Source organism: Octopus sinensis, linkage group LG5, assembly GCF_006345805.1.
Source record: "Octopus sinensis linkage group LG5, ASM634580v1, whole genome shotgun sequence".
NCBI classification, from domain to species: Eukaryota; Metazoa; Mollusca; class Cephalopoda; order Octopoda; family Octopodidae; genus Octopus; species Octopus sinensis.
This window is the reverse complement of record NC_043001.1, coordinates 43,241,104-43,313,192: the sequence shown is the minus strand read 5'-3', so window position 1 is coordinate 43,313,192 and position 72,089 is coordinate 43,241,104. Positions and strand designations below refer to the sequence as shown.

The window sequence follows — 72,089 nt, the reverse complement described above, 5'->3', positions numbered from 1 at the left end:
ATATTAGGAGCTCAACTAAGATGATAACAGCAAAAAGTTGAAAAAAAAATTTCTGGTGAAATCAGGGCTGGAGGATTCCTGAGGGTGCACCCCACCTCTCCATTTTCCACAAAAAAAATGCATTTGCAGGATATAAAGAGGTCATCTAAGATGATAACATAAAAAAAAAAAAAGAAAAAAAAAATACCGAAAAACTTTTCCAAGTGAAATCAGGGTCAGAAAGGGGAATTTCCACAGTTCCATCCCACCCCACACATTATTCAACAAAAATAATGCTGGAGGTGGGGTCAGAAAAGGGAATTTCCAAGGTCGCCCCCACCTCTGTTTTCCATGGGGAAAAATGCATTTCCAACAGCTTACGAGGTCAACTAAAATGATTGCACTAAAAAAAAAAAAAAAAAGTGGGAAAACAATTATTTACTACTGAAATTGAGCTGGATGTGGAACTATAAATTTACCTAAACTTCTCAGCATATAGTTGTTATTTTGAAATGCTTGTCTTCTGATATTTGTGAGTCTATCAAATAAATATTCAACCCTATTAAATGTTGGCCTTCCTAAACATGAAATAATACGATAGTTCCAGCCCTAAATGAATTCAACTTGTACTTTTAAAGACGTTCTTTACGGTAACGTAAAATATTGAACTTCAGATAGAATAAAGTAAAACATAGCTATGAATAAAAAGTATGTAGGTTATAAATTTTGATTGAAGAGATGGAGCCTCGAAATAAAAAGTTGCAGGGGGCCTCTAAAAGTCATGCGACAGCCCTGGTTCCACTGCGAGCCACCTTGGAGAAATCTTCTATGACAACCTTAGGCAGAGCAAAAACTTCTCAACGGATTTTGTAAATAGAAAACCGTAAGAAGCCTGCCATATGTATGTGTGTGTGTTCATGTCCTCTCATCTTCACATTGCATGACAGTTATAAAGAAGCATCAGCATCTTTCATTTCCAATCTTCTATGTCAACAGGCGAGGGCTGGTGATAGGATCTACTCATCCAATCCATGCAAATATGGAAGAGAGGATATTAAAATGACAATGACGCTAATTTCTAAATTAAATGAGCACACATGCAAAACAAAAAACTATAAATCTTTCACTCTGTATCAACAATCTCATCAAAGACATAATTAGAGTTTTCAATGCCTGTGTGTAACAGATGTGCAGGTACAATAAACACTGACTTTCTCAAATGTCCAGAAAGATCCTTGGGTGATAGCTTCCATTACCTAGGCAACTAAGTTAGCAGTGGAGAAGGATGCTCTAAGAGCGTAGTTGCTAGAATGAGAACGAGTTAGGCAAAGTTCAGAGAGCTGCTACTTTTGTTAGTAACAAAGTGCTTCTCCTACAGAGTGAAAAATAGATTGTATGATGCCTGCCATGCTATATGGCAGTCAAACATGGTTGATGACTTCAGAAGACATGTGAAGGTTTGAAAAAAATGAAGCCGGTACGCTTTGCTGGATGTGCAATGTCAGTATGCAAGTATGATAGAGTGTAAGCACTTTATTTCATATTTTTATGCATCAGGCCATAATTATTGTTCAAATGGTATGAGTGCAAAGACTCACAGAGACAAACACACTTGATGGGTTTCTGTAACATCTCCAGCTATCAAATTTCACAGGGCATTGTTCAACCCAAGACCACAGTAGAAGACACTTGCTTAAAGTGCTATGCAGTGGGATGGATGCCAAAAACCACACAACTGATAAGTGATCTTCTTAACACACAGCCTGCCTGCAGTAAAAATGATTTCAAAGTATTGCTGTAATATAATCACATCATTATATTGCAAAACATACTTCTCAAAATGAAAGATCATTTAAAGCAAATTAATGAAATAGATTGTTTTGCTTGATCAAGGGTGGGAGGGCTAAGGAGATGTCTATTTGCAACTTCATAGCCACCTAAAAAAACAATTAATGAAAGCATAGTACATGCTACTAAGATATATTTGCTTGTGAGTAATGGTTAAGTTGGGAGATAACTTACTTGACCTCGATGGAAATATATATCAACATTTTCTGGGTCAATGTTAATGGCTTCACTATACATTTCCATAGCTTCTATAGCCATGCTTTGTTGACTGTAGCAACTAGCTTTCTTGATTAAAGCACTGACTTTCACCTAAAACATAAAGAAAAGAAAATAATAATAGGAAGCAACAGAATTAGTTAATACAGTTCTATATTTAAGAGATGAGGAATTATGTACATTATATACAATTGCCGGACACTTGTCCTCATCTTGTTTGTTAACACGTTTCGGCTGATATACCCTCCAGCCTTCATCAGATGTCTTGGGGAAATTTCGAACCTGGGTTCTCATTCCTACGGTATTTTTTGATGTTGTTATTCTTATTATTCAGGTCACTACCTGGAATCAAACTTGGAATCTTGGGGTTAGTAGCCCGTGCTCTTAACCACTACGCCATATGCCTGTGGGCAATTATGGAGCGAATTTTAGGGCTTATAAATCTAATATTTTCCTATCCTTCCTTAATACCAGTTTCCATATGCTACTCATATCTGCACTTGGTCTGCTTAGGAGGTTGTTGTGTCCTAGCATATGTGCTGCATCTTTTAGTTTTCATATTTTCCAGTGGTGTTCTCTGTCTATTATTTTAACTTCATCCCACAGGGGAAGGTGGTCTCCATTTTTCCATACATGATCAGCTATACCCGATTTATCAATATCTCCCTATGTCACAGATTTGCAATGTTCCTCTACCCTTATTTTGAGGGGGCAGCATGTTTCGCCTTTGTATAACCTACAACAGCTGCATGGGATGGAGTACACACAGTTCTTAGTCATATTCTCTTGTATTGGTGGTTTTACTTGAAGGAGACATTTGCGAAGTGTTGTATTACTTTTGAATACTGTCTTGATGTCATATGGGCTGCATATCTTTTGTATCTTTTTGGAGAGGCCTTTCGCATAGGGTAGACAGACTGTGAACAGTTTATCAGTTTCATCCTCTCTTTTCTTCATAATTGGAGTGGAGAGTAGAGGAACATCACAAAGCTGTGACATGTGGAGATATTGATAAATCGGGTATAGCTGATAATGTATGGAAAAATGGAGACCACCTCCCCCTGTGGGATGAAGTTACCACTGGAAAATACGGAAACTAAAAGAAGCAGCACATATGCCAGGACACAACATCCTCCTAAGCAGACCAAGTGCAGCTATGAACAGCATATGGGAACCGCTATTAAGGAAGGATAGGAGAATATTAGATTTATAAGCCCTAAAATTCACTCCATAATTGCCCACAGGCATATGGCAGAGTGGTTAGGAATTCGGGCTACTAAGCCCAAGATTCCAAGTTTGATTCCAGGCAGTGACCTGAATAATAACAACATCAAAAAATACCTCAGGAATAAGAACCTAGGTTCAAAATTTCCCCAAGACACCTGATGAAGGCTGGAGGGTATATCAGCTGAAACATGTTAGCAACAAACAAGATGAGGATAAATATCGTCGTACAGAATTAGTTATTTATGTCAACTGACATATTTTATCATATATTTAAAATTTTAAATAAAAACCTTCAAAATACTTCTGTCTAAAAAATCTAAAACAGATAAAGAATGTTGTGATTATGAAACACTTACATTTTTATTAACATTTTCACTTAGAATTAAATCCTCAAAGTCAGTTATGGCATCAGTAAAAGCACCCATATAAAAGTGAGCAGTTCCTCGTAGCAATCTTGCTTTGTTTATATAGGGGGAGTCAGGTTGATCCATTTCTTTTGAACATAAATCAATGATATTATCACACTGACATTTAGAAAATTGTTTGCAAGCCTCTATAAAGGGTGAACTGAAAATAAAATAAAATTTGTAAATGTTATAGAATATCATAAAAGAAAGGAAAGCATGGCATTAAATCTTGAATGAACAGTTACAAAACTTAATGGGTATCTGGCCCTGAATTACTCCTTCACAGATTAAAGCTATAGGGTGAAGAGAGCAGAACCTTGTGGATAATTATCAAAATGTTCTCATTCAGCATATCATCAATCCTGACCTCCATATTGAGAATTTCTGTAGATAAAAGCTTCAACAGTACTCACATCCAGCTATCAATGTTTATCTTTTACTAGGTTAGACATGTACAAATTGTTGCGTTACATAGACATCAGTGGTTCTAGAATTTGATGCAAATGTCATCAATTTCAGCTCATAACTGTCACCGTACAACTTACAATATATGATCCACTAGATCATGACCACTGTAATTCCTGTTTAATGCACTGCCCCTGAAACATCATCTTCCTATTTTACAGTGTGAAAAAGTGCCACACCCTAGCGGTTGAGGGAACCTGTGGAAGAGGTAGACCCAGGAAAACCTGGGACGAGGTGGTGAAGCACGGCCTTCGAACATTAGGTCTCACCGAGGCAATGACTAGTGACCGAGACCTTTGGAAGTATGCTGTGCGTGAGAAGACCCGGCAGGACAAGTGAGACCATAACCCGTGGCCTCTACCTGGGATGTAGCCAGTCCGCTTATGCATAATTTTCCTTCTTGGGACACAAAACTCTACTTGCGAAGACCTGTCGAGGCAAGTGAAATCGAAATCGATCAAAATCAATGGAAATTGTAGTTGTGATACCAGTGCCGGTGGCACGAAAGAGAACCATCCGAATGTGGCCATTGCCAGCACCGCCCCGACTGGCCTCCGTGCCATTGGCACGTAAAAAGCACCAACTGATCGTGGCCGTTGCCAGCCTCGTCTGGCACCTGTGCCGGTGGCATGTAAAAAGCACCCAACTGTAGAAACACTGCCAGATCAAACAGGGCCTGCTACAGCCTCCTGGTTTCCCAGACCCCAGTTGAACCGTGCAACCCATGCTAGCATGGAAAGCGGACGTTAAACGATTATGATGATGATGATATATATATATATCCTGTGATTGATCAGACTATTGGATGTTATAAAAATATTGCTGGCCACAATGTGCTTGCATCATTTTAGCTTTTGAATGATGCCACCCTACTAGCTAGACAAGCAGGTCAATATATATATGTATATATCATCATCATCGTTTAACTTCTGTTTGCCATGCTAGCATGGGTTGGCAGTTTAACTGAGGTCTGGAAAGCCAGCAGCAGCACCAGGCTCCAATCTGATCTGGCAATGCTTCTACAGCTGGATGCCATTCCTAACGCCAATCACTCAGAGTGTAGGGGGTGCTTTTTACTTGTCACAGGCACAGGAGCCAGTCAGGCCTGGTGCAAAAAGGTAAAATAAACTCAAAAATACGAATATATGTATGTATTTATTAATATTTAGCAAAAGCAACAGAATGACTCAAGGTTCAAGAGTTTTGTGCACTGGCATTTACGTGCCAATGCACATAACTCTTGGACCTTGAGTCACTCTGTTGCTTCTGCTAAATGTGTGTGTGTGTGTATATATATATACACACACACACACACACATATATATACACATACATACATATATATATGCATGCATACATACATACACATATATGCTGAAAATATGCTTTTTTGCATATTGGACTTATCTATAAGGAAATAAATGAAAGAGGAAAATAAAATTGATAGAAAACAAGTTAATCGCAAGTGAAACATTCAGTGAAATTAAGGAATTAATGATAACACAAGTACTAAAGATAAAGTAGAAGACTTAAGATCAAATAAAATAAAATGTAGATACCTTTCAAGAATTTTTGAAGTGTCAAAATTGAAAATTGGATCATTCCGGAACATATCTCTAAAAACTTTCATGAAAGTCTTTGACGGTAGAGAAGGTTTACGAGACTACAAAAAGCAAACAAGTACACTGTATCAGACAGAATATTTACTTTGCCAAAGATAACCTCATTTCAAAATTTAAGAAAGATTAATTTATTTTTAACTCAGGAAATGAAAATAAAATTTTCCACTTTAACCATAAAATTTAATGTTTCAGAAATTTAACAGGAATTTCTAAGGTATTCATTGGCTGATTCTACTTCCATAAATAACATTTCAGTATATAAATAGCAATTTGTAAGTTACATATAAGGTACACTGACAGATAAATATGCTTGTGTAGAAGCAGAAAACACCTATATCAAATGAGCTCTTCAGATTTCTTTTGCATTTGATCTATAAAAGTGAAGTGGGAACAACTCAAGTGTAACAGAGAAACTCACAAAAAGGGCCGAGATTAACAAGAATTTTACAGTATGGATAGCTGTTTGTCAGTTATTCAAAGTCCCATTTTTGTCAACCTTAAAAGCCAAATAAGATTGGAAACTTTATACACAAATAGCTAGCTTCTTCAAGACATCAAGGATATCTCACAATGAAAGTAACACCACAAAGGGGATAAATGTATCCGATGTACATAGGAAATCAATTCTAAAGTAGACTTATAGCTGAAATATGAGTTGAGTAATATTTGTTTAATAGGAATTTGACAAATACTGTTAGTGAACAGAGAAACCAGCAAGAATATTAAAAGTTGTATGCATTGTGTAAAAGACTTCACTGGTTTAGATAAGAGTGAAGATATACGTTAATGCATACAGTGATATAGCTACAAGTAGCTAGGGTTCATAAATGAATTACCAAAAAGCAATGGTCCTTCTCATTCTGTTCTGAAGAGGGTGGATAAAAACATAATATACCATCTTGATATTATTGTGCCTTATTTTGTCATAGCTAGGAAAGGCAGCTACTAAATGTTTTTTTAAAAATTAAATCAAGGAACACTTATAATTTATTTATAAAAAAATGTTTTACAAAGAATCATACATGTATGAGAGAGAGAGAGAGAGAGAGTGTGTGTGTGTGTGTGGTGTGTGTGTGTGTGTGTGTGTGTGTGTGCATGTGTGCGTGTGCGTGCGTGCATGCACACATATGTACAATTTTAACTGATGGAGTATCAATATGTTCAACAACTAAGTGTTTACTAATCTTAGAAAACTATTAACATATTTATTTTCTGCTTTCCATCATAAAATCCAGTTTTGATATAATTAGTAATAAATATCCAGATTGCATAAAAAAATAAAAACAAGCAAACTTACAGCCATTTCAACTTTAGCTTTCTGCTTTCCCATATCTCGCAGAACTCTTTCAGAAAATTTGACTGTGTTTACATTTGAAAAATTTTCCAACATGCACAACAATGTTAAATCTGAAAATGGAAACAGAAGTAGAAAGCTTTTTAAATAGCTGGAGATTGTAATAAATAATTAACATATAAACAGTATAGATTAAAATGATGCAATGAGATTCACAGGCACCCACTACACTCTTGGAGTGGTTGGTGTTAGAAAGAGCAACCAGCCTGGAGTCTGGTACAGCTCTCCAGCTTACTAGTTCCAGTCAAACTGTCTAACCCATGCCAGCATGGAAAATGGATGCTAAATGATGATAAATTTTGTTGGTTTATGAGAGAGCGAGAGCAAACTAGCATGCAAAATGTGTATAAAATCAAAATGGCTGAGTAGATAAGATATTAGACTAACACTTTACATTAAACCTCTATGTTTTGTGGTGTATTTGGAAAGTATGCTTAATTCTATGTGCTCCAGTTCTATTTGTTATGATTAGCTACTAAAAATACTCTTTTCCACTCTAGGCACAAGGCCCAAAATTTTTTGAGAGGAGGCCAGTTAATTAGATTGACCCCACTACACAACTGGTACTTAATTTATTGACCCCAAAAGGATGAAAGGCAAAGTCAACCGTGGCGGAATTTGAACTCAGAACGGTAAAGACAGATGAAATACTGCCAAGCATTTTGCTTGGCGTGCTAACAATTCTGCCAGCTCGCCGCTAAAAAATATTAATGACAAACTGGTATCCTGTTAAAGGTGATATTTATCTTCCATTTACTTAACTCCATAAAACAGCAGCTAAGTGATGATCATTTAAAATATTTTGGGGATTTTGAAGACATTTTATTTTATAGTAAGTGCAGGCATGTCAGCATGATTGTAAAGTTTGCTTTCCAACTTAACGAGCTCAGGTTCAGTCCCATTCTGTGGCACATTAGGCAAGTGTTCTACTATACCTTTGGACTGACCAAAGCCTTGTGAGTGAGTTTGTGTATGTTTATGTCTCCTTGTCTTGACATCATACAATTGCTGTAAATGAATATCATTCACTTTCAATATTCTACAAAAATATTTCTGACCATGGGGAAATATTACTTCGCATGAAAATAGGTGTTGGCAACAAGGGCGTCTGGCTGTAGAAAATCTGCTTCAATAAGGTCCTTCAGATCCATGCAAGCATGGAAAAGTGAACATATATTAGATTGAACAGGACACCATCCAAAACTGATGAAGCTTACGACAAGCATTTAAATATGTTATGATGAAAATGGTAGAAGCATGGTTGATAGTGACAATGATATGGTTCAGTTATTCTTACCTTCTAAAGCAATTTTCAAGTTGCCTGTCTGGTCAGCAGATTTGGCTCGGCGAGTTAAAGCTTTCATATATTTAGGATTTAACTCCAAAGCTTTGGAACAATCGCTAATCACTTGTTGGTGGTTCTCCTACAGAAATCAAAAGTAAAATTACTCAGGTGAAAAAAAAAATGTCATTATGCGAATGCTTAATACATTGATGCATCCAAGATGAAAAAGAGGTGAATAAACAATGGATGGGACTGAAAGTGATTAAATCAAATCTGATAAGAATTCATTGATAAAGCATCAAAAAAGGTATGAAAAGATGCCATATGCAACCTGCCCTTGTTTAATCTTGCTGGCATAGAAAATTGAATGGCTTGCTGATACTGATTAATAAGAATAATTACTATTAATTACCATTTACTAACTATGGATGGCAGTACACAACTCAGATTCATGAGAATGTTTACAAGACAGCAGAGAGAAGAAACAAGAACAATGTGTTTTACCCTGGACCATAATACATAATACTTGAATATTATCAGGAAGCATCAATATTGCTTGAGAGAGATTGTATGCCTTTTAAATGTGTCAAAAATATTGTTATCACTAGCGAAAAGGTGAAGAGAATATCCTAACAAGCATGTGTTATGAATAGTTTTGTATTGCAATGAAATATTATCAATCATTCTTATACCTGTGTTTGAAAAGCTGGCAGGAGTTGGATCCATATTTAATAGTTCAATATACTGCAGATGATTAAATATCTTAATTTCAACAACTAAGTGAGCACTAAACAACCAATGATTCCAACCACAGATTAATTACTGGACTTGAAAAGAATTTTATTTACTATCATCCCTAGGAGTGGGAATATTTTCAAGAATTGAATGGAGAGGGATTGTGAGAACGGGAAATAAACTAGTTACTCAATGAGGTAACCATTAGAAAAGGCATAAATGTAATGTTTTTAGTGATACTTCGGATCTGTTTAGATTTGTAAATCTCTATATAAAAAAAATCTGCTAATATTAAATGAACAATTGTTTCACTTTGATATCCAGTCATTCTTACAGTTACAGAAAAGTGACTGAATAATTAAATTATATTTTCATTGCTTTACACCCATTTTCTGAATTACTAAAATGTGGATTACTATTATTTGTTTTATTTTATGAATTTGATTATTTGCATACTTGAAGTGCAAATTCAAAGAACTGTTAATCCTGCAGGCAACAAAGAGGTTCTCTCTCCATGCAAAGAGCAGACTGTAAGACATGCATGAAGAGCATAAAACAGAGTAATGAAACAGGGGTGATTAGTGCAGAAGATTTGCAACAATCGAGGAGAAAAGAAGCCATTTACAAGAAAGATTAAATACATTAAGTAATCAACAAAAAAATCAAATAAGTTTTAAAATTTTCTTTTTTACTGAGAAAACAAATGCCTCATGTAAAAGAAATGGGTATAGTCAACTGAAAAACGCCAGTGTATTATGAGAACTTATTTATCAAAGCAAAAATTATATTGGCAATGAATTTAATACCATGAGGAAAATCTAATTATAAACAAAATAATGGTTTCAAATTTTGCCACAAGGGTAGTAATTTTGGGGGATGACCCGTGTTCAACTGGTACTTATTTTATTTACCCCAAAAGGATGAAAGGCACAGTCGACCTCGGTGGAATTTGAACTCAGAACGCAGTGCCGGGCGAAATACTGCTAAGCATTTCATCTAGCACACTAATGATTTTGCCAGCTTGCCAGTGTGCTAACGATTCTGCCAGCATGCTGCCTTAATTATAAACAAAATAATACTAGATAGAAATGTGTAGAGAAAATTACAAAAAATTACCCAAACAATGCTAACATGAAATTAAAGAGTAAGAGCTTTGAAATTATGTCAATGATAATAGCTCCAACACAACTGATAGCAAATCTTCTTAATCCTAAAAGTACACCAGGTTTTTCATCTACTGATAAATGTCTGGCTTGTTGTACAAATACATGCAACATGTACAATCCAGACATAGATATGATAAATGTACAACTAGAGGCCCAGTAGATGTAACAAAATATGCAGTACAGAAGGAACAAACACTAAAACTTCTAAAGTGAAGGTTGGTATCTCTACAATGGCAGACTAGGAGAAAGTACATAATTAAAAACAATGAATCTTAGTTGATACACAGTTCTCATGATCCAATGTTTAAGGTTAGCAGTTAATAGATTATGAGTTTATATTTACTTTTGTTTTACTTTGAAATAGGTATCTAATTTTACAAGTTTGGGTCACCTACCAATGGGGAAAAAGTACTACAGTTGCAGCTGAAGTGATATTATTAGTAGTATTAAGGTGACAAGCTGGCAGAATTGTTAGGACACCAGACAAATCATTTAACAGCATTATTCTGAGTTCTTACTGGATAATCCTTTTCAGTCTATCATTTCAAATCCTTGTATAGTTTAAATGATAATTACTCATTTGGCAACTGTAAATTTCCTCATGTGCAAGCGTCTCAATGCTTGCACCTGTCCAGAATTTATTACATTATCCTTGAATGTGAAAATCCAATAAAATTCTTCTAAACATGAGTCACATTTATTGGTTCCAGGTCTGTATGGTTTTGCTGTAGAAATTAACTCCTATTTAATCGTATAATCCTTGTCGCAGTCCTTGAAAGACCAAATTAATTTGCTAAGACTTGTTTGGAACCTTTTATTTTTGTCCTTAAATGAACTCAAATGATTTGCCAGTCTCCTCTTGAAAATTAATGATGTCCCGCTGATGTAAAGGAATTCCTTAGCCTCAGATGTAACTATACATCTATATATTACATTTATAGTTTTACACATATTTTTCACATAAGAGGATTCCTGTTTAGAACAATTGCAAAGACAGCCTTTTATATTTATGTCAAATTTAGTTTCAATTTGATCATTGATTGTAGAATCAAATTCGTTTTTACCAAGTTCTCTATTACTATTTACTCCTTTAGAAAACATCATCTTTGTTTTATTTCTAGCTGAACTTCTATTTGATTTGACATTATTTACGTTAAATTTGGTTGTTTCCCTTCCCGTGATATTTAATTTCTTAGCGTCCCCTTCTATTTGAGTTTCTTTATTCATTTTGACGTTATGCTTTGAATTTACCACGCTATTCTAACTGTAATCACTTTTATGAAATTTCAGTATTATGAGTCGCTATAATTTGTGCAATATTATGATTAAGACAATGGTCCAATCTAATCTTATGTTGATTAAAAATTTTGTAATATCTGTGGTTTCTTGGAAAGTATTTTTGAATTGCTGTACTAAACAATTTGGAAAAATTGTAATTGGCCTGTTTACCAAATGGAACAATTAACCATTAAGTATTCTTCAAGTTAAGATCATAATTTTGATGGTTATACCCATTTTTCAAAGGAGTAAGTCTTCTTTGATTTTGATCCATATATATATACACACTCAGACCCAGGAAAACCTGGGACGAGGTGGTGAAGCACGACCTTCGAACTTTAGGTCTCACTGAGGAAATGACTAGAGACCGAGTCCTCTGGAAGTGTGCTGTGCGCCAGAAGACCCGGCAGGACAAGTGAGTCCATAACCCGTGGCCTTCTACTTGGGATGGAGCCAGCCTACGTATGCATACCTTCCCTTCTTGGGACACAAAACTCTACTTGTGAAGACCTGTTGAGGCAAGTGAGGATCAGAATGGAAATCGATCAATGGAAATATGCTGATGTGTTACCAGTGCCGGTGGCATGTCGAAACTCTACTTGTGAAGACCCGTTGAGGCAAGTGAGGATCAGAATGGAAATCGATCAATGGAAATTGCAGATGTGTTACCAGTGCCGGTGGCATGTAAGAGAACCTTCCGTTTCGCGACCGTTGCCAGCACCGCCCCGTTTCGTGTCCGTTGCCAGCCTCGCCTGGCCCTTGTGCCGGTGGCACATAAAAAGCACCATCCGTTCGTGGCCGTTTGCCAGCTCTGTCTGGCACCTGTGCGGGTGGCACGTAAAAAGCACCCACTACGCTCACGGAGTGGTTGGCGTTAGGAAGGGCATCCAGCCATAGAAACACTGCCAGATTTGACTGGGCCTGATGAAGCCTTCTGGCTTCACAGACCCCAGTAGAACCGTCCAACCCATGCTAGCATGGAAAACGGACGCTAAACGACGATGATGATGATGATGACACACATAAAAAATACAAAATGGGACAAGAATGCAAAACATCCAGACAGCTAGGTGATACAAAAAGGGACAACAAAACATATATTTATATGCGTGTATGTGATTATATGGACCCAGTACTTTGCTTGGTATTTAGTTTATTGGTCTCACAAGGATGAATTATAAAAGTGGATTTTAGTGTAAAATGATATGGTTCAGTTGGATGTCAATACTATTCATTATACAAGCACCCCCACCCCCTATGTCACAGCTACCTCAGGTTATCGGATTTTGTGCTTATGGAAATTATAAAGCATAATTGCTAATTTCAGGATACAGCATGTAATTTTGTTGTTAAGAATAAATTTTGAGAATTTAAAAAATTACACTTCTCAGTAATTTACCAAAGTCAAAGAGTTAACAATTTAAAAAAAACTGTAATTATGTTACATACATATTGTGTGAGTAGGTGTATGTGCATATACAAGTGTTTGTATATGTGTCACTACAAACAAAGTTTGAGGTAAAATATTTCAAATAAATATTTATGTAGTGATACAAGTAACCTGGTAATAAAAGTGAATATACATATGCTTTATTCTAAAGCATTAGGCAAGTACAGAGTGTAATATGAAATTAGATATGTGATAAGGGAACAGGAAATATTAGGTTGGCAAGAAAGTAATTTTGGTTTGTGTGAAATAAAAGTAATTTTTTTTTCATACAAACAACGAATTTTAATCTATTATATATTCTCCATTTTGTTCAATAACCTTTTGCATAAATAATCAACTTCAATAGCTTACATCTGTTTCTGCTATAAGATGCAGTGCACAAAGAGCAGAGTGCTTGTGTGTTACTTTACATACAAATCAACTTTCCCTACCCACACAGCCAGCACCAACACCAAAACCAAAACAACCACTGCTACTACCAACCTACCAATACCTTAATGACCAACAATGATACAAACAATAGTACAAACAGTATAAGCAACTCTGTAAAGAAAAATAAAAAGCACCCAGTCCACACAGTAAAGTGGTTCGCATTTAGAAAGGCATCCTGCTGTAAAACCCATGCCAAAACTGACCTTGCCCGCGTAAGTGCCACGTAAAAAGCACTCAGCCAACTCTGAAGAGTGGTTGGAGTTAGAAAGGGCATCCAGCAGTAAAAACCATGCCAAAAACAGACACAGAAGCATGATGCAGACTCCTGCTTGGCCTGCTCCTGTCAAAGCATCCAATCCATGCTAGCATGGAAGGAGAACATTAAATAATTATGTATATATATATATATATATATACACACACACACACACACACACACACACACACACACACACACACACACGTGTGTGTATATGTATATGTGTGTAGAAATGTGAGTGTGAATACATATATACCCATTGTACTTAAGCTAGGTACAATAGGATTAAATGTTAATGACTTTTATGGCTTTTGGCTGCCCTGAGGTTGTTTCCTTTTATTTCACATAATACAAAATATCACCTTGGTTCTTATGACCTTAATGTCAAGGCTACAGCATGTCTCCTATTCTTGCACATTCTCAACACCAATACCAGCTATAAACTAATTTTAGACAAATAAATCTAAATAAAATAGTCATTTGATATCTTTACTTATTGCATGCCAGTTCAAGGCACACCTAATAAAACAGAGTGTGTCTTGTCAGTCACGCTGGTAAAGACTAGATCACACAAATATTCACAGTCACATATCTTACAATAAAAGTGTTTAATGTCAGTCACACTCAAAAGGAGACTAAAAAATGAAAACATGAGTGGGAGGAAAGGGTAAGTATAAAAATATAGAGTGAGTGACTGAATTGCATACCAGCTGCCGGAGCAGCAGGTGGTTTGACAAAAAGACTGCAAATATTTGTCATTTCCAAACACATAAACAAAAACTTTGGAGCTTTTGTTTGGCCTACACTTTCCAATTGATTGTAAATTAGGTGTATTAATGTAGTTTTGTATGCTAATTATGGAAATGAAATTCATTTTTAGCATAAATAATAGAAAGCTAATAGTTTTTAAAGATCACAAATAATCAAACTTTGAACCTCTGCAACATTTAAAGCAGCTTTTTCTGGGACAAGTGAATAACAAGATCAGATTCAGCATGAAAAATTACATCAATATACCAAATTTGAAAGTTTTCCCTCAATTTTAAACTTTCAAAAAGTGTGAGACAAACAGAAACGACATAAAATTCAAAAACGAAATATGTTATGTGATGATGGAAGTTCACACAAAGATGTATGCATGCACACACACATACAAATAATGAAACTTCTGATGGTGTCAAATAAGGGACAGAGAAAAAACAATCTTTATTGTAATAGTGTATATTAACTTCTTTTTGTTGTTGTTCTGTGTTCACTCATTTATTTCAATAAATTTGGTAATTTTTTAATAAAAAAAAACAAACAAAACAAAAAGAACATTGTTTAAAAGATCTGTCACTTGATACAAGGAAATGAGCAAGACGACATTCAACCCCAACACCAAAACATGTTGCCAGTCATTGTAGAAAAACACTATTTCAAGCAGAAGTAAAACAATACTTAAATATCTAATTTTATAAGAGAGTATTGTAGTTTGCTTGAAGCATTGTGTATTGTTTGTAAACAATAATAATAAACAGTAATGTGTTTTGAATGGTACAACAATGCACTATAATAACTGGTGTAATTTAATCATCCATAGTCTGATATAATATTTCAGAATATAAAAATTCCTACTTCAGATATCCCTAGAGATTGATTGATCAATCCCTAGGGATATCTGAAGAAGGAATTTTTATATTCTGAAATATTATATCAGATTATGGATGATTAAATCACATGAGTTATTACTGCCCACTGTTGTTATTATAGTGTAGGGGTGGGCAAACTTTTTTGATCGCGGGCCGCACAGTGCGTCTTTGGAATCTTGGCGGGCCTCATTTATAAAAATCAAGTGAAAATATTGTGAATTACCGTACAGTTACGAAGTATCTGCATAGAAGTTGGGATTCATAAAAGCTCTCGGCGGGCCGCATGAAAACCTATGGCGGGCCGCAGTTTGCCCACCCCTGTTATAGTGCATTGTTGTATTGTTGTGCCATTCAAAACACATTATTGCTATTTATTATTATTGTTTACATATAATTTTATATTTTTAATTTCACACACACAAATATATACTTTTTGTTTGATTTTGCAAGCTTCCATTTCCTGTGGTTGTTTCCAAGTAAAGGAGAGGACATCTACACGCACACATCTGTATATATATATATATATATATATATAAATATATAAGGCTGGCAACTAATTTCCTGCCGTTTTTTAAAATTTAAATTTTATAAAAGGTTAAAAAAAAACAAACTAATTAATCAATAATGTATTCACCCTTGTTGTTTACAACTTCTTCCCAACATTCAACAAGATTTTCAATACCTCATTGGTAGAAATCACCCGATTTCGACTCAAAAAACTGATCCAACCAAGATCTCAATTCTGCATCAGTATTGAACGAAACTCCATGCATAACATTTGAAAGAGATCGAAAGAGGTGGAAATCCATTGGTGCCAAATCAGGGAGTATGGTGGGTGTGGCAGCACTTCCCAGCCATCCATGATATATATATATATATATATATTATATATCTCTTTTACTCTTACTTGTTTCAGTCATTTGACTGCAACCATGCTGGAGCACCACCTTTAGTCGAGCAAATCGACCCCAGGACTTATTCTTTGTAAGCCTAGTACGCTAAGTTACGAGGATGTAAACACACCAGCATCGGTGGTCAAGTGATGTTGGGGGGACAAACACAAACACACACATATATACGATGGGCTTCTTTCAGTTTCCGTCTACCAAATCCACTCACAAGGCTTTGGTCAGCCCGAGGCTATAGTAGAAGACACTTGCCCAAGGTGCCACGCAGTGAGACTGATATACATATATATGTATATTATATACACACACACACACATACATATATATATATATATATATTATAATAATAATAACAAGAGGGAATATTATTCCAAACTTACACGGAAATATTCAATTTAAAAATACTAAATAAAATTTCACAAAATATAATATATAGTATGATCCGATGGATGTGTAATGTCAGTGTGCATACTCGACAGAGTGTAAGTATCTTGAGAGAAATGTTGGACCTAAGAGGCATCAGATGTGGTGTGCAAGAGAGAAAACTACACTGGTATGGTCATGTGGCGAGAATGGAGGAGGATGGTTGTGTGAAAAAGTACCACACCCTAGCAGTTGAGGGAACCTGTGGAAGAGGTAAACTCAGGAAGACCTGGGATGAAGTGGTGAAGCACGACCTTCGAACATAAAGCCTCACTAAGGAAATGACTAGCGACCGAAAGTTTTGGAAATATGCTGTGCTTGAGAAGACCCGGCAAGCCAAATGAGACCATAACCTGTGGCCTATGCCAGGAATGTAACCAGCCCACCTATGCGTACCTTTTCCTTCCTTGGACACTAAACTCTGCTTGCGAAGACCTGTTGAGGCAAGTGAAATCAAAATCACATTCAATGACTGGCATCCATACTAGCGGGTGCAAAGAGCTCCATACAAGCATAATCGTGACAGAGCGGCTAACTGGCTTCTGTGCCTGTGGCACATAAAAGGCACCATTCGAGTGTGATCGTTACCAGCCTCGCCTCACTGGCACTTGTGCCTGTGCTAGTAGGGTGCTAAGAGCACCATCCGAGCGTGATCATTGCCAGAGCAGTCAACTGGCTTCCGTGCCGGTGGCACATAAAAGGGCACCATTCGAGTGTGATTGTTACCAACGTCACCTTACTGGCACCTGTGCTGGTGGCATTTGTAAAAAGATTCGAGCAAGGTCGTTGCCAGTACCGCCTGACTGGCCCCCATGCCGGTGGCCCGTAAAAAGCACCCATTACACTCTCGGAGTGGTTGGCGTTAGGAAGAGCATCCAGCTGTAGAACTCTGCCAAATCAAGATTGGAGCCTGGTGCAGCCATCTGGTTCGCCAGCCCTCAGTCAAAATCATCCAGCCCATGCTAGCATGGAAAGCGAACATTAAACGATGATGATGACGATACATACACACATATAAGAATGAATGAATGAACATGATATTTTAATTCCAATTAAAGATTTTCAACCAAAATCTGGGATAATAGACATTTAAAGAGACAAAAATGATTACACTTACCAGTTGACCATAGGCAGCAGCTCTGTTTTGATAAAATGTAGCCAGTTGCAGTTTGTTATCTGAACACAGAGAAATTGCTTTGGTGTATGACTCAATTGCTTCATTGTATTTACCACTTTTGAAAAATACATTACCTTCTTCTTTTGCCTTAAGAGCAGATTCTGTGCTGGACATCTGAAATAGAAAATTCAATTTCAAACTTATCTGACAGTTATTCTGTGAATACTATATATATATATATATATGGTATCAAGTCAACAGGTGCCTGATGTAAAGCCCAAATTAGCCATTATATGTTGAAATCCTTGAAATATAGTCTATGTTAAATTCGTAATTCTGTATTTCTTCACATAAATTTAGTATATAAAAGTATATGCAAAGAGATACAAGAGAAGATATGTTCACTGCCCAGGAGATTAGCACAGTAGCTGTAACAAGGTTTAAGTTCAATAATTTAGTCTTTCAACCATTGCATACCATTAAACCCCTTGTTGCCTTAAAATACTCTTGTCATTATAAACCTGGTGTTTGGAATGTAAATTAAAGTGAAAATTTGATGGAATGTTTTGATTTAGATCACTTTAACCCTTTCGTTACTGTATTTATTTTGAGATGCTCTGTGTTTCTTTTAATTACTTTAAAACAAAGAATTTAGTAAAATAACTTAGTTATCATTAAGCTCGTGTTAGGAACATAAATTGTGACTAAGGTTTGGTGGAAGATTTTAATTCAAAACTTATGAAAACAAGACATTTGTACTCAGAACCAGCCGGGCTGGTAACAAAAGGGTTAAACAAATTTGTATCATCAGGCAGGTTGGTATCAAAAGGGTAATTGATCAACATTGCTTGAATGTTGTTCAGAGTACCTTAGAAGAGGCGGTAAGCTCTGATCTGTCCAGCTGAGACAGCAATGCAATTTCAATTCCCAGTTGAAAGCCAATTTACTTTGTCACTTAAACACTTGGAAAAACCACAAAATATATGAATATTCCCCTCCTAAACACATAGGACCATTGTGTAAATAGAGATTGAATGGTTGTTTTTATTTCCTGGTACAGCTTTGCCCATACATACAATTTTATGAAGACTAAAATTAATAACAAAACTTTTGGAATTAAGATCTGAGAAAAAATTATTAAAAATCCACCCGGATATCAAGACAATGAAACAATAGTGATTAAATAGCCATTATTATCAACTAATGATGATGAATCAAAGCAACATATGATACATTTTTATTATATTTCTTATGAACAGGATTCTTTTTTTTTTTTTTGTAACCTTCATAATTATCATTTAACATCTCACTTCCATTCAGGGATAGGTCATGCAGGCAGATGGTATCCCACCTAAACTTCTCAATCTTATCAAAGCTTATTACTGCTCAACAAGATTCCATGTACGGTGAAGTGTTGGAACCCTTTGAAATACGGTCTGGCATTCGGCAAGGATGTGTTCTTTCACCAACTCTTTTCAATTATGCCATCAACTGGATCACCACAAATGCATTAAGGGAGTTCCCCGGTGTCACTGTTGGTCACAACTTTTCCATCAAGGATCTAGACTACGCAGATGACATTGCGATACTTGGCGAAACATTTGCTGATGTTCAGTTTGCTATCAATGAGCTGCAGCGTGTTGCATCACAGATTGGTATGAAAGTCAATGCTTCGAATACCAAAATCCTCACAGCCGGCTTCGCCCCACCAGACAAAACACCCATTGTCCTCAATGGTGATATTCTTGAAGAGGTTAAGAGTTTCAAATACCTTGGCGCCATCATTACAGCTACAGGTCAAGGTGAGGCTGACATTAAAACACAAATCGACCTCGCCTGCCAAGCCTTCAACCAACTCAATGCACGACTCTGGTCAAGATTTGAGATCCAATGCACCACCAAAGTACGGATCTACCAAGCACTAGTGTGAACGGTTCTCCTTTATGGCAGCAAGTCATGGCCGATGAGGGTGGAAGATATTAAGTGACTAGAATCCTTCGATTACCTCTGTCTACACCGCAGCCTTCGTGTCTAATGGCACCACTTTGTCTCCAACAATTCGGTGTGACACCAGTGCAAAATCACCTCCCTCCGACAAGTCATCCTAACGAGACGTCTGCATTGGCTGGGTCATGCCCTCCGACATCAACCAGGAGAATTCATCTACGAAGCAATTGCCCCAGCTCCCCTTCAGGGTTGGTGAAAGCGATGTGGTGGGCAACGAAAAACCTGGCTGATGACAGTCAAGGCTGATCTGGAACCCAACCTAGGCCCCAATATCTACGGCATTCACCGCTGGAATAAGGAGTGGTTGGAGATCACGTGGTCGTTAACCTCAAATTGCCAGGTTTGGTCGGCGTTTGTGAGAGATGCAGCATTGAGGATGAATGAAGCCAGCTCAACCCACCCCGGGTGAATGCTGTCTCAAGACAAGACAAGAAGGGATAGGGGTGGATAGTTTGACAGGGTCTGACAAATCAGAAGACTACTTTATGCATTAATGTCTACTTTGGCAAAGTTTCAATGATCGGATGTCCTTCTTAATGCGAGTCACTTAAGGGTGTATTAGGCACATTTTTGTGGAACCAGCACTAGTGATGATTAAGTCATACCTTGCAAAGTGTCCGCTACAGCTGTGGAAGAACAGAAGAGATTGTGGGTGATCTCAGTGAGAATGAAGGATAGTAAAAGAGGATGAGCAAGTACAGCAAACAACAAGGGATTAGCACCAGACATAAAAAGGTAGAAATAAAGTTGAAAAAGTGATAGGGTAGGTTGTGTATGGAGGTGGGGTCTAGGGTTATCCAACATTATACGGAAAACATCAGAATGTGAGAGATAGATGGGAAGGAAGCTGTAGTCTAGGCTGGAGAGAAATCCAGATTCAAAGGAAAGAGAGGTGAGGGGGTACATACATGTAGGCTGGAAGGGGAAAAATAAGAAGGGGTGATGAGATGGCAGTGAGAGAAAAAGAAGCAGAGGGACAAGAAATAGCTGCTGTAGGATACCAGAGACAGGCAGAATAGACAGAACAGAGTGTGAATGTCATGAAAGCAGTGTAGATGAGGAGGCAATAGAGACAGTGAATGAGTGCAACAAGGAAAAGAAAGGCAAGAGAATACCCTAGAGGTATAAAGTCAGGTTGTGAGATAAAGACAAGAGGTATAGTTGGGTTGCAATAGAGGTAATTTGGGAGAGAGTGTGCTCTGAGTGATGGTCAGTGAGGTGGGTTTGGTGGATACTAGTTTGCTAGTTACAAGATCAGTGATTGCATGACACTGTATTCTATATACTGCAAGTGTGGTCACACTAATGCCATACCTGGCAAACGAGTGTCCACCACTGAAGTGATCCAATAAGATCGAAATCTCATGATCTGGTGGTCTCACTTGCAATGAATATTGAGTGTAAGGGCACACTGAATAAATCAGTTGGAGATGTCTTCCTGAGGTTAAAATACCAGAGAACACCCATGTTAAAGTGGTCATAAACACTACACACAATTATTAATGTCCATTTTTTCATGCTTGCATGGATCAGATGGATTTTGTGGATGCCCTTTTTGTTAAATAAGGTAATATTTCCCTGTTGTTGGATATGCTTTCACAGAAGACTGAAAACGAAAGACATTGCTATATACTCTTTTACTTGTTTCAGTCATTTGACTGCGGCCATGCTGGAGCACCGCCTTTAGTCGAGCAAATCAACCCCGGGACTTATTCTTTGTAAGCCCAGTACTTATTCTATCGGTCTCTTTTGCCGAACCGCTAAGTGACGGGGACGTAAACACACCAGCATCGGTTGTCAAGCAATGCTAGGGGGACAAACACAGACACACAGACATACACGCACACATACACACACACACACATATATATATATATCCGACAGGCTTCTTTCAGTTTCCGTCTACCAAATCCACTCACAAGGCATTGGTCAGCCCGAGGCTATAGTAGAAGACACTTGCCCAAGGTGCCACGCAGTGGGACTGAACCCGGAACCATGTGGTTGGTAAGCAAGTTACTTACCACACAGCCACTCCTGCGCCTATGTTTACAAAATTAACTTCTTTCAGTTTCTGTCTACCAAATCCAGTCACAAAGCTTTGATTTGCCCAAAGCTATAGTAAAAGACACATGCTCAATGTCCCGTGCAGTGGAGCAGAATATGAAACTGTGTGGTTGGGAATCAAGCTTCTTAACCACTCAGCCATGCCTGATATTTTTCATCAAAATTTCATGGTATGTTCCAAACATCAGTTTATTAATGACAAAAGTTATTTAGTGTGCGTTTTCCACGAGGAGAAGGATCTTCTAAAGAACTTAGTAAAGATAATTAGTGTAATCTTTGAAAAAAATATATTTGCAAAATTTCATCTTATATTTGAAATCCAAACTCTCAAAACGAGCAAGATCAACAGATTTCATTTGATCAGAGCAAAATTCAAAAATGCAAAGAAAGCAAATAGCACTTATTACTTATGCCAATGGCATTTCCATAATTATTACATTCTTATAACTTACATCAATATTCTAAAACATTGGATGACTACAACGCGCCCTTGTCATGCTGGTGTTTTTAATAGATTTGCACAATATTTCAGAGTAATCTAATCTTCGTTTGCAAAAACCAAGATAGCAAAGTATATAGACGACAGAAAATCAAAAAAATTCTTTGCTGCTTGAAGCTTTTGGATTTTCCATTGATTCATCTTTCAGATTTTGATACAATCGACTACAAGCGTTCTATGAAAGTAAACTTGTCCCAAGTAAAACAACATATTGTACGACACGTAAATTGTTCTTATATTTAGCACCGACTAAAAAACATTCGCGATTTTTTGACGACGCTGCAAAATAGATTCAACAAATTTTCAAGAATAGTATTTAAATGACAGAATGCTTACAAACTGAAAACATTAGCCTTCTACTAATATGACTATTTGGGTTAAATTGTGCCTATTAACCAGTGTTGAACAAAAGGCTAGTAATTAAAATCTACTTGAAAAATATAATTGCTACAATATCCCACTGACTAAATTCCATACTATTCTATCGATTAATAATTTATTCAGTTCCCCCACCCTCATTCACACACGATCTGTTGTGACATTTCAAGAAATTAACATAATGGCTTTCACATTCTCTGAAACGGTTATATATATGATTGATAAACCTGTTTCTATTGGGAAAATTTTTTATGAACCACCTGTCAGATTCAATTAAATATACCTAACTTGTCGGTTTATTCAGCACAACCAAGCCAAAGCAATAATGGACATTATCACATGCCTTGACATAGAACTTCACTAAAACATGAAAGCTATCGAAACACAACTCTATCAATTTCGCTCGCCAGTGCCAGAGTAAAATCTTCCGGTGTTTCCAGTCTGTTTTTTCGGTTTCGTTTCTGGCTGTAATAATTTCGTTTCACTTTCGTCGCTCATGCCCTTGAGAGACGCACATGCATTGACACTATCTTAAAAAATTACTGAATTACAGATAGTTTCATCGCATAACTTAAGGTTGCTGCATATTGCATCTTATTTTTTTAATCATTATTTATTTCAAACTATTAGATTTTTGAAACAAAAAGATTGTGTACCTATTTCTTCTGAAGTACTCCCAATCACATTCAATAGTTCTGTTTCGATTCATTCCAAGAAATATTTTGCTTTCAGTTTAGTTGTACGGTATAAAAGTAAACGTATTAATAGATAACTATCGTTTCAAGAGATTTTACTTAGATATTTGTATCAAGAATATGAAATAGCTTAGGGAAGAAATGCTGTTTTGTTTACAAAACTGCTAGAAATAGCAGCCAAATCTTTCAAATCATACCCTGCTGTCGGCCTGGCGCTTAACAACCCAATTTCGTTAAAGACCGTGTTTAAGAATAGTTACTGTGAACTTCGAAATTAATCTTTTATAGTCTTAAGACGCTAGAGATAAAGTAAAATACAATGTGAATAATTAAATCTGCTCCAGAACAGAGGTCACACGAAACTCTTGTCGAGGTCAAGTCACAGATTACTGATTAAAACATTGCTAATTGTGTATATTGGGGGGAAAAGGAGAAAACGAAACAAAAAAAACTCGTTAACCACCAGAAATATGTATGAGTGACACTTGGGGGATATCTTTACTATCGATTGAATATTTCAAGAATGTATACACACACATATATATATATAATTTTATCACTCGCAGACGTGTTACCACTATCGCTAACAAAATAATTCGTAATTTGCATATTTAGAAAACCAAATGAATAACGATTGTGAAAAATGGTTCGTTACAATTTCCTTACAAAGCCATATGTGCTACTTAACAGAGAAAGCTAAACAAAACTCACTACCAAAATTAGATATTGTTTACGTAATGGGAAAAGAAGTACACAAACCTCATTTGATTTCTTGGGAGTATCTTTCTTCGAGGTCTCTGTTTTGGGAGATGTAGCGTAGTTGTTTATTTTCAGGTCGTTGTTGTTCTTGGCACTTTTCACGTGTTTTCCTTTCTTATTGTAATACACTAAACCAGCCAGACCTAGCGTGACCGGGGCTCCAAGTAACAAGGCTATTTGCCATTTGGACAGCCCTTCAAATTGCTTTCGTACAACTTCATGTAACATATCAAGACGAAGATTGACTTTCTTCAGCGCCATGACAGCCAACACACGTGCCTATCTACCACTCTCATTCTGTATGAGAATCTCGTTGTGCATGTCTTGGCATGAGTTACACATGCTCACTACGTTTTCTATTTGCTTGTAGTCTCGCAATTAAATGTAAAAGAACGAAGATAAAACCTACAATTCGGTCAGAGCAGTTATACACAGATACAATTAAAATATATTTAGCTTCAAAATATTTCAATTAGGATTTGCGGTGTCAGGCCCAACGACTTTTGACCGTAAGCACTAGAACAATCAACATAGCTATAATTTACTATTTATGTACTAATTATTGCTGTAATGAGCAGGAACAGTGCATAGTTGACGTTTCGTTAGCTTACTGCCCAGAAATCACTTTCTGTTGTAAATTTGAAGCCTTAAGTTTGATAGGGACTTTGATATTTAATAGGTGGAATTTCGGATCAGGACGCCCACAAAGTTGGATTTTCCCAATTTTTATTTCATCACGGACGTCGTAAATGCTGAGGGGAAGGGTTTTAGGAATAAAATTTTTGAAAATTTATAATTATTTTTCATCTCTTCTCCGGACCGATTTTCGTCAATCTTTTTGCACTACACACTTAAAAATGATGGAAGAAGCCATTTCGAAAGAAAAATATTTTGAAAATATTTTCAGACGGAAAGGTGGGTGATTTAAGAAGGATTTAACTGGTGTTTCTAACATGTCCTACGACCACCAGGTACCTTCCTCGTCTCTTCGTCACTCTGATAACGTGTATTGATGCTTTTCAATATTTTTCTCCCCATAAGCACATTTTGTTTAGCCCAAGGGTGACCCATTGCTAGGATTTAAGAAACAAAAACTGATTTAAATTATTAAACCTTCACCCCCATACCAAGTGAGTCCGTGCGTGCGCGTAACAAAAAAACTTATTTACTAATAGAAAAGTATTTTTTTAAATAAATTCTTTTACATACTTTTTTAAAATCACTTGTTAAATCCAGCAATGACCTTTTCAGGCTCTCCAATATTTTAAAATTATAAACAAGGTGTGTGTGTGTGTGTAGTGGGGATGGAGGTGCTTGAAAAAATCATACATTTTCAAAATTTTTATTATACCATATTTTTCTGTTTAAGATAGTTTTTTTTTTCTTCAAATTCAACCAATCAATGACGTCTATTGAGGAGAAAACATTCTGTGCTGTATGAATATGTCCCTCGTTAAAGATTTATTTACATTTCTGAATAAAAAGATACCCTTCCCTCCACCCCTAACCCTAAAACAGATTGAAATGCAATAGATCGATACTAGGGTCATAATTATGGGTGACAATTTCATATGACACCGCTAGAAAAAACTGTCGTTCAAACCGAAAAGATCTGAATTTTCTCAATAAAGCCAAGAGAAAAGATGCTTTATAAACACATTCTACCAGTATACGAAGTTTAAAAGTGTTTAGTTACATGGAAATTATTAAAAAAACTGCTGTTCAAACCGAAAAGATCCCCAAGTTCGGCAAGCCTGGTGGCAATACGAATTCACTTGCTGCCACTGGTTGGCAGACTGTTGCTTGAGGTACATCAAGTGGTTTCTAGCACCGGAAGCTTGAATTACAAAGGGTTTGTCCTAGAGAACAGTTCCAGTTACTTTCGGGTATCCCCTCGTTCTGCAGACAATTTATCTGATACTCTTCTACTCTGGACAATCCATTGCGCCAAAGCATTATTATTCCTGCTGTATTAAAAATAAATTAATAAATAACCCATTTCATTTATTTATAAATATATCTTATATATTTCTGGTTTTATTAACTTCTTTCAGAAAAATATATTTGCAAGATTATTAACCTTTTAGCAATTAAACTGGCCATATCTGGCCCAAATAGTCCACCTGTCTTATATTCAAACTGACCAGATCCAACCTCTCACACCTATTCTACAATGTCATTGTAAAAATAAACAATCATATCATTAAAATTTCAAAGCTATGAAATAATGTCTGATTAATTCAAAACAATATGAATAAATAGGCATTACATTTGACAGAGTAATCTGAATGCTAAAGGGTTACTCAAACTAAAATGCTTCTGACAAGTCTACCAAAGGAACCCCATCAGATTATATTCAATTCTTTCATCCTCTGTACAATTGCTGTAGCGGACGCTTAGAGAAATTCTCTCTCTCTCTCTGTTATATATAACATAAATATAGGCGTAGCAGATAACAGCTAGCCTTCGTCTGTTTGGACCCTGTTGTGTCCACTACGCTGATTGGTTGGTATTGGTGCAATTTGTCTCTTGCTCTATTATGCGCCAATGTGCAACCCAACCAATTGCAGCCTTCTGATAAGGTCCCATGACACAGTCTTCTAAATTCTCCGTTGGAGCCTCCTAGTTACTATAAAAAGCTAGATCAACAAACTGTATTTCGTCTTTGGTTCTAGACCTTCTAAGATCTAACCACTGACCACAGAGCACACAGCCAGTTCCAGCGACTACACAAGCAACAACATGGAGAAACATCAACACTTCAGCTAGCAGCATTCAGGACCTCCATCACCATCACCTTCATCTTATCGACACCACAAACATCTCTCTATGTATACAGCAACATTCACTCAGGTTTAACTCCTCACTGTTTGTGAATTACTTCACTGTGGTTAACAGCAAGCTCAACCTGCGAGATCTTCCTTATCAAGTAACTGGCACAGCATAGTAGCCACAACTTCTTGTTACAGCACTTCAACTATTGTGTACCTTACTACGAACTGGTATTTATTTTCATTGTGTCTGAACTTCTAGCGTCCTGTTATAGACTCTTTCTATGCTCTGTATTTTATCTCACACACATACACATTATGTATGCATGACAGCCTGTCTATTATTATTGTTCTTATTATATATGTAACTTATGTCGCACACTCTGCTAATACCTAAATAAAACCTTTCTCTTAACATTCTACGGTTGTGTCGTCTTTCTTTTCCTTTTGGCACTCATACTCATTTATCCATTTTTGCTTTTATTGTAAAGCGACCGTGCGGTGTATTAAAGGAGTCATCCATTTGTCACCTCTCCTTTCGCACGGTCATTCTACATTGCTTTTGATACACTTTGCACTATCATTTTATTATGTGTTTTTTCAGTTTAATTTCACATCATTAACATATTGCATGTTTTGTTTTTTCTTTTCCATTCACCCACTCATGTAAAAACTGGCCTTTGGTTCTAATTTTAACCAACTGATGACTGTTGATGCGTTATTTCCCATTGTCTCACTTTAAAAAAAAGTTGGTTTCTGATCAACCAACAGAAATTGCCTTGTGATGTAAAAACTTTTCTCTCAGACATTTATCTTCATTTCCCCTTGTACTCTTTCTCAATTACAGTTGTAAAGAGTCATAATTTTGCATAGCTACTTCACAATATTTGATTTTGTGGTTCTTTAGTTGCATCCTTTGTGTTCTGAAACCATACAGAGCCTAACCAAAACACATTCTGTGAAAAGTTTTCATACAGACACAATCATATTGAATAACTGATTGAAACATTTCATCATAGATAATTTGGGTGAACACTTGAACTCTGACAATATCTGAACATTTGTATTCATATTAACTTTTTCCATACTCTGGACATAAATTGTATTTGATTTCACTAAATTTTCTCATCTCATTCTAATTTTTTTATGTTATGTGTTGAACTTCCATAATTTTATGCTGTTTCTTCGAGTATGCTGTTTGTCATCCATTGTGACAACTTATTTTTTATTGAAAGAATAACTCAACAGTGAAGGTGTATGGCTTAGCGGTTAGGGTATTCAGCTCACGATCATAAGGCCATGTGTTCAATTCCCAGGGATGCATTGTGTCCTCAAGCAAGACACTTTATTTCACGTTGTTCTAGTCCACTCAGCTAGCAAAAATGAGTTGTACCTATATTTCAAAGGGCCAGCCTTGTCACATTCTGTGTCATGTCGAATCTCCATGAGAACTACATTAAGGGTGCACATGTTTGCGGAGTGCTCAGCTACTTGCATGTTAATTTCAAGAGCAGGCTTTTCCATTGGTTGGATCAACTGGAAGCCTTGTTGTTGTGACAACAGAGTGCCAGAATTAAATGTATTCATTTACTTCAGAATCTTTCTGTCTTCTCATTCATGATGTTTCAATAAAACTCTGGCCAATTATATCTCTCCCTTGGTCTTTCATGAGGTGTCAAATTCTTTATATTCTTCAGTTCTAATTGAAAATTTTTATTCATTTAAATGTAGTTCTGAGAATATGTATTTTCAAGCTCATTTAAACTGACCATATCCAGCCTAAAATTTTCTTCCTATTTTATGTTCAAACCGACCAGATCTGGCCTCTCACACCTATCAATATCATTGTAAAAATAAGCAATCATATCATCAAAATCTCAAAGCTAGGAGATAATGCATAATTAATTCAAATCAATGTGAATATATAAGCATTACATTTGATAGAGTAATCTGAAAGCTAAAGGGTTAAATATATTTTTGATAATACATGAGTAACTGAGTGAAACAAAAATGTCAAAAAATACCAGAATATATGAATTAATAAATCTGTAGACATCCTACCACCATTTTTTCATTAGGCTATAAACTAACAACCTGGATGTTAAACACCCCTTCCACATATACTTCCATAAAGATAGTTCCATTTCCCAACTAAAACTCTCTCTGTGTAGTAGCATGGAGACAACTTCAGTATCAGCAATCTCCTTCAGACTTACACTGTAACTAAGGTTGATTTGTTCAAATAAAAAACTCTTTGAGGTGGTATCCCAGTATGGCTGCAGTCCAATGACTAAAAGAAGTAAAAGATATAACAAACAGACATAACTAGCTGACCTGGTACAAAGCAAAAAAAAAAAAAGGAACAGCACTCTTCCAAGTACCATTGATGTATTCCACATTTTGTGTTTAGTTGTTGCATTTGCCCATATCTTTACTTCAACTGAAATTTTATTTGATATATTATCAGCAGTGGTTGGCGTTAGGAAGGGCATCCAGCTGTAGAAACATTGCCAGATTAGACTGGAGCCTGGTGCAGCCTTCTGGCTCCCAGAACCCCGGTCGAACCGTCCAACCCATGCTAGCATGGAGAACGGACGTTAAACGATGATGATGATGATTGAGTTCCATTGTCTTCTTTCCTACAAACCAAGCATAGTTATTTATCTGAAGCTGTAAAACTGTGGGTATATAACATAAAGTGCTACTTACTTAAATTATTTAACTTACCCATCTTTCAAAGAGGAATTGTCAGAACTTTGTGTATTCTACAGCTTTACTTTTCTCATGAGGCTAACATCAAAAAGACTCAGCTTGCTTATTCTAAACTTCAGACTATCCTATTTGCAATAATAATCTTGTGAGAGCACTCAGAAAATCTAAATACCCAAGTCAAAGAAAGATATCACTTTAAAACAGAAAGCCAACAATTTTTAAATTAGAAAAAAAAAAAGAAAAAACAGCAGGCTCAAACTCAGTTTATAAAACTTATTACAAAAGAAGGATGCATTTGCATTTTATTGTTTGATACCAAAAAATTATGATTTACAGTTCAAATAAAATAAATAATCAAAACATTTTATTTTCATTGATTTATTAAAAAAATATAACCTTAGAATGGTGAGAATTTGCTATCCTATTGTGAATTACAGAAAAAAAAAAGAGGTAATTTCCTTTTTGTTTTGAAGATTAATTTCATGATAAACTCGACTTTGTCATAGGCATTGTATGTATGGGCTGCATGATATGGTGAACAAAATAAAACACAAAACCTATAAAGGCTGAAATACAGCAGAAGACCAAAAGTAGTACCAGATGACTCTCCTGATATTCATATATCTGTAAAATAAATGAATAAATAAGTACATATAATATGAATTCAAAAATGGTTAACGTAGTTAGTTTGTCACAAACCTACCAGGCATAAAACTATAAATTGCAAAAGGTTGACAGGAATTAACAAAATTGCATCACACTAACATATGATAATTTAAACTTCTAAAATAATTTCATTCCCATTAGTCTAAAACACCATGGTTGTGGCAATAGTAGAAGTATAGAACTATTACTAGCATCATTGAAACCACCCCCACTCACTCCCTGCCACTGATCTGTCTCCTATTTATGTTCCTTACAGACAGCTTTCAACTTTAAAAATCCTATTCTCTACATGTATCTATGTATTGCTGTTCTCAATGTTTTCATCTTAAAAAACTTCATATACTTGGCATTGATGTAAACTACATTAGAAAGTACTTCAACCCTACAAAAGCTAGGGGATACTACACTTTAATGCATTTACTGGATGTGCAAAGTCAGTGTACATGTACAACAGAGTGCTAGTGTTTTAAGGGAAAAATTGAGCATAAGAATTAGATGCAGCATGCATCTAAACTGACAGTGCTGATTTGGTTATGTAATGCATATGGATGTAGACAGTTGCATACAGAAGTGCTGATTATTTAAAGTGGATGAAACATGTGGATAAGGAGACCCAGGAAGACATGGAACAAAGTATTGAAAGCTGATCTGAAGACACTGAGCCTTATGAAGGAGATGACTAAGAACCAAGATACCAGCACATTGCTGTACTTAAGACCTGTCCACCACAGCAGGATTGATACAGGTGCTGGCACCACATAAAAAGTACCCAGTACATTCTGTGGAGTGGTTGGCATTAAGAAGGGCATCCAGCCATAGAAGCCATGCCAGAACAGACAATGGAACCTGGTGCAGCCTTGTTCTTACCAGCTCTGGCCAAACCCTCCAGCATGTGCCAGCATGGAAAACAAACGTTAAATGATGATGATAACTTGATTACTTAATTAGTGAAGTGAAATTTTATTAGCTTATTGAAAATGAAACAAACTTCTTCAACAATATTTACTGATATGAACAAATTTCAAGTGTAGTTTAACAGTAGTTTAAAGAAAAATAGTTTAAAGGATTTTACCAGACTGTCATCAATAGGTACTGGATACCTTGGTTTTCTTGGAATGACAATAAAAACTATTGTTAGTAAGGTACTCAGTAAAATTAAAATGGTTCCAAGATATCTAGAATATAATAAAGAAAAAAAACATTTTTAACATATACAGTATATATAGTGATTCATATTGAAAATTACATAATTTGAGTAGCAGCTGGCAGAAGGCTTGATGTCACAGCTTATAACTAGGGTGATGTAAATATTTGGGACAAAGATTTATTTTCAATGGTTCAGTATGTCAGAGCTGTAAAATAGGTATTATAGAGAGATAGAATTCACTGATGGTTGCTCTGTGTTAAAATCCTCAGAAACGAATAATATTCTAAAAACTATCTCAAAGGAATGTAGGGACTGTGAGATGCGAGGTGACGAGAATGGTTCTTTAGTACAATGCATGGTTAATACAATAAATATATAATTTGAATGATATATGTATTTGCCAGAGGGAGAAAGGAGACATAACCGCGTAGAATGATTAAGAGAAGATTTATTGATATGCGTGTCTCTCAATGCACTTAGGATAGCTTCAGCATGAAGAAGGGAAAGGGAAGAGCAGTGTTATGACCGGTTAGCACATACTGGTGCGCAACGAGCTGCTCAGAGCAACAAGTAATGTTCAGCACGCTGAACATGAAATGCTTCTTCAACAGCTGCTGTATGAGCTGGAGAGACTGCAGTACAATGCAAGTTCAACTTACAAGAGATGCTTCCTCAACTGCTATTGCACGAGCTGCAGAGACTGCAGCACAACGTGCAGATTGACTTACAAGAGATGCTTCCTCAACTGCTGCTGCACAAGCAGCAGAGACTGCAGCACAATGCACAGATCGACTTACAAGAGATGCTTCCTCAACTGCTATTGTGTGTACTGCAGAAACTGCAGCACAACATGCAGATCGACTTACAAGAGATGCTTCTTCAACTGCTGTTGTGTGTACTGCATAGACTGCAGCACAATGTGCAGATTGACTTACAAGAGATGCTTCCCCAACTGCTGCTGCATGAGCTGCAGAGACTGTAGCACAGTGTGCAGATCGACTTACAAGAGATGCTTCTTCAACTGCTGTTGTGTGTACTGCATAGACTGCAGCACAATGTCCAGATTGACTTACAAGAGATGCTTCCTCAACTGCTGCTGCATGAGCTGCAGAGACTGTAGCACAGTGTGCAGATCGACTTACAAGAGATGCTTCTTCAACTGCTGTGTGTGTACTGCATAGACTGCAGCACAATGTGCAGATTGACTTACAAGAGATGCTTCCCCAACTGCTGCTGCATGAGCTGCAGAGACTGTAGCACAGTGTGCAGATCGACTTACAAGAGATGCTTCTTCAACTGCTGTTGTGTGTACTGCATAGACTGCAGCACAATGTCCAGATTGACTTACAAGAGATGCTTCCTCAACTGCTGCTGCATGAGCTGCAGAGACTGTAGCACAGTGTGCAGATCGACTTACAAGAGATGCTTCTTCAACTGCTGTTGTGTGTACTTCAGAGACTGCAGCACAATGTGCAGATTGACTTACAAGAGATGCTTCCTCAACTGCTGCTGCACAAGCAGCAAAGACTGCAGCACAATGCATAGATCGACTTACAAGAGATGCTTCCTCAACTGCTGTTGTGTGTACTGCAGAAACTGCAGCACAACATGCAGATCGACTTACAAGAGATGCTTCTTCAACTGCTGTTGTGTGTACTGCATAGACTGCAGCACAATGTGCAGATTGACTTACAAGAGATGCTTCCTCAACTGCTGCTGCATGAGCTGCAGAGACTGTAGCACAGTGTGCAGATCGACTTACAAGAGATGCTTCTTCAACTGCTGTTGTGTGTACTGCATAGACTGCAGCACAATGTGCAGATTGACTTACAAGAGATGCTTCTTCAACTGCTGTTGTGTGTACTTCAGAGACTGCAGCACAATGTGCAGATCGACTTACAAGAGATGCTTCTTCAACTGCTGCTGCACAAACTGCTGAGACTGCAGCACAATGCACAGATCGACTTACAAGAGATGCTTCTTCAACTGCTGTTGTGTGTACTGCAGAGAGTGCAGCACAATGTGCAGATCGACTTAGAAGAAATGCTTCTTCAACTGCTGCTGCATGGAGACTACAGGAGGAAAGACAACAACGACTGCATGACATTCCTACTCAAGGCCATGCACCTTGCATTGGTCAATGACAGCATTCAACTATGATCCTACAATTGACTACAGTAATCACCCTGACATTCAAATAGGCTGCATGTCCTCAATCTGCCAATTTTGCGGAGCTAAAAAGTGGCCTGGAGAAACTCACAGCATGTGCTGTTCCAATGGTATGATTACAGTACCTCTTCTCCACCCACATTGACTGATTCTCCACCCACTTTGACTGATCTTTTGACAGGGGCGTCTCCTTATTCTCATGAATTTCTCAAGCGGATATGTGCCTACAACTGTGCATTCCAAGTGACTTCCTTTGGTGCCAACATCATACAAGATGGGCATTTCATGCCTTCCTTTAAAGTACAGGGGCAGATTTACCATAGAATTGGTTCCCTACAGCCGCATGATGCTGCCTCGCCCCAGTTTCTTCAGCTCTACTTCGTGGGAGACTACACTGACCAGGCATACTTAACAAACAGGCCCTGGCAATGCTGGGTATGCCAGCTAGTATATATATAAAGATGAGAATGTTTGTCTGTCTATTTGTGTGAGTCCCTAAAACATGAGAACTATACAACCATGCGACAGGCTTCTTTCAGTTTCCGTCTACCAAATCCACTCACAAGGCATTGGTCGGCCTGAGGCTATAGCAGAAGACACTTGCCTAAGATGCCAATAGTATACATGTATATGCATAGATGTATATATGGATATATATACATGTATATATAGAGTTTTATATATCTATATATGTATGTATATGTAATATGTACACACATATACATGCATACATATTTATACATATATATACACATACATAAATACATTCATATACATATATGTATGTATATGTATATATATATATACATACATATTATGTATATATATATGTATATATCTGCACATCTATCTATCTATCTATCTATCTATATATATATGACAAGAAGAGACCAATAGAATACGTACCAGGTTTATCAAAATAAGAAAAAGGCACTGGGGTCAATTCATTCGACAAAAATTTCTTCATATTTTTGTTTGCCCACTCAACTGTATCTATCAATCTATCTTTCTGTGTGTATATATAGTACACACATACATATATACATGTATGTATATATATCCGTATATATATCATCATCATCATCGTTTAATGTCCGCTTTCCATGCTAGCATGGGTTGGACGATTCTGACTGAGGGCTGGCGAACCAGATGGCTGCACCAGGCTCCAATCTTGATCTGGCAGAGTTTCTACAGCTGGATGCCCTTCCTAACGCCAACCCCTCCAAGAGTGTAGTGGGTGCTTTTTACGTGCCACTACAATTGTATTTGTCTTGGCTTAGGAAAAATGACTAAATTTGGGGGGGTTAGACCCTATTAAGGGGTTTTACTAACTCCTAAGAAGTTGAAATTTTAGGAGTACCTTGAAATCAAGAGGACAGATCCTGTTGTCTACAGCTCTTTCCTGCAATCAGAGCTGGACACAATGCAGCAATAGATCACAGACTGGCAACTGAAACTGGCTGTGGACAAGTGTACCACCATGCATTTTGGGAGAAAAAAACCTGCGTCCACATACTCCCTCCACAACACTGATATCAAGAAATCCTCTTGCGAGCGTGACCTAGGCATCACTGTCAGCAGTGATTTGCGTTGGACAAAGCATATCTCTAAAATTGTCAAGAAGGCCGAGGGTGTCTTGGCATCACTCAGCAAGACTTTTGTTAGCCGCTCTCCAGCCATCTATTTAAAGCTGTATACAGCTATGGTACGACCACACTTGGGATTTGCATCATCAATTTGGAACCCCTATCTTGCTCAGAACATTGACCTCCTGGAATCTGTTCAGAGACGTGCAACCAAACGCATACCCTCCAGCAGACACCTACCATACTCTGAGCGCCTTGTTTCCCTGGGCATGGATTCACTGAAGCTCCGGCGTCAGTTGTTGCCTGCCATGACACTGCATCCTTTAAGGCCCTCATGCTTTCCGAAATCCGCCGAAACTACATCTGATTATACATACACTTTAGATGAGTTGTAGTGCACCTCAGCACTGTACACAATGTTTTTTTTTTTATTATTATTATTATTATTTGTGTCTAATATCTATGGTTTTTTTATGCTTACAAGATTTGAGTCAGCGATTTTAGAGGGAGGGGTTAATCGATTACATCGATCTCCAGTGTTCAACTGGTACTTATTTTATTGACCCCGAAAGGCAGTCAACCTCGGTGGAATTTGAGCTCAGAACAAAAAGAGCCAGAAGAAATGCCGCTAAGCATTTTTCTCACGTTAGCTTTTCTGCTAGCTCGCCGCCTTCATAAGAGAGAACATTGCATTTGGACACCGAAAAGATCCGATTAAAGTAATCTGTCTAAATTTGTAGTTACAGACATCACGACAATCACTCGCCTTTGGCATCAGGTCTGATACCAAAGGCGAGTGATTGTCGACATCACTTAATTTCAATGTCTGTTGCCAACAAAATACTTTTTCTTAAATTAAAAAAATTCCACGTGACTTTACTCTCTCATATGAGTAAAATCTGCTTGTTTGATAATCTTTAAACTTTACTAGCACAATCTTAAAAAAAAAACATTCCACGCATTTAGCTAAAAGGGGCTTTTCGTAAGTACATTAACAAAAACTTCATATTTTAACTTGTGGATTTTAAGTTTCGTAGATAAACTTTATCGTTAAATATATTCAAATTTTGATTTGAAATTAAAGGAAAAATTAGAATGTAAAAATAAACATGCCTAAATTTGATTAAGTTTTATCAGATTATAATTAAAACTTCAAAAAGACAAACAATTTATATATATATATTTATGCGAATGTGGATATATAAAATATTCAAATTCGTACTTGCCTGATTGTTCCAGTAGAATAAGAGGTAAATACACAAACGGTTAATGATAGGATCCACATAGAAGCCAAAAGGACGATACCAACACCAACACCAAATATCAGCCCCATAGTGGGTTTCCCGTCGCGATGACAACGTTGTTTATTTATTCCAAACTAGCCAATCGCATTCTAGTAGTGTTCATTTCAATTGCTCTTACTGTAATAATGTAACTATTGTGAACACGCCAGAAATCAGGACTGGCAGAATCGTTAGAGCGGTGGTATTTAGAATCTTACGATCTTTAGTTCCAGTTATTAAAGTTCAAAAGGAATTCCAATCCAGCCGAGATCAACTTTGCTTTACATTTTCCCTGGATCAGTATATTTTGTACCTAGAGGTCGATGTACATACCCTGTCCGCAAATTCGAGAATTTGTGCCTTTGTAAGAAATCAATGCAATAAACAAAATAAATAAAAATAGTCAGAAATTGAAAGAAACCCGTCGTATAATATATATTAGAAGTATTAGGAGCGATGTACAGATTTAATACATATCAAAGAAAAAGGCGTTCAGAATGCTGGATGGTTGTATATAAAAACTACAGTAGTGGTTGAAAGCGCTTAAATATGTTATTTGAAGAAATAATATGTGATATGTAAATAAATATATATATCACGTTGAAAGCACCAGTTCTCGTCTGATCATGCAAGTTAAGCAACGTCGAGCCTAGTTAGTAATTAGATGGGTGACCGCTTGGGAAACCTAGGTGCTGTAAGCGTCACACATGTTTTTTATAGGCGCAGGAGTGGCTGTGTGGTAAGTAGCTTGTTTATTTTATTTTTTTCACACAATAATGAAATATAGAATCCCGAAAAAAGGGAAACCTATATTTTTTTCCTCACAACGACGACAACAGTTCAACCACATGGTTCCGGGTTCAGTCCCACTGCGTGGCACCTTGTCTTCTACTATAGCCTAGGGCCGACCAAAGCCTTGTGAGTGTATTTGGTAGATGGAAACTGAAAGAATCCCGTCGTATATATGTTTATATATATATATATATATGTGTGTGTGTTTGCACCCCCCCCCCCCAACATCGCTTGTTTGCATCCCCGTAACTTAGCGGTTCGGCAAAAGAGACTGATTGCTCGACTAAAGGCAGTGCTCCAGCATAGCCGCAGTCAAATGACTGAAACAAGTAAAAGAATAAAAAAGTATATATATATATATATATAATATATATATATATATATATATATATATATATATATATATATATATATATATATATATATATATATACACACACACATATCTATTTGTGTGTGCGGTGCAGGGAGAAAGATGCAGGATTTTTTTTTTTTTTTGGTGTTGCCCAAAAGTTTCGAAAAAATTGCTATATAAGGTTGAATCGCAATTCGTAACAAATGGATACATTTTTATTTATTCTAACTTTCTTGTAGCAGACCATATGTATATGAAGCAGTAATGTTGTGAAACTGCTGGAAATAAAATAACAATGTGTTTGGCCCCTTGTGGGTAGTAAAGAAATAGTTATACTTGCCGTGATATAAGCGCAGTGAGTATTGATTTACCTATGGAAAGTAGTAGCAAACTACACTTGTGTATCATAACTTAATAACAAGGTCACTTTATAATCCAAGTTAATGAAAATAACAAAACCATCATTAAAGTTCAAGCTTGTATTTTCAAAATTTAATCTTTCTTAAACCTTGGTCCTGAGTTTTTGGTGTTGGCACAGCTAGAAAGGTTGTTGCTTGGGAAACTGGGGCAACACCCCCAGCATCCGTCACTGGTGTGTGTGTGTGTGTTTATCTCCCACCACCGCTTGACAACCAGTGTTGGTTTGTTTACGTCCTGGTAACGTAACAGCTTGGCAAAAGGGACCGATAGAATATGTATCAGGCTTTTAAAAACTAAATACAGGAGTTGATTTGTTCCTCTAAACCCTTCTAGGTGGTGCCTCAGCATGGCCGCAGTCCAATGACTGAAGCAAGTAATAGGAAAAAGATAGAAGATAAAATTTCCCTCTATTTGCCAGGAAAATGGGGGGAAAATAATATTAGTACTTGAATAATTATATTTTTCTCTCACTACGTACTTATCCATACTTACTTTTCAATGTATCAGATAAGTTTCATCTACTTCCCTATTATCTATTACATAGTTGGTGTTTCAAAATGATGTTTTAATTTTTTTTATGTCCAACTTTCACTGAATCCAGAGATATGTAAGTGCTTAAGCTATTATGTACAAATAAAAAGAAATATAAATGACTAGCTTAAAAGCCACACTCCATGTAGACTTTTGAACTAACTCTTGTGCAAGGATGTAAACACACCAACATCGATTGTCAAGCAATGGTGGGGGGGGGGGACAAACACATACATAAATACGATGGGCTTCTTTCAGTTTCCATCTACCAAATCCACTCAGAAGGCTTTGGTCAGCCCGAGGCTATAGCAGAATACACTTGCCCAAGGTGCCACACAGTGGGACTGAACCTGGAAACATGTGGTTGGGAAACAAGCTTCTTACTACACAGCTATGCCTGTGCTGAATTTTAGAAATTTTGAATTTAATTTTTTTCTAGAATGCCAAATGCAGCCTTATCCATCCTCTTATACAGATGCACAATATGTAAAAGCATGTGCATATATTGTAGTAGGCAAGAATCATGTAATATAGGTGCCAAAACTACCAGATCATGTGATTTCAGCATAGTGCGCTTCCTCAGTGGTAGGTGCCCAGTCACTGCACAGCAGCCAAATCTCACTGCCAATGATATATAGAATAACAGTGTCTTTTCAGATACTGATGTCACATATAGCCAGCAGGTTTATTAGAAAATAAATATTAGCAACAGAAGCAGTATTAATACCAAAAGCGATCTTTATGTCCTCTGGCACCCATGTCTGATGATTTTTTTTGTATGCTACAATATATCATCATCATCATTTAATGTCCGCTTTCCATGCTAGCATGGGTTGGATGATTTGACTGAGGACTGGCGAACCAGATGGCTGCGCCAGGCTCCAATCTGATCTGGCAGAGTTTCTACAGCTGGATGCCCATCCTAACACCAACCACTGCGAGAGTGTAGTGGGTGCTTTTATGTGCCAGTCTGGCGGTACTGGCAACGGCCACGTTCGAAATGGTGTTTTTTACGTGCTGTGCTTTTAAGCACTGTGAGTCTAAAGGAGAGGACCTCGCAGAACAAATAACACAGTATTTGGCATTCTAAAAATACATCCACATTAAGTTGGATATAAAGATTGCCCTTCAGCACTAATTCTGCTTCCACCACTAATATTTATTTTCTAATAAACCTGCTGGATATTTGTGACACACCTACACAAGGGTGCATCCCCAACCCAACTTTGTTTCATCATAGCTTTCAGAAAACACATCTTCACAGTTCACATCAACATCATTACTAGATAATAATGCTAAACAAGTAATCTTAGAAACTTAATTATGGATTTCTTAACTTAAGAACACAGCCACAAATTTACAAAGGATTGAAAGGCAGTGATATTTACAGTTTTCTTTTGGGAACTGGTAGTGGGAGTGAAGTGAATAATCTTCAACCAGAAATCCACAAATTCATACTGTCAATTCATAGGATATATTTTTTTATGGTTGACTGGTTTTCCTTCCTTGTTGGCTAACTGTGCTTCATGCTCTTCTGAATGCATCCTTTTCATATTGCTTAGCATTATATCACAAATTTAATAATTCAAAACAAAGCCTATTTAAAAATGATAAAGAACATAGAACTTTATTTATTCAAAGTGATCTTTTAATCTTCCATTTTTCTCTATGATTAGCAGAGAAAGGCAATTATAAATACTGAGTAGGTACACAAAAAAGAATTATCACCATTGTGGTGATGACGGTGGGGGTGGCACATTTCAGTCTCACTCTTCAAGAAAACAAAGGTTAACAATCTTAACTGTTTTGATCACCTGTGTAAAAGGAGGGATTGTAATAGAAATGTGTCTTGTACATCAATATAAATATATAATAGATAGTATGTCTCTATGTACATGTAGAAAACAAATATGTATTTTGGTTTTATGTTTGTGAATATATATATATGTATAAATTATATATAAAAGTGGTTGTGGACACAAGTATTGCACATTGTTCATTGATTGCAGTAGTTTTACATGACACACATGACAAGACCAATGTTATCTTGGTTAGAAAAAAAAAGAAAAAGTAATGGAATTATGTAAAGCAACACAATATCAGAAACTGCTATGCTAATAACAACACTAGAAGCATTACTAAGTTTAAAAACAAAAAAAAACAAAAAAACTAGCAGTAACAGTAGTTGTAATTATTAATAAAATTATTAAATAGTATAATCATATAAAATGTGGGCTGAGTAGTTACTGATTTCTTTGGGCTTGACATAAGTAAAACTTTCTATGTACAGTATAGTGAACTGAATAAGCTACAGTAAAATATCCATCTGATATCCTATCATCACAGCCATAGTTACTGCTCTCAACAATAGTTATATTAAATAAACTTGAAAACAACATGGTAAGCTATCTTGCACCAGGCATATTGCTTGTTTTTCATTTCTAATGTGAGAAGCAGTGAGGATAAAGTCATTTATTGTACACAAGCCATTTTCCATCATGGTCTGTTTGTGCCTAAATCATCAAACATAGTGCATGAAACTGAGACTACATCTGAGTCTACAGAACAAATGCTTACCTAATGTTCCTGTAGCATTAAATAGATGACAAACAAATCTTCTGATACCAACTGGGAATTCACAGTCATGAATAACTATTCTTAAAACAAACCTGGTATCTGTATGCTCAGGCATGAGAGCTGAGGTAATGTAGAATAAATAGGTAATATATCAACACACAAACATGTACTTTGATATTTTATTCTTTTACCACTTTACCTCTGCATAATGATGTAAATAAACGATAAAGATTTTTCATTACAAGATGAAGCTTAGGTGGAATGCAGTGTCTTATTCTATACAATGCAGCATGTTCAACAAATATATGCTCATATCTTGGGAATAAACCAATACTTATACTTCTTTAATAAGCCTTAAGAGGCCAAATTCTTTGAAGGTAAAGTTGTACATAATCAATCAAAGTAAACTGTTTATTAATGGTGTTGATAGCTAACCAGGCATGGAAAATAAAAATCAGCGAAGACAACAGCTGATTTCAGAAAGATGATGCACTAAACTAGATATTAGTAACACAAATTGAGTGACTACCAAATTCAGAGGGCACATAAATAATTAATTAAGTACTTGTGTTAGCAACAATGATGATAACTTTGACATAAATGAATAAAAATACTTAAAGCAACAAGAAGAAATCTGTAAGAGTAGTAACAATAGTAGTAAAACAATGTATCCCTGAGCTTCAAGGGGCTTAGAAAGATGGTGTATAGCTCCAATTTCTTTTGTGTAATGTAGATGAAAAGAACCTATTCTTAGAAGGGATGTCAGTTTATATCATGAGTGAAATTTTCAAAAGATCTGATACTCATTCCCAATAACCTCATGAATTGAGGCAAGTTGAATTAAGAGTACTACCTAGAGAAACAATACATTTGTGGCAGGCATAAACTCATTACCTACATGCTGGGAGTCTAATACTTTATCCATTCGGACATTTCACTTCCAATATTTGTATTAGTAGTTGCAGTAAATGAATACTTAACATCTCCACATGTCTCAACAAGTTTATTAACTTGATATCTGGAAAACTGTGATAAGTAGAGGAAAATATAATCAATTACCTGGATAAAATATCAGTTTTAACATAAGCGATTTTCGCAAAAGATCTGGTGCCTGTTGCCAAGAGCAAGGTGAACTGAAATACATATATATATATATATATATGTGTGTGTGTGTGTGTGTGTGTGTATATATCATCGTTTAATGTCCGCTTTCCATGCTAGCATGGGTTGGACGAATGACTGAAGGCTGGCGAACCAGATGGCTGCACCAGGCTTCAATCTTAATCTGGCAGAGCTTCTACAGCTGGATGCCCTTCCTAATGCCAACCACTCTGAGAGTGTAGTGGGGGTAAAAGTACTAACATTTCCACTTTCCTCAATAGCATTTACAACAGGAACTGGCTGTATCTAAATACTGATATCAAATTATGAACTTAAATCACAGGTAGAATTACCTCTACTGCATGGCTCATTTTTAGTAAAGTTCTAATAATATTGATTACAAACAATGGTACAAGGCCACTAATTATGTTAGGGCTCAATCAATTACATTAATTTCTGAACTAATTTTATCAACAATGGAAGGATAGAAGGTAAAGGTGACTCCAGTATGATTTGAGTGTAAAGGGACATTGTTAAATTACCTCAAAGCATTTTGGTTATGCTCTTCTAATTTTACTGCCCATCATCCCCTTATATATAAAATTAAAATGAGTTCTTATATAAGCACAAGGCTTTATTTTATAGTGGGGAGAAAATGCAAAACTGTGTACTGCATGTCTTTATCAAAGACAATTATGATATAAGAAGAGTAATCAGCTTCAACTGGAAACTGAAACCAGGTTTTAGCCTTGGCTTACATGGAGTTTGCTCTATAGCATTTGTCACAACCTCATTAATAATTTCTACTGGCACAAAATCACAAGTTTGTAGAGGAAGAATGTAGTAAATTGAACCAATCCCAGCTCATGCCTGATATTCATTTTGTACACTCTGGAGGGATGAAAGACAAAGAAAATACTTGTGAGTTCTGAATTCAGAATATAGAGGAACAAAGCTAAATACACAATAGGCATCTGGTCTGCAAATTTACTTTTTCTTATCTTCCTTTTAATATTGATTTTTCCCTCAGAGGTCTTCATTTTTTTCTTATATTAGTTGAGAAGCTAGAGCATCAAACCATGGTAGGCTTATAGCTAGTAATAATATTCATAGAACATATGACAGCTTGGCAATAATGCTTAAGGTCTAGTGAGTAAAAACAATAGAAAAGCAGAAGTACAGAACTGTGAATGAGTGTGTGTGTGAATGTATACATGTCTAACAGAGAGATGAGAATCTGTATATGTATGTGTGCATGTTTGTGAAAGAAAAAGTTAAACATCAACAAAACGGTGAGAGTAATAGAATAAGGAATAGACAAGTACGCAAAAGAGTGAGAGAGAGAGAGAGGTGTATGGGAGAGAGAATGTTAGAGACAAACAGACACATTAAGAAACAGAGAAAAGGATGGAAGAAGGGCAGTCGTTTTGGTCATGAAGCAACATAAACAAAACTACTGGTTTCAACAAGACATTTGGACAGATATACAACATCTGTCAGAAATACAAAACGCATAGATGCAGAGCTAAAACAATCCCACAAAACAGCCAGATAGAATATTAGTAAGACTCAGATCAGTAGCATACAGATAAATATTTAAACAGACACTCAATAAACTTGCAGATAGGGAATTTTTTCAAAGAGAAAAGAAAGTGCCCCACTATCATTTTGACAAACTGTCTGACTGGCTCAATTAAAGTTGAAGTTATTCCAAGTCCTAGCCAGAGCCAAAGTTGCATTAGTCATACTGACAGAAACAGGAGATGTAGTCAATGAAGAACTTATGGCTTGGTGAGAAGTGGTCAGTGTTTGACCAGTATCTGCAGCAGGAAGTGAAGCAATAGTTTGTACAGTCTGTTGTTGTTGATTGGCAGCTGCAGCAGCTGCCAGTTGAGTATGCACCAGATTCTGTCCAAGGTGACTGAGTTCAATTGTTGTTGTTGGCTGACCACCAACAACGGACACTGTGCCAATTTGTGCTGGTTGAATTTGAACCATTGCTGTATGGCCTGTAGGGTTAGCTGTATTAGTAACTCTAGCCACTGAGTATTCTCCTGAAGGCTGGTAATCATGAGATAACGTTTGTGTCAGCTCAGTCATAGCTTGGGTGAGGAGATCAGCCTGTTGATATTGGTCAGAGATAGCTTGTGTTGAAACGGGACCATGCACCTCAGCTATAAATTCCTCCTCAGTAACACCATGGGAATTGTCAGACAACATTGCAGCTGTGTGTTCTTCTTTCACTCGTTTGACAGATGATTGTGGAGGTGACATTTCAGGATGCTTTTTCCTGTGATGTTGCATCAACTTTGCCTTGCTGGCATACTGCTTGTGACAGAAATCACACTGATGTGGCATTGTGGTAATACTCCCCACCATTTGGGAGTATGTTGGGTTTGGATGACCTGGAACTTCATGGATTTGGGACTTCTTCCGACTGCTCATTGGTAGTTCAGATCCAGGATGGTTCTTTAATATATGAGCTTTTCGCTTTGAGCTGGATTTGTAGACTTTTTCACAGTACTGACAATAATAATCTCTCTGAGTTTTCAATATAGGAAGCTTCAATTCAGGCACAGTATCTGGTTTTATGTCAGGATGTCTTTTGGCCAAATGGTTAACCAGCATACCCCGCCGTTTGAAACCAAGGAGACATGTGTGACATTTGTATATAAAACGGTGATAATCATTAGGTGATACTTTGGGGATGAATTTTTTATGGTTGACTGGTTTTTCTTCCTTGTTTGCTAATCGTGCTTCACGCTCTTCTGAATGCATCCTTTTCATATGTTCTTTTAATTTGTCCTTTCTCTTGAACTGGCGACCACAGCTTTCACACATAAACTCCCGGTGAGAGGAATGTCGTAACATGTGCAATTTCAGCTTATCCGGCCGTGGAAATAGCTTATCACATTCAGGGCAGGGATATTTTATTGCTGAATGGAATGCACGCATGTGCTTTCGAATAGTAACAAATTCATCAAATACCCGGGTACATATGGGACAGTTATATTTACCATTGGCATCTTCATGTTCAGTCACATGACTCTTTAATGAACCTACTTGGTCAAAGTCTGAATGACAGAGTGGACACTCATAATATTTTTTATCACTATGTGTCTTCATGTGGCAGGACAATGCAGAGTTATTCATGAAGCGCTTAAAACACACTTGACATTGAAGTGGTTTAGAATTCTCATCACCATGACACAAAAGGTGTTTCTGAAGGCGTTCATAGTTACTAAAAGCTTTCCAACATTTCTGACATTTATGTGGTCGTTGAGGATTGTGCAACATCTTGCGTTTAGTTTTGCCATGTACACTAGCATGTTCTATAAGGTCTTGTTGTTTTTGGAAGGATAAAAAACATACTGGACATGCCAAAACATCTGAGTCTAAAGTAATGACACTATCAGACTCTTCCAAAGAAGCAACTTCATTGCTGGCATCACCATTGGTAATCTGTTGTAGTTGGCTGGCATTTGCTAGCACTGGTTTTGCTTCATTGGGATCACAAGCAAGCCTTTTCACTTCATCTAAGCCAACATCTTCAGCAGCATGGGTGAGTGTGTGTAAGTTCAGCAAGTTTGAATTGTCAAATGTCAGGTCACAATGTGTACACACCCATTCATTTCCACCAGATACTTTGCCTTTCTTACGATACAGAGATTTTAATGATCGACGTCTAAGGGCCTCATGATCCAATCTGCGATGATATTTCTTCAGTGTTCTGCAAAAAAAAAAAACATTTGCATATTAATAAGTGTGTATGTGTGTGGGTGTGTATATGTGTGTGAATAATCTATTATCCTTATAAAAAGCAAAGTTTGTTTGTTTGTATGTTGACTACTGAAAACACTAAACAAAATTGATAATATTTCAGGTTTTTCCTTTCATTTAAATTAATTTGATGATTCTGCAGATAACTGTGCACTTATCTTCCGAAAACAGAATGGAGAGGGCTGATTTGGTGATGTATTGGCTCCTATTTTTAGCAATTCATGTACTGTCTATTTCACCATAATGCATTATACAGAGTGAAAAAATACATGAATCCACCTCAAAGTTTATACATTACAGTTATTCCTTTGAAGTTGCTGTCAGACCTCTGCCTTCTCTCTGTCTATATGCCTCTCTCTCTATGTCTCTATCTCTCGTACCTCTACCTCTTTTTCTCTCTAGAGAAAAACACGTGAGAGAGAGAGAGAGAGAGAGAGAGAGAGAAAGGGTGCTCCACAGAAAAACTGCTTTCTCTTTGTCTAAATGTCCCTCTCTATGTCTCTATCTCTCTCACTACCTCTACCTCTTTATCTCTCTAGAGAAAAAATAAATGAGACAGAAGCAGGAAAGAGACAGACGACATACATTGCAGTAAGTTGTGGTTGTGTTGGTAGTAGTGGTGACAATATAGATTAATAGGTATTAGTGAGTGTGGTGGTAGTATTGGTAGCACAATTTAGATATTCTAAATAAATGTTAAAAGTTATGTTATGTAATAATGAAATACCTTTAAACAACTTTTATTGTAAGGAAATTGGGCATTACGATAGATGCCAATATGTGCCTTACGAATACATTTGAGTACTGTACAGACTGGGCCGAAGGCTGGGAGGCCTGCTAGCACAGTATAAAAGTACTTAAGAGGCATAAATATAATTTTTGTAAATTTATCAAGTAGAGGAAACTACCTTTGAAGTAACTAAGTTAAAATACAGAAAAAGAAAAATTTAAACTGGCTTCATATGAACCAAAACATGGTAAAAACAAAACAACAGCAACACAAACAATTTGTTTCTTCTTACCAATCATCAGAGAAACTAATCAAGAGGCTCAAAAAAACATTTCATTTATAGCTTAGTAAAAGGAAATAGATTAGTACTTATGACCTTTTTGCGAGGCCTCCAAGATTAGTGGAGAGAAAGAAAGATCTTGAAATGGAGAACATTTTTATAAACAAACACTAAAGTGTTGAGTTATTGGTATTTTAAGGTGGTGAGCTGGCAGAAACGTTAGCACACGGGTGAAATGCTTAGCGGTATTTCGTCTGCGTTACGTTGTGAGTTCAAATTCCGCCGAGGTCGACTTTGCCTTTCATCCTTTCGGGGTCGATAAATTAAGTACCAGTTACGTACTGGGGTCGATATAATCGACTTAATACCTATGTCTGTCCTTGTTTGTCCCCTCTGTGTTTAGCCCCTTGTGGGTAATAAAGAAATAGGTATTTTAGAAATGAAGGAAATCTCAAGTGCAGGAGATAACTGTGATAACAACTTAGAGGATTTGGCAAAATATCCTAACAGATGGATCCTCTTAGCTGTCTTCACAGTTATTCTCCTATGTTTGAGATTTCCTAAATTTCTTATAATGCAAAGAGCCAGTTGGTGGTTAAGCCTACCACCTTGGGAATTTGGGAATATTGCAATAAATCAAATAGGTAAAAGGGAACTAGCAATCAACTCAGACAAGACTATATATAAATGCCAGCAGTCAATATATTGAGGAGGATCGCAGCTGATACAGCACAGACATGGTTCTTGGGCCAGAATTAACAAAGTTGAGAAAATGCAGATTGCGAGATTAATTGGGTAACAAATATTTATGGAATTTCATTTCAATGTAAATCTTCCAACAGCATATGTGAAGATTTGCAATAAATTCATGAAAGCAAGGAAATGACTAAGTAGAAACTAGTAACTTACTTGTTTAGATAGAATGTAGAAGATTTCTTCTTCCAAGGATAATTACAGATTTCTCCATTGGCAGACTTGAAAAATAAAAAGTTTTATGAGGCATGCATTATTTATAAAAAATTTAAATGTACTAGTTTGCTTATAAAAGCCATTAAAATAATAATATTATTAAATATATTAAAATAATTATATTATTGGCATATTTATAATATCAAAACTAATAAGGATATAATCTTGTTTTAATAAATATTTACAGTGATCCTAGTTGAAATAATGGTAAATTTTTTCTGCTAAATTCACCTATCATATACAACTTGCTGTAGTCTCTATAAAAATAGTTTATAGAGCAATAATAGAGAAATAATTAAGATATTCTTTCTGTCAGGTCATCCCATAAGTTCTGTCCGAATTTTGAATAAAGAAAACAAGTGATCAAATGTTATATTCAATTGAAATTTAATCATCAATGTACTTTCCCTGATTATCTATGATTTCCTTCCATCTATTTATAAGCTTTTTAACCCCATCAATGTAAAACTCTTTTGATTACAAAGCAAAGAACTCTGAAATGTCAGTTTCGACCTCCTCCTGGCTTGGGAAAGTTATGTCCCCCAAATGATTCTGTAAACTATGAAACAAATGGTAGTATGAAGGAGCAAGGTCGGGAGAATAGGGTGGATGAGAAATTTTTTTCCCAACCAAGCTCTTCGATCTTCTGTGATGTGATCTTTGCAGCGTGGGATCGCGCATTGTCCTGATGAAACATCACTCCTTTTCAAATCACTAAAACAGGTCTCTTTTTTCTTCAAAGCTTGGTTCAAATGCTCTAATTGCTGACAGTAGATTTGAGCATCGATTGTTGCATTAGCTGGTAACAATTCAAAGTGAATTACTTCTTTGCAATCCCACTAGATAGAGAGAAGAACCTTTTTCCCATGAAGTTCCCTTCTCGGTTGTAGTTGAGCTTTTTCCCTTTTACCAAGGCACTGTTTACGATGTTTAACATTTCAATAGAAGATCCATTTTTTATCACCAGTCACAAGTCTATCCAAAATGGGTGAAATGAGTTCGCTGGAATATAGAGAAGAGCAGATGTCAACTTGAGATTTGTGGTTGCTTTCAGACAATTCAAGAGGCACCCATTTTCCAAGTTTAGGAACCTTTCCAAGTTGTTGAAGATGACGATGAACAGTTGTATGGTTTAAACTAATTTTTCTGGCCAATTCTTCAACTGATAATGCAGGATTTTCTTCAAGTAAGGCCTCAAGGAGCTTATCCTCAAACTCAACTGGACGTCCTGTTTGATCTTCACCTTCAAGGCTGAAATCTCCACTTCTGAATTTTGCAAACCATCTTCCGCAAGTTCTTTCATTCAAGCATTCTTTCCCATAAACTGAGTGTATGTTTCGAGTTGCTTCGGCTGCAGAGTTTCCCTTTTTGTACTCATAAACAAGATGTGCCTCAAAAATGCTCTTTGGATACTTCTATGTTAGAAAGGGTTTTAATCAAAGAAATTTTAATTCTATTATTCTGTAATATAATATTTAATTAGTTTAAATATACACAATGCATAAAAGCAATTTTTAATTCCATTAGACATTCTAAAATACTATTAAATTTCATTCAATTTTGAAAAAGGTAAAATCGGACAGAACTTATGGGATGACCTGATACATTGGGGATGATATTAATACTATTAATTGGCATTAGAAACAGCATTCAGTTATGATACCATTGAACTAATTACACAATAATATCACGTTTCTGAACAATTGACTGGCTACAGATCTAATGCAGCCATAAAATACAGATATCAAACAGAATAAAGGGTAAGGTTCAAATACATAAAAAAATAAAAATCCATGAATATAATTAGAGAAGACTGGAGAGAATTAATGGAATCAAATATTAAGCAAAAGAATTAAAGATTAGGATTACATAAAAGAATTAAAGAAAGATGACAATGAATAGCCAAATCGAGAAAGATTAAGAAAAAATTTAGAAACAAAATCACTATGATTATAAATAAAAGAGAATAATAGAGAGACTAAAGGATATTGGTTATATTTACCACTTTTGGGTGCCGTCTCTTTCGTTTCAATGTTCCTGCTTGTAAAGAGAATCCTTTACGTCGGTTCTTCTGCATCATTGCTTCACCTCTAATACTAAAGTCATCATCTTGATGGCGGTTTGATGTATTTTCTTCATGAACAACTAAATGTTTCTGAAGTGCAGCTGATGTTTTAAATCGTTTATTACATTCATAACAAGGCCATTTGCGTTCTTGTTCATCCAAGGCTGTCAATTGGATAAATTCAGAATGAATCACATGGAATTCTAATTTACAAAATGAAACAGTTTAAAGTTAACATTACTTTTAACCCTTTAGCATTCAGATTCCTCTGTTCAAATGTGATGCTTATTTAACCACACTGTTTTTAATTAATCATGCATTAACTCATTAGCTTTCAGATTTCAATGTAGTGATTGTTATTTTTAGAATGACATTGTAGGGTAGGTGTAAGAGATCTGACTTGGTTTGTTTGAATATGAAACAGGTAAATATTTGGGCCAGATTTGGCTAGTTTAAATGCTAAAGGGTTACAGTTATAAATTCTTTGTATCAGTTATTAAGATATAATAATATTATAATGGCTAGTCTTTAACTAAATCAAACTTGTCCATTTTACATGTCTTCTATCCTCCTCCAGCACAGCCCCTCAATCTTTCAGTCACATACTAAACTGCCTTCTCGTTTATAATTCGTCTTGAAGCATGAACTTTGCATGGATTCAAATTGAACATTAACTGTATTAACATCAAATAGTTATTTTTACTTTGTAGAAGAGTCTGAGAAGGCTTATCTTCAATTGAATGAGGGCCTGATAGGGATAGCGATTCTGCTCCACTCCCTTAGATAAAATTATACAGAAGTAATTAGTCTTAAAGTTTTATGGCAGTGGTTTTTATCTGGGGTCCATATAAGATTTTATGTGCAATAAATTGGTTATACATCTGCAATATGCAAAATATTTTAATTTTTTCATTCAATTCCTAATGATATTTAATTATAAAAAAACAGTAAGATTTTCCTTTTATACACAGCAAATAGCTATGGAAGTCCAGTAGAGAAAAGTAGGAATCAAAGGGGTCTACAGGTAAAAATTGGTTGCAAACCACTGCTCTGTGGTATACAACCTAGTTGCTAGTGAAAAAAAATATAGTGGAAAAAAAAATTCAGTGTTATGAACTATATAAACTATAAAAAATTCAGTGTTATAAAATATATAAACTATAAATAATGACAATGGTGATAATGATGATGATGACATATTTCACAAGTATTTTTATATATTGTAGTATTATAGTGATACATCAGGCAACAATAAACTCATTGTTTATTATTTTGCTATTTATATTTTCCATACTCTATACTCAAAAACAGAAGGAAATAGAAATAAAAACTCTAGGTCTAATTCTAAAATTGTATAAGAATGATTGTATTTTAGAAGCAGTTTAATTTTCATCATTATAATTTGCTACTTTAGATATTTTTTACATTTTTATGAGTAGATATTAATATTTTCAGAAATATGAATATTAAAAAAAAACAAAAAAACATAATGACAGCCTCATCAAGACAATTTCAAAATGATTGCTCAACCTTCTAAGATATCAGCTAAATCTACCCCAAATCACACCTTAGCTTCTTAGAAAAAGCATACAATGGATAATGTAATCTAGATTGCTTTGCTCACAGGTCTTCTAGAGTAAGACTAATTTGGGGTCAAACAACAACCTATTAAATAATGTTAATCAAATGTAGAATTATTGGTTTGGTTGTAATCCCAAGTAAGTTTTAACATTAGTCCATTAAGTTGTACTAATGTGAAATACAGGCATCTTCTGGGTTTTTTCCCCCCCCAAGTAATGTTGTTAAGAAGTGTTATAGTATACTGCAGCTTATCCCATTTGTTCCAGAGATTGTTCATCTGTTTGAAATTCTGACAATAAGAGAACTTGGGATGAGCACTGGAAGCTATTAAGGCACTTGCTCATTATATGGCAGCTTAAAGTGTGAGCTGCATATCTCCATAGTACCTACTGTAAATTTTTGGACAGATTCAAGAATCCATTGTCTTTGTCAGGAACACATTGCAGGATCAGATGCAGGTATGGACTGCTGAAGAGAGGCTAACAATTCAATCAGCCTAGAAGATTAACTTTCAGCAAGACAATAAGGTTACTTTTGTGTAATTTCAATTCAAGTAATTTTTAACACTTTTCATCTATATTTTATGGCAATCTTTTAAATTTATCAATTAAAAAAAAGAAAAAAAGAAACCATAAATATTTCTGTCTTTATTGTAAACCTTTATATCATTTACAGCTTGCATTTACTAATAAAATATTTCATACACAATCAATCATCAAATATTTTATTATTTGCCATCAATGAAATGCATACAAGGTTATTGAATTGAAGTTAGGTAAACAGAAGTTGTGACATTAATGACCTTCTTAAAGTGTACGTACCAAACCAGGAATTAAATCTGAATTGTTAACTTACTCTCTTAGCATTTCAACAAGAGCTAAATTCTTATCGATAGCATCCATTAGTTTCTATATAAAACATTTTTTGCATTAAAAACATGAAAATGTGGATAATAACCTTCAATATCTTCATCTGTGATATCAAGAACATGTGCTCCAATACGTTCAGCATAATGTGCTGCATACCACACCTAAAAAAAGAAAAAGATGATGATATTTTCTATAACAGTAGTAATGTGGAAGTGTGATGTGCACCACTCACAAATAACCTTGTATACACTGGAGTTACATGCTTGTGTGTTGAAGAACAGCACCAATGTTTCTATATTTGAAATCGAAAATTTTTACAAGAAATAAGCATTTCAACAAATTTTTGTTACCAAACTGGAAGATGCCCTGCCCCACCAGATTAGACATACAATTTAATGCAATTTAGACTTTTCCCCACTTGAAAATTTTCACTAGGCATTGTTATTTTAGATGTAAACATTCCATTAACAATATTCTTCTTCTAATGGGATAGAGCTATGTAACCTTTATTCCTCTTTTCTCTTGAAGTTTCCTTCTTGCATTTTTTCTTGTGTTTTTTTTTGTGGATGCAGGCTTGGCTATGTAGTAAGAAGTTTGCAGCCAAACCACATGGTTTTAGGTTCAGTCCTGGTGCATGGCTAAAGCCCTAGTCTGACCAAACACTTGTGGGTGGATTGTGTGGTAAGAAGCTTCCTTCTGAATCACATGGCTCTGGGTTCAGTCCCACTGCATGGCACCTTGGGCAAGTGTCTTCTACTATAGCCTTGGGCTGACCAAAGCCTTCTGAGTGGATTTGGTATAGAAACTGAAAGAAGCTCATCATATATGTGTGTGTGCATATCTGTGTCCTCCCACTATTGCTTGACAACTGATGCTGGTGTATCTATGTTCCAGTAACTTAGTGGTTCAGCAAAAGAGACTAATAGAATAAGTACTAGGCTTACAAAGAATAAGTCCTGGCAGTGCTCCAGTATGACCGCAGTCAAATGACTGCAACAAATAAATAGAATAAAAAAAGAATGTGTGTGTATGTGTGTTACCGTCTCCTTGCCTTGACTTTGCATGATAGTTGTAAACAAGTGTAACCACATGCAAGTGGCATCTTTCGTTTCTAATCTTCTCTGCGAATATGGTTATGGGGAAATATTACCTTGCTTGGAAAGAGATGAGGGCTGGTGACAAGAAGAACATTCAGATATGGAAAATCTACCTCAGCAAATTCTGCCTGACACATAAAGCATGGCAAAATGATGATAATGATTTGTGCACGGTACACTATACAAGCCTGTTCAATTACTGCACTATCCTAGAATGAAACCTGCGGTAGATCATATATAACTCTTGTATTCATTAAACAATACTTATCTCTTGCTTGATTGTGTACTTTTTTGCTGATCCTGCCAACAAGCAAGCAGTACACTATATATATAGAAAACATTTTCCGTCACATGCCAGGGAGAAAAACTAGAAGTAGTAGATAGCTTCTGTTACCTAGATGATTAAGTCAGTAGCAGGGGTGGATGCTCTGATAGCTTAGCTGCTAGAATAAAAATAGCCAGGGCAAAGTACAGAGAGCTCCTACCTCTGCTAGTAACAAAGGACCTCTTGCTCGGAGTGAAATGTAGACTGTATGACACATGTTTGCAAAAATCCATGCTACAAGGCAGTGAAACATGGGCTGAGGACATGTAAAATTGTAACAAATGAAGCTAGCATGCTCCGCTGGATGTGTAATGTCAGTGTGTATACACCACAGAATGTAAGCACCCTGAGAGAACAGTTGGACATAAGAAACATCAGATGTGGTGTGCAAGAGATGACTGCGCTGATATGGTCATGTGTTACATATGGATGAAGACAGCTGTGTGAAAAAGTGTCACACCCTAACAGTGGAGGGAACCTGTGGAAGAGGTAGACCCAGGAAGACCTGGGAAGAGGTGGTGAAGCACAACTTTCGAACATTGGGCCTCATGGAGGCGGTGATGAGCAACTGAGACCTTTGGAGATATGCTGTGCTTGAGAAGACCCAGCAGCCCAAGTGAGACCATAACAGTGGCCTAGGCCAGCGTAGCATAACTGTCCTGTTTAAGAGTACCCTTCAATCATTGGGCAATAAACTGTGCTTGAGAAGACCTGTTGAGTCAAGTGAAATCATTGTTGTGGCCGATGCCAGTGCCACCTGACTGGTCTCATGCCAGTGGCACATAAAAATGCTTCTTAGGAGCATGCACACTTGGTAATAAGATACATAAATACTCCATAAGTAGTAGTAGTAGTAGTAAACATCGTCATCACTATCATCCTCATCATCATTTAATCTGTTGTCCATGCTGGCAAACTTGAAGGCTATACCAGACTCTAGTCTGAGATGCCATAGTTTCTACAGCTGGATTCTCTTCCTAATACCAACCACTCCAAGAGTGTAATGGGTGCTTACAAACCACCAGCAAAGGTGCCATTTGTGTGACACTAGTAGCTGCCATGGCTACATTTGCCATTGCCTCCGTGAGGCCCAACACAGCTGTCCTCGTCCACATGACCATACCAGTGCAGTTGTCTCTCTTGCACACCAGATCTGATGCCTCTTATGCTCAACTTTTCCTCAAAATGCTTACACTGTCATACATGCAGCTAGTATGCTTCACATCCAGTGAAGCATACTAACTGTATTTCTTTCAAGTCTAAGCATGTCCTCGGCAGTCACAGCCCATATGTCACTGCTGTGTAGCATAGCTGTTTGCATGCAGGCATCATACAGTCTACCTTCACTCTGAGAGAGAGGCCCTTTGTTGCCAACAGAGGTAGGATATTTTTTCAAGTAAATCAGCTCAACAAATATTCATAAATTTATTAAGTATTTATATCTAAAAAAAACTTACTTTGAGCTCCTGCCTTGGCTCAATGTTTTTAGAAACTGTAAAATAGATATCTTGACAGTGTTGATAAGCAACAAGGTTTTGTTCAGCAAAGTTCTCAGCAGGTCGTACAAACATCATCCAATTACATTTATTCTCATCAGACATTTCAATGTAAAAACACTCATTATTTTCACGCTCTAACTGCAAGGAAAAAGGAAAAGAGAGAAATTATATTAAGGATAACTAAACAGAAAGAAACATCAAATATATCAAATTTTTTTTAAAAGTAAATTAGTACAGTGTGATAACCAAAAGGTGAAAAACATAAGCATTAATAAGTAATATACTCATAATGAAATAACGACATGTAGCATATGATCTTGAAATGCAGGATATATAGTCCTATTCAACATATAGAACAGAGAATACATAAAAGGGGTCAACAATATACAGTATTGGATCTCATTTAACAGTAAATACCATTCTTAATTAACAACTTTCTATAAATTTCAACAATAGGCGCAGGAGTGGCTGTGTGGTAAGTAGCTTGCTTACCAACCACATGGTTCCGGGTTCAGTCCCACTGCGTGGCATCTTGGGCAAGTGTCTTCTGCTATAGCCCCGGGCCGACCAATGCCTTGTGAGTGGATTTGGTAGACGGAAACTGAAAGAAGCCTGTCGTATATATGTATGTATATATATATATATATGTGTGTGTTTGTGTTTGTTCCCCTAGCATTGCTTGACAACCGATGCTGGTGTGTTTACGTGCCCATCACTTAGCGGTTCGGCAAAAGAGACCGATAGAATGAGTACTGGGCTTACAAAGAATAAGTCCCGGGGTCGATTTGCTCGACTAAAGGCGGTGCTCCAGCATGGCCGCAGTCAAATGACTGAAACAAGTAAAAGAGTAAAGAGTAATAAACTACATATCCTGATCATTTCCATCTACAGACTTCAGCTAATGATATTCATATATCCATATATTTCAATTAATATAATTCATAAATACTTTGTTGAACACTATTTAAATGGAAATTATATCTGATAACTATACATGTAATAAAAAAGTATAAGTAGTTAAAGGTATTTCTGGAACTTTGGCTTCAGGTATTGTTTCCACACATGACAGATAACTTTATGAAGAACAAAATTTGAACAAAATTAAATGAAACAAAAACTTCAATAATTAATGCCTTTGAAACTGACCATTAAAACAAACCGACAGTTTGTCAGCTGATTTTGATTGGCTACTGGTTCACCAATAAATGGTCCAAACTGTGTAGATTTTGCAATGGGACGTTTTGCAAATACTCCAAGTTCTAGTAGAGAAAAAAAGAAAAGATTACATACAATATGTTTTGATCAATTGAAAATAAGCCTCTTTACAAATAAGCAGTTGTTCTCTCTAAAATAAATTAAATATATCACCACAACAATAAATAAGCACAGAAAGGGAATTAAAATGCAGGCAACTTTTATAAGCAGATTTAATGATAAAAGTGAAACTTGTGAAAAAGAAATGAATTATTATCATTAAAAACGTTGTCCAGTGTTTTTTTTTTATAGTGGCTTCAATTAAGTGTACTATATAGCATCATATCAATTGGCATGAGGTTGAGTAACAATCAGGCAAATATTTTGTTAACTATTATGATAAAAAATTTTAATTTAACAGATTAATAATACAATGTCTTTGATAAGTAAATTAATCTGTCAGATTAATTTACTTATCTGCGAGCTGGCAGAAACGTTAGCATGCCGAGTGAAATGCTTATCAGTATTTCATCTGCTGTTATGTTCTTAGTTCAAATTCTGCCAAGATCGACTTTGCCTTTCATCCTTTCGGGGTCGATAAATTAAGTACCAGTTATGCACTGGGGTCGATGTAATCGGCTTAATCTGTGTGTCTGTCCTTGTTTGTCCCCTCTATATTTAGCCCCTTGTGGGTAATAAAGAAATAAGATTTGTCAATTAACAGACAAGCACTGGGCAAGTCAATCCTATGACAGACAATCAACTCCTGGTTGCAACCATATGCTTGTGTGAAGTTAGTCAAGTAAATCAACAAAGCAAAACAATCTAGAAACAATGCTTAATCCAAACTTAGTATTTATGGTAACGCTATATATAACTCCCACATCTGGGACAGCAACATGTATGAACATTGCAGATTGCATTTCACATAACAAGTCCCCCAACTGACAATCATGGGAGTTACTCACTAATACACATTTCAGCCTCTAACTCACAGATATGCTGTCTCCTCACTCTGTTTTCTCTACCACAACTCCAGTGGCTTTTGTTTCTCAAGGCTGGCTTGTCTAGTGCCACCCCTAACCAAATAAATCATCTCGCTTCTTTTCCTCATCCATATTGTGTTTATTCCCTACACTAATCACTATTTCTAAACCTTCTTGAAAATGATGGCTCTATAAAATTCCCTCCTTGTCCATGTTTTTTTTCCTGCTATTGTTCAAGATAAACTTTAACTGTATCATTCTTGACAGTCTCATCAAATATGTTAAAGTTATAGGTGCAGCCATTTCCTTCAGGTCCAACCATTAAAAACAAAAACAACTTAAGTTAAAATCAACAACAGTACCAATATACTCAATTACCAATTATCTACTTATAAAGAAACGACTACAGTTATAATTTAAATGTCAATAACTAAAATGAGTATGTTTAAAAGAAAAAAATATTTTATTGTTATATTTTTAAAATAATACAAACAAGCTTACAAATTACACAACTAACCTGTACTTTCACCAAGTCGAAATATCTGAAGTATTGGAGGTAAACTGGACCAGGCCCGAGACAAGACTACTTTATCAGGTACAATTTGTAGGCGATGTTCTGGACATTCATTTTGGTAAGTAGCCATGCATTCTTCACACCCTTGATAAAAGTAAAGTTTAAAATGTAGTTCTCATTGGAGTAAAACAAATACGCAAAAAATACAATGAAAATTATAAAATGCTTACAAAGTTCATCAGGGTTATATGCCTTGGTAGGTTTATATTGACGGCGATGACTCGACCAGCTTGACTCGGCCTCCATATTGGCAATGCGGTTTGATTTACGCAACTTCAATAAGAAATACAAAAAAAAAAGAGAAATTAGCTTCAATTCTTTCTTTTAGATTAAGGTTACTTTTGTGTGTAGACAAGAACCAAAATATTTTGATCTCTTTTTTTTTTCTCTTTTTTATTACAATCATTTTCCTAAAAGTCTGGAAGTGTGCTGGTACTTATAAATAAAAAATGACTGAGGATAGGTCTCTCTCTTACCTGTCCTTCCACCTCTCTCTGGATAGGGTATCAATCCAGTGGAAGTTTTGTTACAATTCTTCAAGCTAATTGCTATTTATACAATACCTTTGAGAAGCATGTTCTTGAGAAATAAGCATATTTGTAATAAGAAGTAAATAAAGTAACATTACAGGATACAATCAATTGACATTGGTAAGCAGGCCAGACTTATCTTGGGCAGTTGAGACTTTCAGTCTGGATAACTCTAAACATTTGAACATTAATATTAGTATGCATTTTGAGAGCAACTGAGTTGTCATTAGCTCTGCTTAAACACATACAACCAAACATTTAAGACTATCAAAAGCCAAACAAATTCCAAAATAATTTTCAGTTGCCAGCTACATCAAGTTAATCTCAAAGGGCTATTATGTAACAACCAAGTCTAAGTTACCCATATTCACTATGGCTACCATCAAAGTCTTCATTCATAACTACAATATAAACCATGAACAGACAATCATTGCAAGCAGTAATACAGTGATTGCATTAGGCTTTGGAAGATTGATAAAGAAATGCATCGGAAGGTAATAGTACATAGAACATAGAAAGTAAAATATGTCAGTAATTTTGATGTAAACAAGTGATCTTGTTTCCTTTCCCAGTTCATATAAAAATTAAAAGTAAAACAAGAAAATTCCAACTTACTTGTCGTTTTGAATGAGGAATATTTTCTTTTTCTTCTTCTAAGCAATTGAGAATGTTATTAGATGCAGCAGCATTACCAGAAACCCTGTTTGATGCAATATTAACAGAACCTCTGCTTGATCCAGCAATGTTGGCAGAGCTTATGTTAGAGTCAGCAGTATTGTCTAGTCCATTAATAGAGCCACTGATATTAGCAGAAATACAACTAGATCCAGTGATATTACTCGGCCCAGTGTTGCTAGTTCCGGAAGTATTGCTAGAAAAATTGCTGGGTCCAGTAATATTACCAAGTCCACTACTGCTAGCTCCAGTAATATTATTTGGACCATGGCTTAGGCTACTAACATTAGCTGAATCATTGTTAGATCTAGCAACAATTTCTTCTAGATTCTGAGATATTGCTAGATGAGCACCACCTGAAAAAAACAAAAAAAACACTGACAGGTAATATCACTAATAACTGATATGTCAACATAAAGCCTCAGATGCTTTAATGCAAAACAAGAAGGCTGACATCCTGGACATGCATACGTTAAATTTATGCTATCATATAAAAATAGATTTTAAAATTATGATGATGGTCATTGTCATTGTTATCATTATAAACTTTTGTATTTTATTTGTTTTATTCATTGAACTGTGGACATGGTGGTGTATCATCTTGACTTCAGTACTTACAAATTGACCTCAGAACTTACTTTTTTAAGTCTGGTATTATTTTACTTACTAAGTTACAGGGTCACAAAACAAACCAACATTAGGAGTGGAGGACAAGCATAGACACAAAAACACACCCACGCACGTACACGCGCACACACATACACACACGATGGGCTTCAAGACAGTTTCTGTTTACCAAATTCATTTACAAGGCATTAGTTAGCCTGGAGGTAGAGTAAGATACACTTGCCCAAACAAGCCTGAAACAACATGGTTGCAAAGTGAGCTTCTTAACCACACAGAATAAAATGATAGAAGACAATTATTATTATTATTTAGGTCTATTGATTCTCAAGAGCACACATCACTGAATAAACAATTTCTGATACTGAACTAAGTGGAATAAATTCAATATGTACAAGAGACTTCAAGGAAAGTAAAGTTACACTAAATCAGTGATGTCCTGTATTCTATTAAGTCATTAATAGGATATAGAACATTGCTTTTGCAACTCTTCGTGTTTATGTAATGATTAAAGGGACAATACACTGATAAAATTTTCCATCTTTCACCAGTATGAATCTTTAAAGAAGGATTTTTCATATAATACAAAGTAAAAATGATGACATGCCCAACATTAGGAGGATTTTAGCTTAGCACTGCAACTTTAAAAATACTTACATAGTACTCCATCTAATTACACATTAGTTAATAGAGCTATTGGTATTTCAATAGCTTAATGCAGAGCAAGTAAACTCACTAACCAAATAGTGCCGGTGGCATGTAAAAAGCACCATCCGAACGTGGCCGATGCCAGCGCCGCCTTGACTGGCTTCTGTGCCGGTGGCACATAAAAAGCACCAACCGATCGTGGCTGCTGCCAGACTCCCCTGGCACCTGTGTCGGTGGCACGTAAAAAGCACCCACTACACTCATTGAGTGGTTGGCGTTAGGAAGGGCATCCAGCTGTAGAGCCTGGTGCAGCCTCCTGGCTTCCCAGACCCCGGTCGAACCGTCCAACCCGTGCTAGCACGGAAAACGGACATTAAACGATAATGATGATGATGATGATGATGAAAAAGAAAGAGAGATTTAAATGACAGAGAATCAACTTACTTGATAAATCTGCATCAACTTCAGCAGAACTGTCAGCAACACCATCAGTACTAATTGAGTTAAGATGATGTTGCCGCCTAAAATTATCAATTATACAAGACTGGGCAGCCTCAACTCTTTGAAAAACACCAATATCCCTTTCCAAGACAACACTTGGTGACACGGAGTTGGTGCCATCCACAGTTGATGATAACTGTCCACTGCTAACAGCAGAAACTGCTACACCCAAGACCTCACGTGTTGTAGTACTAATACCATTGCTACTAGATATGGTAGAATGGAGACCATTAGCATCATTTGCCTCTTCAATACCATTGTCAGTGCTGAATGTCACACCAGAACCAACTGAAAACAAAAAAATAAAAATACAATCAAACTATTCAAGATAATATGAATACAAAAGAAAAAAAATAAAGATTCAAATTATGAAAATTAGTAGAACATCTTAAGACACTTCATTTTGAATAGATCTTCAAATTTCAATATTTGTTAATGTTATTATTATAGACGTCAGTGAAAAAGTAAATCTCCAGTAAAGAATCAGTTGATTGTAAAGTTGGTACCAACAAATAGCAAACATCTTACATTTCAGATTCATCAAGGACTATACTGAGTATGCAATTATACACTTTCATTTAGAGGTATGTAGCACGAGAGTAAGAAATATTGTGAGGACTCGCGGGTGGTAGTTTGGATATTTTTATTCAGTGTGTTGTGTCCAACATATCTTTGAAGGATTAAAGGTCCTTCCTGAGCCATAGGCTCATAAGGCCAATTTTCCAGACTCTGTGGTGTGTGTATATATATATATATATATATTATATATATATATATATATATATTATATATATATATATACACGCACACACATATTTATACACCCTTAAAAAGTTTCAGTAAAATTGCCATTACTCTGATAATATTGAAGGAAATCAAGTGAAATTTATACTGAATGAATTATATTATTACATGCAAACATTATACAAATTTGGAACACAAAGCAATACGTGTTTTCAAAGACATGAACGAAATATTAATTTTTAAATGTTTCAAAAATATGTACACCCTAAAGGATTATTTGCTATACAGTAATCCCTCGCCATATTGTGGTTCACCTGTCGCAGTTTATTATTTAAGCTTACGTCGATTCCTCTGTGATGTTATTTTGCATTTATAGTAAAATAAATATATAGAAATTATAAAAATAATTTTAAAAATATACAGTACAGTACTGTTTCTACTTCATGGATTTTCACCTATCACAGGAGGGTTTGGAATGTAACACCCACGTAAGTCAAGGGATTATTTTATTCAATATTTGGTGTAACTGCCCTTGCTTTCAATAACTATTAAATTTCCACATATAATTGACCTTTATTCATCCTGAATGATGTCTCTCAACTGTGTTACATTGCAAATTTTTTTCTCCTCAACTTTTCTTTTCAAAACACCCCACAGATGTTCAATTGGGTTTAAATCAGGTGACATGGTAAGCCAAGGCAATACCTTTACCTTTCTATCTGATAAAAACTTAGTCGTCATCTTTGAAGTGTATTTAGGGTCATTAACATGTTGGAACATGGAATGTCTTCCTAGTTCCTTGATGCTTTCCAACATTGTTTTCTGCAATATGTCACAATAAAGCCTTGAATCCATTGTTATTTAAATAAATGTGAGCCCTCCCACAACAGCTGCACTCATGCATCCCCAAAGCATAACACTTCCTGTAAATTAAAAATAATTTTCTTAAAATCTTGAGAAAATTCTTTTCCTTTTGGTGCCATTTTAATCACAATGAAGAAGATTTTCACCATGGTACACAAATCAGAATTCCTGTACATGCAATAACAATGACCGGTGCAAAAATGCCAGGAGAAATAATTTATTAGAATTTAAATTAACAGCTGTTAGTAAATAAAGTGGATAAAATATTGAATATAGCAAATTTCCTTTAGGGTGTACATACTTTTGTAACGTTTGAAAATTAATATTTCATTCATATATTTGAAAATGTTTATTGTTTTGTGTTCCAAATTTGCATAATGTTTGGATGCATAATATATTTTATTCAGTATAAATTTTGTTTGATTTCCTTCAATATTATCAGAGTAATGGCAATTTTACAGAAATTTTTTAGGGGTGTACATACTTCTGTGAGATACTGTATATGTATATATACATGCATGCATGTATATATGTATGTATATGTATATATATATATATGTGTGTGTGTGGATGCGCAATGGCCCAGTGGTTAGGGCAGCAGATTTGTGATTGGAGGATTGCGGTTTCGATTCCCAGACCAGGCATTGTGTGTGTTTATTGAGTGAAAACACCTAAAAGCTCCACGAGGCTCTGGCAGGGGGTGGTGGTGACCCCTGTTGTACTCTTTCACTCACTCTATCTTCCTATTTCTTGAGTAACACTGCGATGGACTGATGTCCCGTCCAGCTAGGGGGAATACATATGCCACAGAAACCAGGAAACTGGGCCCATGAGCCTGGCTACGCTTGAAAAGGGCAATGTTTATTGTTTTTATATATATATATATTGCCTACTGGATGGGATGCCTGTTCATCACATTTTTACCAGGTGGGTGGACTGGAACAACATAAAATGAACTGTTTTTGCTCAGGAACACAATGTATCACCAAGTCCAAGAATCAAAACCATGATCTTACAATCATGAGTGCAACACCCTAACTACTAAGCCATGCACCTCCATATATATTTCATCAGCAGCAGCATTTAATATTCGCCTTCCATGCTGGCGAACACACACACACACACATTGAATAGCTGAGATTTCATGAAATGAAGTACAAATTTCTTTCATACCAACATGCAGTATGTTTGATTCATGTTCAGCACATATATTTCCAGCTCTATAGTTCAAAATACTGGCATTTACCAATATAATATATAAAAGAAATGAATAAGGAACATTGGCAACTAGATGTGTGATAAAAGGATTTTTTTAAATGTAGTTCACCTTGGGCAGAACTAAAGTCTTGGCTGTCTTCTTGAGTTGTATCTGGTTCTCCACTCAGAGTTTCCATAGGTTGGTGCTGACTCTGTAACAAATGGGTTTATTCATATGTAATTCAATGACACTAACAGATATATCAAAAAACAAGATGAGGTGGACACATACAAGCAGCAGTGATAATAATTAATTACCATGCAGCTAACCATGAACAAAGAAATTTGTGATAGTCATGCTTTTCTCAATGCCATTAATAACACATTAAGTTAAATAGCTTTAATTGTCAATTGAATATATATATTTATTAATAAATTTCAGCCCTGCTTGCCATTGAAGGAAATCAGCTAATCTGGTTTATAACTAAATGGTCCAGATTTGTGACATTTATGTCTTATATCTTTCTACAGTAGTAGCATTAAATAAAGTGATGCTGTTTCAACTCGGAATCAAAATAAGATCATAAACTGCTCTATAGCACTAGTGAGAGAAGCAGAGGAAAATAAGAAAATGAAACTCAGTAGAGAGATTGTAAAAAGAAAGCCAAATTGCAATGCATTGGCAATGTTAGTAATATTACTATGTTATTAAAAGAATCTACAAACCACAGAACCAATAGTGGAAGCCTGGTGAGTACTGTCATGATCCCTTTGGAGACTCAGTGTAGACTGGCTCACAGTACAATCAACTGGAGAAACAACACGCTGCACTGCCATCAAGTTGTCGTTCATAACATGATGTCTATGAAAAGTCTGCAATGGAAACATAAAGAAAGCAATAAATAAAGTGCATAACAAATATGAAGTTCTTCAAAGAGTTTTTTTTTTTTTTCTATAATTAATCTGACTTCTTTCCAATGGTAGGGTATAATCAGGAATTCTCTAGAATGCTATAGATTAATTTTATAAGAATCTTCTGAAAAGTGTTGGACAAATAATAAAAACAGACTTACAGCATGCTGCAGTGTGGTACTGTCAACAGTTGGAGCAGCAATGAGCTGTGTGCCATTAGCAGTTTGTAATGTTGAGTATGTAGCAATACCATCACTTCCAGAAACTACTTCCCCACTTTGGAAATCATCCACAGGTGAAATCCTTTCAAATGAAGACTGTGCTGGCTGATAGAGATTGGCTCCATGAGGAATGTTGATTTGGTATGTAGCAAATTGAGGTGACTGAAAATCAACATACTGTGCTGTAAATGTACTTGAAGCTGCAGCAGCTGCTACTGCTGGTGTTGCAGCTAAAATTGGGAGACCCTGATGAGCAGTGGTTACAGTAAATGTTCCGCTATTTGGAGGAGGGGCAGCAACAAATTGGGCAGACTGCAAAACAGCTTGTTGCGTCTGCACTTGTTGGTGCAACTGTGCTTGAGACGGCTGTGGGTGCTGTGGTGGCTGTTGTTGGTGTTGCACTTGTTGTCCCACTGCTGCCCACACTGTGGTTTGATTAGAACTGCTATCACTCTCCATTGAAAATAGTTTTCAGTCTTCCTGCCAAGATAAAGAGGTATCATGTCATCTTTATACCTAAAATATAAAAAAAATAACATTTTAATAAAATTGAGTATGCAACAGATTAATTAAACTTATTTATATGCAATACCACAGCAACAATGATGATCACTGCACCCAGGATTGTTTGTGAGCTAAATGACTGATTCTATGAAATTCTTTTGCGATTCACCTTAGTAACAGATGACAGAAAGCTTGTTATAAAGGCTAGTGACTTTAATAGAAATAACTGGTCAGCAAATTATGGTTATTCCTATGTCGATGTTTATGCTATACAGAATGAATTTTTGTGATGCAAATGATGCAATAGATAGCCTCTTATATGAATATATCCCCACCCATTACCCCTATTTTATTAAATACATCTGAGAGCACAATAGGTCACTGAGAAGTACATGCCTAGCCTTATCAATTTCAGTCTCTAAACAGCTCTCCGCAAACCAGAAACCAAATGAGTTGATTCTGATATATAACTTTATTCATATCAGCACATGTAACTAACTGTTATAAGCATAGAATGTATCCTTTACCCTTAATCAGTTACTAACCCTTTACAAAACTCAAGTAAGAGTCACATTGGTGTATCGCTCATTTATATGAGAGTATGCTGTTGCTATATTTGACATCCTAAACCATATCCAAAATGCCATTTAACTGATTAGCAAAGATTCAATTACTAGCTTATAGACATGCTGTGTCTTCTCTCTGCCTCTTCTATTTCTATAACAATAGCTTCTGTTCTTTTATGATACTCTCTGAATACAGGCCTATTTGTCTCTTCTCCCAGATTTCACATTCTGCTAATCTTTCCTCTCCAGGCCTGTAACTTCTTGGAATCCCTTCTCCACCCACATTCTTCTTACAGGCATCAATGTTTAAGCTTAATATCAACTTCACCAATCACATGAGCCCCAAAGGACTGTAAAAGCCAAAAGCACTGTCCCTTTTCCTGACTATTTTATAAAAAAAAGATAAGATTTAACTATTTAGAAAACTTCTGAGTAAACTCAATGGTCAATTAGCAAGAAATGAAACAAACTGATTCAAGATAGGCCTGCTCAATACAGTCTGAACTGGGGAACTAAATAACGAGTTGGCTCAAATCAATAGTCTTCTAAGCACTGTTTAGATCATTATAGCCCAATGAGGCATTATGTGCCTTCAACAGGATCCCCACATTACTGTTTTGTAAATGATATACACACAATATGAGAACAATGTAGAACCAACCAACATATACAATCATAGGAAATCAGATTTGAAATTAGCATTATGAATGCATTTTCATTTTTGAATCTGCAGTACATCATTCATATGTTTGTTCATTCCATATCAATTTTCCCTTACTAGAATAGGTTGGATGAATACAGAGGCATTGTTTTACAGCTGAATACCCTGAATATCCTTTTTGTCATTAATCCTTCCCTGTTTTTCAAACAACGGATATAGGATGATATGTGAGCAGAGAATGTCAATGAATATCATTGCTTTTTTGCTCAACACACTTTATGTAAGGGCAAAGACATACACATGCACATCATTACCATCATTTAATGTCTATGTTCAATGTTGGCATGGGTTGGACAGTTTGAGAGGATATGATAGCTTGAGAATTGCATCATGTTCTAATGTCTGCTTTTGAATGGTTTCTATGGCTAAATGCTCTTCCTAACATCATCCATTTTACAGTGTGCTGTGGGAGCTTTTTTCATGGTATCATTAACAGTGAGGTCATCCATGCAGCTTGCAAGATTAAGATCAACTATGAGTAGAGCTACAGTAAAACAGGAGGCAGCTTTATGCTAGGAGATGAAGGGCTTAAGAATGAAGAAGGGGCCAGAACAGAACAGGTTTCTTGCTGTAGAGGAGCCACGTGAATACTCATGTTTTGGAAGCGAGGGTTTGGAACTGGTAAGAAATAAAATCTATTGATTTTAAGGGAAAGAGAAACATTTTGTAACAGCCATGTACTTTCCAAGAGAGCTACTAATTTATTCTAATGGCTTTATGCAGAGGCACAATCATGACTGGGTGGTAAGTTTTCTTCACAATCAGATGGTTCCAGATTTAGTTCTACTGGGTGGTACCTTGGGTAAGTGTCTTCTTTAACTGAAAGAAGCCCATTGTGTGTGTTTGTATACATATACATACATACATATATATATATACATCATCATCATCATTTAGCATCTGTTGTCCATGGATTTGACCAGGGCTGGCAAGCTGAGGGGCCGCAACAGATTCCAATCTAATTTGACATGGTTTCTATGGTAAGATGCCCTTCCTAATGCCAACCACTCTGAGAGTGTAATGGGTGCTTTTACATGCCAGTATCTGCCGCAACTACTATTTCACTTGGTTTGATGAGTCTTCTTCTCAAGCACAGCATATTGTTAAAGGTTTTGGTCATTCGTCATTGCTTCCATGAGGCCAAATGCTTGAAAAGTGCTTTTTTTTTTACATACTACTAGCATGGGTGCTACTTATGCAACACTAGCATTGTCTCTGAGATCCAACATTTGAAAGGTGCTTTTTACATGCCTTCGTTGCCAGTACTGCCTGACTGGCCCTCGTGCTGGTGGCACATAAAAGCACCCACTACACTCTTGGAGTGGTTGGTGTTAGGAAGGGCATCCAGCTGTAGAAACTCTGCCAGATCAAGATTGGAGCCTGGTGCAGCCATCTTGTTCACCAGTCCTCAGTCAAATCGTCCAACCCATGCTAGCATGGAAAGCAGACATTAAACGATAAACGACCGACATGGAGGCCAGTTACGTAACACTGACAAGGGCCACAACTATGATTTCACTTGGCTTGACAGGTCTTCTCAAGTATGGCATATCACCAAAGGTCTTAGTCACTAGCCATTGCCTCTGTAAGGCCCAACATTTGAAGATCATGCTTTACCACCTCAACTTGTGTCTTCCTGGGTCTCCCTCTTCCACAGTTTTTTTCCACTGGTAGAGATCAGCACTTCTTCACACAGCTGTCCACATCCATATGCATCACATGACCATACCAATGCAGTCATCTCTCTTACAAACCACATCTAATGCCTTGTGCCAAACTTTTCTCTCAAGACATTTACACTGTATGGTACATGCACACTGGCATTGCACATCCAGTAAAGCATACTAGCTTTATTTCTTTCAAGCCTACACATGTCCTTAGCAGTCACAGCCCATGTTTTACTGCTGTGTAGTATAGCTGTTCACACACAGACATCATACAATCTACCTTTCTCTCGCCCAACCTATTCTTAATCTAGCAGCTATGCTCTCAAGGCATCCACCTCAGCTACTGACTTGGTCACAAGGAAATGGAAGCTATCAACTACTTCTAGTTTTCCTCCTGTAGTATTTGATGGAGTCCATTTTCTGTACATTTTTAATGTTAATTGTACCTTTGCACCTTCCACACACAAAAGCTAGTTTCCCTGTTAACCTTCCTCTGATATTGCTCCACCGCTTATGTGATCATAACTTACATATACACACATATATGTGTGTATACATACATATGTGTGTTACTGTCTTCTTCCTTTGACATGTGATAGCTGTAAACAAATATCACTGTCATGCAAGCAGTTTCCTTCATTCTTAATCTCCCATAAAAACATGTCTGATTATGGGGAAATATTGCCTTACTAGGAAACAGGTAAGGGTGGTGACAGGAAGGACATCTGGCCATTGGAAATTTACCTCACCAAGTTTTACCTGCATGCATGGAAGAGCAGATGTTAAAATGATGATGATGATGATGATGCAACAAATGAAAGAGAGTTGCATACTCAATTTGCTGCTCCGATAAGCACTTACCACATTACCAGTATCTATTTTACCAAAATTCTGTATTCTGAAATACTACATCCTGCAATAATTACTCATTCTTTACAAAGCTCATAGCTGAACACTGCCCCCACTCTTGGGACAGAGCTGTTGTTATACACAGACATGCAGTATGTAAAAAAAAAAGGCCACCTAACTGGTTGACATGAAGCCATTCACCAACACCTTCTAACCTCTAACCTACAGATATGTCTCTTCACCTTACTGCTACCTACTACAGTGGTCTCTGCTTATCAGACATGGCTGACATATTCCACAATCACTGAGACTCTCCCAGCTTTCTCCTTCTTTCATCATTCATATCGTGTTGTCATTTCCAGATCTCACACTAATCACTTCATCCAGTCCTTCCTCCTTGGAATGTCAACTTTTGGGAATTTCCTTTCTACCTAGGGTTTATCTGCAGCCATCAACTTGTAACTGTTCAAGAGCAACATTTAACATCATTGATCTTACAACTCTTAGAGGGTCTTCAAATTGCTACAGGCACTGCCCCTTCATCCAAACAAAACCAAAAAAAGAATCTTAGCCGATGTAAATATCAACCACAATAAATAACAAAAGACCATCAAAGTGTTTTTTTTATCAAGCAAGTGGAAATAGCAGCCAAATCTTACTCAAATCGCATCCTACCATTTCAGATAAGGAAAAGACAGCCTTAAAAAGATGTGAAAGCCTTTGGTCAGAGGTCTACCGTTCTGCAAGATGCTCGTAAGGGCCATTGTTAATGTTGGTTAACTTGTGATCTCCTGAGTTAAATCAACAACAATTGCAGTCAAGTCTTCAGTGTTACAAAAGGAAAAAGACACATTGGATAATCTAGTTCTAGACATGTTTCTAAAAAGACACGATGGCTTCGATAGGAAAGCATTTTGTTATGGATTTGCTCAATCACAGCTGACCTTAGACGAAACAACGTGACTCTATGCAGTCGTTCGACCTAATAGAAATAGCAGTTAAATCTTCTTTACATCACTATCATGTTGAAAACAAAAATGACACAAGCAATATATAAAGTCATGAATATTGAAAGGACGTCGACATAGTTATAGGTAGAACAATCATAGATGTGCTAACTCAGGTCAAACGTGGGCCTAAATAATACATTTCGGTAAATTTTCCGCAATTCTATATCGACATAGGCGCTCGGGATAGAATTTGTACATCATTATTAGTACGCCTAATTACATTGAAATCATATAGTATCAGTGTAGAAATACCGAGTTACAACTAATATGTAACTCTATCGTAGTATGTAATAATCAGATACAAGCACCGTAAGATTCTGACCAGTCTTTGCAAATCGGTTTCGATTCCGAATTGAAGCCATATATGTCGCTAATGTCATCGAAAAAGCTATGAACGTCAAAGCTCGATTCTCCACTTCCTTAAACCCAAGGACTTGAACCAAATTAAGAAATGTATATTACAATATATATCTATCTAACAGCCATGATATGTAAAATTCATTACAGTGCCATGTAACCATATTTGCTTCACGGAACTATGCCGAAATTATTAAGGAGGTGATGACATGTTTGTTATCTCTCTAATTACAAAATGTATTAAATTCTAATTTAGACACAAAGTCTTGAATGTATAACCGAAGAGAACAGCTGAGTTTGTGACATTCATGCCGTTCTCAAAGGCATTGCAGACACTGGCGTGATGAAATAAGAGCAATAAGAACAAGATCGCAATCTCGTTTCGCCGGGAGTTTTCCACTAATGTGCACTCAACATAACAACATAAAAGCCGAAATAAATAAAATTATCAGGAAAACAGCTTAAAATTTGTTACGTCATTATATTGTTAGGAACTGAAGAGATTCTTTCAAATACTCTTTTTCCGCGTTTGCAACTAAACAATTAACAACAAGTAGCATGTTTATTACGTACAAAAACGGTCCAGTCTAAGTCTTATTTCGATGATAGGTAGGATCGATCCAAGTTTCTTCGCTAATTTTTCATCTAGCGCCCCTCTTCCCCCTTATAACATAGCGGCCGTTTCCATGTCAGCAGGGAGAAAGGGGGAGTAGGAGCAATCTACTTCGACAGGAAGGTTCCAAAGTGGACGCCATTGCCAGGGGTGGGGGACACAACAAAGACCTGCGCTCATCTCGCTTACCTTGTTTCCATAGACTGGGCGTCATGCAACCGCCCTAGGATGTTTAGTAATTGCACTGAGAGCAAGTTCGTCGCAGACGTATAGATCTGTTGAATGCAAACACAAGTAACGTCCAACGATGTCTTCTTTGGACAGCTCATATACAGCTTGACCTACCTCCTCTGCCTAATGGCCAAATCACGCAGTTTCTCGCATTAACTAGCGCATAATCTCGTAAGCCTTACATTTGCAGACAGTCTCGTTCAAAGGATCGTTCTCTCTTGATATGATTTTTTTATTGTATTTACGCTTATTCCTTGTTACATTCCACATATAGTCCCTGGTTAACATGTGACGAAAATTATTTTAAAATACTGTTTAATTATTACTTACAAAATTATTAAAAAAATTTTATATGCAAAAAGAACGAAAACAATTATGCTTGCTACAGAGAA

The 72,089-nt window shown here is 36.4% G+C and overlaps 3 protein-coding genes across 5 annotated transcripts in view; all 3 read right to left on the bottom strand.

Moving 5' to 3' along the window:
- Positions 1-24,724, bottom strand: part of LOC115211897 (mitochondrial import receptor subunit TOM70) — a 33,763-nt gene extending 9,039 nt beyond the window's left edge. The window contains exons 1-7 of the mRNA XM_029780642.2: positions 24,205-24,724; positions 17,803-17,976; positions 8,416-8,542; positions 7,062-7,171; positions 5,702-5,805; positions 3,627-3,837; positions 2,002-2,136 (exon numbers count right to left, since the gene is read on the bottom strand). Coding sequence (XP_029636502.1) covers positions 2,002-2,136; positions 3,627-3,837; positions 5,702-5,805; positions 7,062-7,171; positions 8,416-8,542; positions 17,803-17,976; positions 24,205-24,465 — 1,122 coding nt within the window. The 5' untranslated portion in view covers positions 24,466-24,724. The remainder of the gene's footprint in view (positions 1-2,001; positions 2,137-3,626; positions 3,838-5,701; positions 5,806-7,061; positions 7,172-8,415; positions 8,543-17,802; positions 17,977-24,204) is intronic.
- A 5,325-nt stretch (positions 24,725-30,049) lies between these two features.
- Positions 30,050-36,907, bottom strand: LOC115211587 (transmembrane protein 218-like). Its single transcript, XM_029780145.2, has 3 exons — positions 36,482-36,907; positions 31,426-31,528; positions 30,050-30,311 (listed from the first exon to the last, which is right to left on the bottom strand). The coding sequence occupies exons 1-3, from the start codon at positions 36,586-36,588 to the stop codon at positions 30,168-30,170; spliced, it is 354 nt and encodes a 117-aa protein (XP_029636005.1). The 5' UTR covers positions 36,589-36,907; the 3' UTR covers positions 30,050-30,167.
- Positions 36,908-40,236: 3,329 nt separating this feature from the next.
- On the bottom strand, positions 40,237-71,857 carry LOC115211808 (PR domain zinc finger protein 10-like). Of its 3 annotated transcripts, none has more exons than XM_036503355.1 (14): positions 71,656-71,857; positions 65,120-65,659; positions 64,773-64,919; positions 64,177-64,258; positions 61,185-61,529; positions 59,409-59,824; positions 58,434-58,536; positions 58,207-58,347; positions 56,656-56,768; positions 55,468-55,647; positions 52,677-52,749; positions 50,076-50,302; positions 48,014-48,078; positions 40,237-46,044 (listed from the first exon to the last, which is right to left on the bottom strand). In XM_036503355.1, the coding sequence occupies exons 2-14, from the start codon at positions 65,636-65,638 to the stop codon at positions 44,004-44,006; spliced, it is 4,452 nt and encodes a 1,483-aa protein (XP_036359248.1). In that variant the 5' UTR covers positions 65,639-65,659; positions 71,656-71,857; the 3' UTR covers positions 40,237-44,003. The 3 variants fall into 3 exon arrangements, with proteins under 3 accessions (XP_036359248.1, XP_029636372.1, XP_036359247.1); XM_029780512.2 differs by having other exon boundaries at positions 65,120-65,695; positions 71,656-71,856; XM_036503354.1 differs by lacking the exon at positions 71,656-71,857 and adding an exon at positions 71,427-71,527 and having other exon boundaries at positions 65,120-65,695.
- Between the last annotated feature and the right edge of the window lie 232 nt (positions 71,858-72,089).

Bases quoted from the DNA above. Each gene is read 5' to 3' on its own strand.
- LOC115211808 (XM_036503355.1), bottom strand. From the start codon at position 65,638: ATGGAGAGTGATAGCAGTTCTAATCAAACCACAGTGTGGGCAGCAGTG. The intron at 64,920-65,119 runs GTAAGTCTGTTT...TTTCCATTGCAG, and splicing joins GTACCACACTGCAGCATGCT to ACTTTTCATAGACATCATGT. The intron at 56,769-58,206 runs GTTAGTTGTGTA...TTTCTCTACTAG, and splicing joins TCGACTTGGTGAAAGTACAG to AACTTGGAGTATTTGCAAAA.
- LOC115211587 (XM_029780145.2), bottom strand. From the start codon at position 36,588: ATGGGGCTGATATTTGGTGTTGGTGTTGGTATCGTCCTTTTGGCTTCT. The intron at 31,529-36,481 runs GCAAGTACGAAT...ATTATATTCTAG, and splicing joins TATTCTACTGGAACAATCAG to ATATCTTGGAACCATTTTAA. The intron at 30,312-31,425 runs GTAAAATCCTTT...TTTATTTTACAG, and splicing joins TACCTATTGATGACAGTCTG to ATATATGAATATCAGGAGAG.